The sequence below is a fragment of the Tursiops truncatus genome, chromosome 11 (assembly GCF_011762595.2).
Source record: "Tursiops truncatus isolate mTurTru1 chromosome 11, mTurTru1.mat.Y, whole genome shotgun sequence".
Taxonomy (NCBI): Eukaryota; Metazoa; Chordata; class Mammalia; order Artiodactyla; family Delphinidae; genus Tursiops; species Tursiops truncatus.
Window position 1 is genome coordinate 62,587,000 of NC_047044.1, and position 50,788 is coordinate 62,637,787.

The 50,788-nt window shown below is 45.8% G+C and overlaps 2 protein-coding genes across 10 annotated transcripts; one reads left to right on the top strand and one right to left on the bottom strand.

The window, feature by feature from the left end:
* Window positions 1-806: 806 nt before the first annotated feature.
* RACGAP1 (Rac GTPase activating protein 1) lies at window positions 807-34,188 on the top strand. Of its 9 annotated transcripts, none has more exons than XM_073788692.1 (18): window positions 807-825; window positions 5,683-5,798; window positions 14,105-14,193; window positions 19,846-20,048; window positions 21,073-21,209; window positions 22,164-22,233; window positions 23,905-23,958; window positions 24,651-24,731; window positions 25,474-25,591; window positions 26,067-26,197; window positions 26,845-27,009; window positions 28,208-28,303; window positions 28,391-28,589; window positions 30,104-30,209; window positions 30,385-30,517; window positions 30,632-30,767; window positions 32,627-32,735; window positions 33,043-34,188. In XM_073788692.1, the coding sequence occupies exons 3-18, from the start codon at window positions 14,109-14,111 to the stop codon at window positions 33,116-33,118; spliced, it is 1,899 nt and encodes a 632-aa protein (XP_073644793.1). In that variant the 5' UTR covers window positions 807-825; window positions 5,683-5,798; window positions 14,105-14,108; the 3' UTR covers window positions 33,119-34,188. The 9 variants fall into 9 exon arrangements, with proteins under 9 accessions (XP_073644793.1, XP_073644795.1, XP_033722642.1 ...); XM_073788694.1 differs by having other exon boundaries at window positions 809-825; window positions 14,109-14,193; XM_033866746.2 differs by lacking the exon at window positions 807-825 and adding an exon at window positions 1,170-1,272.
* A 9,217-nt stretch (window positions 34,189-43,405) lies between these two features.
* Window positions 43,406-46,020, bottom strand: AQP6 (aquaporin 6). Its single transcript, XM_033865641.2, has 4 exons — window positions 45,628-46,020; window positions 44,684-44,842; window positions 44,343-44,423; window positions 43,406-43,678 (listed from the first exon to the last, which is right to left on the bottom strand). Exons 1-4 carry the CDS (start codon window positions 46,018-46,020, stop codon window positions 43,466-43,468), a joined length of 846 nt encoding a protein of 281 aa, XP_033721532.1. The 3' UTR covers window positions 43,406-43,465.
* Between the last annotated feature and the right edge of the window lie 4,768 nt (window positions 46,021-50,788).

Here is a 50,788-nt window from a genome sequence, read left to right on the forward strand (position 1 = left end):
AATGGCTCACTAGTGCCTAGAGAATTCATCTTAATTTATTCATCTTGGTATTCAAGGTCTCTCATACTGTGATTTCAAAACTCCCTCCAGTCTTTACCATCCCCCTTCAAGATCCTTGCACTTCGGCCATGCTGGATTTACTTCTCCATTTTCTTTTTTCTTTTGTTTTAATGAAATTGCTGGGTCTCATGTCAGTTTTCCTGTTTTATTTATTTTAAATTTTTATTTATTTATTTTTGGCTGTCTTGGGTCTTCACTACTGCCCACGGGTCCTCTCCAGCTGCAGCGAGGGGGGCCACTCTTTGCTGCTGCCAGCCTCTCTTCTGGAACACGGGTTCCAGGCGCGCGGGCTTCGGTAGCTGTGGCACGCAGACTCAGTAGTGTGGCTCACTGGGCTCCAGAGCGCAGGGCCATGACCAGTAGTCGTGGCCCACCGGCTTAGTTGCCCCGGGGCACGTGGGACCCTCCTGGACCAGGGCTCGAACCTGTGTCCCCTGCATTGGCAGGCGGACTCCCAAACCACGGCGCCACCAGGGCTGTCCCCTCCATTTTTCTCTTAACCCTTCTGACTACTTCACTTCCCACTCCCCTCCCCGTTGGGATCCTATCTATTCCTCAAAGCTCGGTTTGACGCCTCTTCCTCTCTGATTCCCAGCCAGAAATGGGCTTGCTTCCCCCGAATCCCCAGAACACAGTCCCCACCTCCGCACTCTGCGCCGCTTGTACCCCACCCCACGCCGGTGCTGAGCGCACTGCCTGGAACGCGGAAGTGCTCCAGACGTCCTGGTGTAACTGACGGAGGGGAACAGTAATTCTCGACTGGAGGTAGGGTGTAAGACCTCTAGAGATGGAGAGCAAATGGGAAGGAACTGGGAGATAAAAACCGAGAGGGGGAGAGAGGATGAAGACAGACACTGGGCGGCGACTAGACGGCCCGCCGCCACGGGCCCAGTCTCGCCCCGCCCCGCCAGGCCCCCCACTGCCCAGCGACCGACGGTGCCCGTTCCCCGGTAGCGATTTCTGGGCAAGCGGCCCGCCGGGCGAGAGGTGGGGCGCGGGTGGCGGCGGGGCGGCGCGCTCGGCCGGTCATCCGCGTCCTCACATTAGCATAAATCCCATTAGCTGCTCCCGCGCGCCGGAATGGGGTGAGGGTTCTGCCTCGTGCGGCGGCGAGGGCGGGCGCAGCGGTGCTAACGCATCCTCCGACGGCGCGTTCCGGCTGACAGAGGCCCGTTTACAATCGTTATCTCGCTGGCATCCCTGAACCATCCGGTGCGTGGGGCTCTCCCAATGCGAGGGATTAAAAAACCAGCCAACATCTCGTGTCTAATAGGTGGCCGAGCTGGAATCGAATCCATGCTTTCTGGCATCAGTTCTCATGCTTTTTCCGTTACAGGTGCAGCCCCAGGATGCCTCTCTACCCAGACTATAGTTTGGGAAGAAAGAGGTTTAGGACCCCCCCGCCCCCGCCCCCCCCACCTTTCCTGTGCTTCTAACCTGGCTGGTGCAGCAGGGAAGGGGATTGAGTGGAATGGGAGGGGTGTGGTGGTGCTTTGGATGGAGGGAGGAATTGGGGGGGGCAGTGTCACCAACCCTCATCCATCATTTGGGACAGAATTTGGGTGATGGAGTGGAATGCTTCCACCGTCCTATTGAACTCACCTCCGCTCACCCAAAGGACTATTTATTGGAGCTGCAAAAGCAAGAGATTATAGCAGTAAATGAGAGGAGTACCATCTCTGTTCTCTGGAAGTTTACAGTCTAGTAGGGAAAATCAGGAATATTTACGGAGCACTTACTCTGTGCCAGGAACTGTGCGAACTTTTTTTTTTTAAACCTGTTTTTGGCTGCATTTGGGTCTTTGTTGCTGCCCGCCGGCTTTCTCTAGTTGCTGGGAGTGTGGGCTACTCTTCCTTGTGGTGCTTGGACTTCTCGTTGTGGTCAGGCTTCTCTTGTGGCGGAGCACAGGCTCTAGGCGCATGGGCTTCAACAGTTGTGGTGCGTAGGCTTAGTAGTTGTGGCTCCCGGGCTCTAGAGCGCAGGCTCAGTGGTTGTGGTGCACGGGCTTAGTTGCTCCGCGGCATGTGGGATCTTCCTGGACCAGAGCTCGAACCTGTATCCCCTGCATTGGCAGGCGGATTCTTAACCACTGCACCACCAGGGAAGTCCTGTGTGCCAACTGCTTTACATGGATATCTCACTTATTCCTCTCAACAACTCTATGAAATAGGTATTATTATGATTTACATTTGTAGACGAGTGAGCAAAGGCACAGATGACTTCTGAAAGGCCATATAGCTGGTGACTAGAAGAACCAGGAAGATGAAACAGATGAGCTGACATGTGTGACGGGAGGAAGAGGATGATGGGGAAACTTGTAGCAAAAGCATGGCTCTAGGCCTCAGAGACCTCCCTGAGCAAGGCAGAAAACTTCTCAGCTGCCCAAAAGGCTGAGTAGAATTTAGCCAGGTAAAGAGGCTGTAAGGGTGGGGAAGAGGAACTGCAAACACCAGAGGGTCAGGAAATGCAGCTCTAGGGGCAAGCCAGGGCCAGGTTAGGAGAGCCTTATTAAGGATTTTGGTCTTTACTGAGGAGGAAGTTGAAGTCATTAATGGTGTTAAACAAAAGAGAGGCATGATTAGAATTGCATTTTTAAAAGATCATTCGGGGGACTTCTCTGGTGACACAGTGGGTAAGTCTCCTCACTCCCAATGCAGGGGGCTCGGGTTCAATCCCTGGTCAGGAAACTAGATCCCACATGCATGCCACAACTAAGACCCATGCAACCAAACAAATAAATAAAATAAATATTAAAAAATTAAAATAAAAAAAGATCATTCAGGGTGTAAAGAATGCAATTGAGGGGTAAACAGATTCACTGATGGCTTGGACCACTGAATTGGATTAGGGTGGTGAGGGTAGGAAGAAGTAAAGTGGGTACATACAAGAGATACTTAAGAGCTGCGCTAAGTAATTGGATAAGGGGTGAAAGGGAGAGGGAGAAAGCTGAGTCATTTTATACCCCCTTCTCTCCCTCAACCCCTAGATCCAATCATTTAATAAATTCATTTGATTTCATGAATGTCTTTCCCACCCGTCCCCTCCTTTCCATCCCCGCTGCCACTGGCCTAATTCAGCTCAGGTCCTCTCCCTAACAATGAAGCAAGAGTCTTTCTACCTTCAGATTTTCCCCTCTCCAGACAATCCTCCATGCCATTTGCGGGTATGACCTATGTAAAATGCAAACATAGTCGGAGTCAACCCAGGCCCCATTGTCTTGTCATTTTGTCAATTACAGGATAAAGTCCCATCCTTTCCTAGTCTGGTCGTTCTTTACCAGCTTCTTCCCCTCCTCAGGCCCAAGCTGCACAAGAGGTGTCACACCCACTGAACCCCCAAAGTTACCTGCATGTTAAGGTAAATATTCCTTCACAGCACTAAACCTTCACAAATCCTTTGCTTGTGTATTTATTATATATACATGTGACTCATTTCTGAGAGGTCACATTGGCAGGAATTGCCTCTCCTTTCTATCAGGTAAATTCCTATTCATACTTCAAGTCCAAGCTCAGATAACAAGTCTCTGTAGGCTTTTCTAACACTCCCCGCCCCCCTGATAGGATTAATTGCTTCCTCATCTGTGCTTCTAAAGCACTTTACACATATTCTGTTCTTGTATATGTTTAACTGTATTATAGGTGTAGGAGGCACAGGCTAATGCAATCAACTAAATGAGATCTCCTGACGTTGAAGGGTTGTGGGAAGGAATAAATGGGATAATATGTGTACAGTTAATATTTCTTCATCTCTTTCCTAATAGTAAAAAATCTTTATTACAGTTTACAAAGTGTAAACTTTGATAGTGTTCCACATACTCTCCTGTTTGATCTAGGAATAAGCCTGTGAGATAGGATTGATACTGTTATTTCTGTTTTATAGCTGGAGGAATTGAAGTACAGAAGGGTTAAAAAGTGATGATGCGGCTGGTTCAGCAGTATGCGGAGGCACAAAAGTGCTCCACAGTATTTGTTTAAATGGAGTCAAGTTTTCTGGTTATAAAACCTGTGATCTTCCCTTTAAACCACACTGCTTCTTGCATGCATTAGCCAGTATTTTTTTCAAGTTGCAGGTAGCTAATCATTAATAAATTCAATGAGGTAGGGACAACCAACATGGCAGGGGTGGTGGTAAGAGAATAGGAAAAAAATAGTTCAGAATACATTCATGGAGTAAGGATAAGCAGAGTTCTGTACTACGTGGTTGTAATGTAAAATCTGTTTCTCACTGTGGATTTGGATGAAAAGAAAGTATGAAAGCCCCGTGTTAGCACTATGCCAAGTTCTAAATGAACGTTTATTAAATGAAATCATGGCACTTTCATTTTATATTTATTTTTGTTTTCCCGATGTGTAGCTACTGGAAAGCAGATATCATGTCATCTTTATTTTTCCAGTTCCTAGGAGAGTCCTTGTTACAAATTTGGTGCAATTAATAAATGTGTGTCAAATGAAAACCTGGAATGCAGGAATGAATGAAGGCAGTGTACAGCTCAGCATATATGGTTGTAAATGACTGCTGTTCTATCTCCTTCCGGAATTCTTCCTATTCAATCGAGAGATGAGACACTGTTCAGTTAACAGTTTCCAAAAGTCCTGTTTCTCAGTCTGGAGAAAACAGTAAGGCCAAGAATAATTTGCACTCAAGAAGTATCACTTGCCCTTAGTCAACATGGTATCGTGAATGGCTTCAGGAAAGGGCTCCGGAGGGGGTGAGGGGAAGGGGGAAACAACAACAACAACAACAACAAAAAAAACGGTTGACCTTAGTCAAGATGGCTGCCTTTGGCTTCGCTCTATCAGAACGCGCATGCCCAGCCTTGTCCCCGCCCCCTCCCCGTGGCCCCGACGCGTGCGTCGCAACGTAGGGGGACAGCGCGGGAGGAATAAATTTCTCTGTGATTGGTTGGTGCCGGATTTCAAACAGGAGCTGGCGGCGAGGAGCTTCTCTGCCGTTGGGTGAGGCGCGGAGGGAAGTGGAAGGCCGCCCAGGTGGGACCCGGGGGACCCGGCCAAGTGGGTGCTGGGAGTTGCGAGAAAAGGTGGGGCTGGCGCTGGGTTTGTGGTGGGAGGCAGGCGTCCGCGGTTGTGAAGCCGTGGCCCGCTCGCGGGTTGTGGTGGAGGCCGGCACCTACAGCCCCTCCTTTGAAGGCTCTCCATGGGCCGGGGGCGCGGGCGGCCTGAGGGGGCGATGGCTGGGAAGTGGGTGGCTTCTTTCTTGGCGCCGTGTTTTGTGGAAAGCCGGGGGCCTCTCTTTGAGATGGTGGCTTGAACAAGGCAGGAGCCACCCCAAAGAAGTGGCTCTCACCTAAAGACAGAGTTAGGGAGTGGGTGGGCTAACACCACCGTTCTCCACAGAGGAGCAAGACTTTTTCGAAGGGAAAAGCAAGCCCTGGTGTTTGAGAGGCCGGCGCGGCTCCGAGTGGTGCCCCTCTCCCTAGTGGGCTGTGTGTGTCTAGGTAGGCAGTGACATCTTGCCCTTCCCGTCCTAAATCCCAGCCTTGGTAACAACGAGGCCATTTCACATACATCCCTCTTCAGGATTTCATTCCTCGGCAGAGGGTGTGCATAGGAACGTGGGGTGGGTGGGAAGATAAGCTTTTTTTTCTTTTTCTTTCTTTTAAAGAAACGTCATCATACTCTTCAATGTGGAAGGTGAGCTTTTCGAGTTATTGAAAGTGTTCAGAGAAGACGCTTTTCCTATAGCTTAATCATTCAACAGGCACTTATTAAGTGCAAAATGTAAGTACAAGACAATCTTACTTGGCTTTAAAGGAGCTTGCAGTTTATTTGGGTTAATAGAACTTAGAAAGGTAACAGATTGTGTTACCTTTAGTAGGCCTTTACACTGTGGAGAGTACTGTACATCAGTACAGCCTTTTTAGAAAATATTTTGGCACTGTTTATCAAGAGTCATAAGAGGTTTTTATCCTCTGACTTGGTAATCCCAGCCTTGGAAATCCATTTTAAGGCACACGGCCACCTGAAGAAAAACACTGTCCTCGGTGATGTTCAATTTATTTATTCGGTGAATATTTAGTAATCATTTGCCAAGTGTCAGGCACTGTTCTAGGCACCAGGGGCTCAGCGATGAACAAACAAAAATCTCTGCCTTCTTGGAACTTAAACTATTGGGGAGACAGACAATAAACAAAATAAGTAAGTTAATATATAAGTATGTTAGATGGAGATGAGTGCTTTTGAGCAAAATAAAGCAGAGAAGTGTTGGGGGGAAAGATGCAATTTAAAATAGTGTGGTTAAGAATGAGACAATGACTTTTTTAAAAATTGAAGTGTAGTTGATTTACAATGTTGTATTAGTTTCTGGTGTACAGCAGAGTGATTCAGTTTTATATATATATTGTTTTTCATATTCTTCTCCATTATAGTTTACTGAATCTAGTTCCCTGTGCTATACAGTAGAACCTTGTTGTTTTATCTATTTTATATATAGTAGTTTGATTCTGCTAATCCCAAACTCATAATTTATCCCACCCCCTTTCCCCTTTGGTAACCATAAGTTTGTTTTCTGTGTCTAAGTCTGTTTCTGTTTCGTAAATAAGTTCATTTGTGCCATATTTTAGATTCCACATATAGATATCATATGGTATTTGTCTTTTCTCTTTCTGACTTACTTCACTTATAATCTTTAGGTCCATCCATGTTGCTGCAGATGGCATTGTTTCATTCTTTTTTATAGCTGAGTAGTATTCTATTTGTGTATATATACACCACATCTTTTTTTTTTTTTTTTGCGGTACGCAGGCCTCTCACTGTTGTGGCCTCTCCCCTTGCGGAGCACAGGCTCCGGACGCGCAGGCTCAGTGGCCATGGCTCACGGGCCCAGCCGCTCCGCGATACGTGGGATCTTCCCGGACTGGGGCACGAACCCGTGTCCCCTGAATCGGCAGGCAGACTCTCAACCACTGTGTCACCAGGGAAGCCCCACATCTTCTTTATCCATTCATCTGTCAATGGAAATTTAGGTTGTTTCCATGTCTTGGCTATTGTAAATAGTGCTGCTGTGAACATTGGGGTGCATGTATCTTTTCAAATCATAGTTTTCTCCACATATATGCCCAGGAGTGGGATTGCAGGATCATTTGGTAGCTCTATTTTTAGTTTTTTAAGGAACCTCCGTACTGTTTTCCATAGTGGCTGCACCAATTTACATTCCCACCAACAGTGTAGGAGGGTTCCCTTTTCTCCACAGCCTCTCTAGCATTTATTTGCAGACTTTTTTTTTTTTTTGGTGATACGTGGGCCCCCACTGTTGAGGCCTCTCCCGTTGCAGAGCACAGGCCCCGGATGTGCTGGCTCAGCGGCCATGGCTTACGGGCCCAGCCGCTCCGCGGCATGTGGGATCTTCCCGAACCGGGGCACGAACCCGTGTCCCCTGCATCGGCAGGCGGACTCTCAACCACTGCGCCAGGAAGGCCCCTCATTGTAGTTTTGATTTGCATTTCTCTAATAATTAGCGATGTTGATCATCTTTCCATGTGCCTTTCGGCCATCTGTAAGAGGCAATGACATTTGAATAAATACCTGAAGGAAGTGAGGGAGTGACCATGTGAGAGGTTCTAAGTAGATGTAACAGAAAAACGAAATTACCTAAATGTCCAGGGAAGAGAACAGTTAAATAAATGTTCATGAACTTTTTGTAACTTAATGGAAACATGATTTAAAAAAAGTAAAACAAAATTATATATAAATCTATGATTGCAATTCGATGAAATATGGGTGCATAATGGGCAAAGATTAGATAGGGAGGTGCATATAGTTGTTTAGGGTGGTGAGGTTTTAGTTTCACCATTAAATAACTTTTTTTTTCTTTTTCTTTTTTTAAAATTTTTGGCCACACCTTGCAGCATGCGGGGATCATAGTTCCCCTGCCAGGAATCGAACTTCACCCTTTGCAGTAGAAGCCCGGAGTCTTAACCACTGGACCACCAGGGATGTCCTTTTTTTTTTGAACATAGAAAATTAACAGTATGAGGCAGTGTTTTATATCTACCAAATGAGTGTTATAGATAATAAAGAGGTTATTTTGGACTAAAATGGTTAGGGAATGCTTTAGTGAGTTGGTAAGACTTATACTAGACCCTGAGGAATGGAACAGTTTGGAATGGAAGGAATTCACAGAAGAAAAAATGAGAGGAGAACTTAGTATAACGAACTGGTAATCATTTTCTGAAAAATAGTAATTCAACTTGTCCCATTTCGTTTTTTTGTTTTGTTTCGTTTTGTTTTTTGGGCCATGCTGCAGGGATTTGTGGGATCTTAGTTCCCCCACCAGGGATCGAACCAGGCCCTTGGCAGTGAAAGTGCAGAGCCCTAACCACTGGACTGCTGGGGAATTCCCTCCCATTCCATACTTTAATCTTCATTCATGTTGGACTGAGGATGTTCTATTTACTCTTTCTGCAATTGACTTGCTCATGAGAACATTCGGTTTCAAGATATTCCTTCTGCCTGCCAGTTGAATAGAGGCTTTGATATGGTGAAGCAGAAACTGGACATTTGGGAAAAAGAATTATTCCGAAATGCTTTCATTTGAAAGAATCTTGTAGTATTGAGACAGTCTTAGGGAATGTTTTTTCTTGGCAGCAGAGAACAGAGAACCTGTATTGTTGATTTCTTGGGACTCTCCAGATTTAGTAATGTTTGTGAGAATGTTTTTCATTAAAACTCTTCCCTGAAAAACGCACTGCTTTGTGTGACAGAATTTAACACCCTCAATGCATCTAAAACCTGATGTATAGGTCTCTTAATAATGTTGTTTGTAAGGGGAGGAAGAAGAGGCTAGAGACTTTTCCCAGGATACTCTGCAGTAAGATCTGTAATAGTCTGTTATTCTGAAGGATGATCTCTGTTCTCTTGGCTGGTGATTGAAATTAAATTGGGGACTCAAAGCAATCACATCAAGCTGAGACTCTTTCCTGGTGATGCCAAATTGCTCCCTTAGGGATACTCACAGATTGGGAATCTGTAACACAGTGACTTCTCCACCTCTGGGGCTTCTCATCAATAACAGCTGAGATTCTCTAGCACCTTTTTGTTTAAAGCACTCAACAAACTGATTTCCTTGCTACACACAAGGATCATTTCAGCTTTCCCGAAAGGCAGCCGCCTCTGTAGTGAAAAAGTGACATCTGTTTTACAGCTGCAAAGCAATGTACTGCAATATGACTTTGTTTTTGTTTCCTTTCACATTAATGTATCTCCTAGCTATGAGCTAAATAATAAAGGGGGGGGAAATAAAGAAGTATTCATGAGGGTAAAAAATGTGACCCAGCAGGAAAATTAAGGCCATTTTCAATTGACATTGAATAGGAAGAGTAAATTTTAGCTTTTCAAGCTACAATTTGGCTGAGATATCAGTTAGTACTGATACAGAAAGATATTTTTGGCATCTATATAAATAATTCTTGAGAGTCACTTCTGTAGCACGTTAATAAAAATGCATGGTCCCTTAGCATATAAAGAGAAGAGGATTATATTTTCTAGTGCTGTTTTTGGATTGCCCAAAGTAAATCTATGTTAGAGGAAAAATTAACTCTTCTCAGATGCTATGAGCCTCATGTAGAAGAGCTTGTTTAAGAGCCTAGACAAGGTCAAGTTTTGCTATCTCCTGCCTTCTTTTTGATCTGGGTTCCAGCTATGATTTGGTAATCACTGTTCTAGGATGTAAATAACAACAATCAGACCAAAACAAAAGCAAAAAATGTATACCCACTATAATACCCTATATTCTTTTTTTTAATTAATTAATTTTGGCTGCGTTGGGTCCTCGTTGCTGTGCACAGGCTTTCTCTAGTTGTGGTGAGTGGGGGCTACTCTTCATTGTGGTGCTCAGGCTTCTCATTGAGGTGGCTTCTCCTGTTGCAGGGCACAGGCTCTAGGCGCGCGGGCTCCAGTAGTTGTGGCACGTGGGCTCAGTCGTTGTGGCTTGAGGGTTCTAGAGCGCAGGCTTCAGTACTTGTGACGCATGGCTTAGTTGCTCCGCGGCATGTGGGATCTTCCTGGACCAGGGCTTGAACCCGTGTCCCCTGCATTGGCAGGTGGATTCTTAACCACTGCGCCACCAGGGAAGTCCAATACCCTATATTCTTATAATGAGGTTCAATTTATACGGTATAAAACTTTTACCTACATTAATTTGTAATATTCTGTGAGGTAAATAGGACAAGTATTATCGTTCCCATTTATAGATGTTTCTCAGAATTTAAGTGACCTACGCAAGGTTATACAACGGGTAAATAGAGGAACTAAAATTATATCCTAGGGCTTCTGCCCCCTCACCTTTCTTTTAACTGTTCTGTTTTCATCTATATTAAACGTGATGTTCAGGTACAATGGAAATTCTTTTGACAGAATCATGGGGGGGGGCGTGTGTGTGTCTGTGTGTGTGTGTGTCTGTGTGTGTGTGTGTTCGTTCATGTGTTTGTTCTCTGACTTTGATTTATCAAGTATTTTTTAAAAGTACTGAGTCTTTGTGCAATACAGCGGTGCCAAATGTAAGGTTTCTCCTCTCAAATCTACAGTTTAGCTGGGACATAGGATAGAAACATGGTAAAGTTAAATTAGAGTATAAGGTGTCTGAGTGCCAATTGAGCAAAGTAGTTGGGGAAAGACTGGGGCCAGGGAGTCCAGTTGAAGTGAATGTTAATGACCTGCAAGTGATGATGGGCTGGGTATGACACACATGAGAGAAGAATCCACAGAGTTTGGTGATTATACTTGTAGGAAGGGGAGTAACTTAAGGTGACTCTGAGGTTTGGAACTGAGTGACTGGGAGAATGATAAAAATAAGGAAATCAAAGTTGGGTGTCGGTAGGAGAGGGAGTATGGTAGGTCATTGGGTAAAGTAGTTGATGACGTGTGGGGGAAGGATAGAATGATGTCTCAAAATCGAGCTCAACATCCAGGGCATCCGAAACAAATTGAGAGTTACGAGATTGACTTAGGAGAGAGCTGAGGGCTGGAGAGAGAAATGGATGAGTTGTCTGTAGAGACTAAGGTGGGATAGTTTGATATGTTTAGTCAAACAGCTCTCTCTTAGGTACTAGGCATCATGATAGGAGAACAATGTAGATCGACGTAGTTCTATGAGATAATAGTTACTATGGTGAGATGTCCACAGGTAGGTACTCTGTGTCTATAGTCTTTTCAGGAATCAGGTTGTGTTTTCAAGAAAGTACCTCCCCACAGCACTCACTCTAGGGAGTGGTATGCACAAAGAAAATAGGAAAGAAGAATAGAGGAACTTGAGAAAATGAGGGATTTCTCTTAAAGGAGACAAGGAATCAGGTTGTTGTATTGTCATTTAAGACATAAAAACCCTCTGAATTTTGTGTGTGTGTGTGTGTGTGTGTTTAAGGGTAGTGCCATTTATATATATATATATATATATATATATATTTTTTTTTTTTTTTTTTTTTTTTTTTTTTTGGGTGTGTTGGGTCTCTGTTGCTGCAAGCGGGCCCTCCAGCTGCTGTGAGCGGGGGCCACTTCTGCTGCGGTGCGTGGGCTTCTCATTGTGGTGGCTTCTCCTGTTGCAGAGCACGGGCTCCAGGCATATGCGGGCCTCAGCAGCTGTGGCTTGCGGGCTCCAGAGCGCAGGCTCAGCAGTCGTGGCGCACAGGCTTAGCTGCTCTGCGGCACATTGGATCTTCCTGGACCAGGGCTCGAACCTGTGTCCCCTGCATTGGCAGATGGGTTCTCAACCACTGCGCCATCCAGGGAAGTCCCTTCTTTCTTTTTTTTTTAAATAACCAGTTTTCAGTACCCTAGTTGCACTGTCACATTTTCCTTTTCTGCATTCCTGGACAGATAAAAGTTTCCCTATGTACTGAGCTCACTGTCTTATAGTCTCAGAATATACAGATGAGTGCAGAGATGATAGAAACCAATAATACCCCATATTAAAACTGATCACTGGGGGGACTTGCCTGGTGGCTCAGTGGTTAAGAATCTGCCTGCTACTGCAGGGGGCACGGGTTTGAGCCCTGGTCTGGGAAGATCCCACGTGCCACAGGGCAACTAAGCCCGTGAGCCACAACTACTGAGCCTGCACTCTAGAGCATGAGAGCCACAACTACTGAGCCCATGCGCCACAACTACTGAAGCCCACATGCCTAGAGCCCATGCTCCACAACAAGAGAAGCCACCACAATAAGAAGCCCGTGCACCACATGAAGAGTAGCCCCCACTGGCCACAACTAGAGAAAGCCCGCGCGCAGCAACGAAGACCCAACACAGCCAAAAAAATAAAAATAAAAAAATTGATCACTGGGAATTCCCTGGTGGTCCAGTGGTTAGGACACCGCGCTTCCACTGCAGGGGGCTCGGGTTCAATCCCTGGTTGGGGAACTAAGATGCTGCATGCTGCAAGGTGCGGCCCCCCAAAAATATGCTGGATGCAATAAATGTTTAAAAAAAACAAAAACAAAACTGATCACTGTCTTTCATTTTTATTGGGAGCTAAAGGAAATCATCATTTGAATAGGCTACTGAATGCCCTGCCCCTGTTTTCTGTCCTGTAGCATTTAGAAATATTTGCCTTTTTTGTCATATTGTTAAAACCCATGGGCATCTCCATGACTTCCACATCTCTTCCTACCAGTTTTAATGCTATTCTTTTAGTTTTGTTCTTAGTTTAGAGGAAGAGCTTTGTAATAAATTTGTTGGTCTGGTTGCTTAGCAGCTTGCCGTGATTATGTAGCTTGGAACAGATACATTGCCATTTGAAAATCTTGGTTTCCAGCCCTGATTCATGTATATATTGCATCCAAGCTTGGAATTGAAAGCTTTTTTGCTATTAGAGCAACCATCATACAAGTACAGATGAATGTCTGTAGCATTTAATAGAAAATATCTTTATGTTTATATATTCCTTTTTCCTTTGTGTTTTTTCTGCCCTTTCTTGCTCTCATAGCTTATGGTACAATCTGACAAACATTGTAAAATCACTAAACCTTCGTAAAAGAGTTCTTAAAATTTTATTTAGATGCATGAAAAAAGGGCCTGGACTAGAATGTTGAAGGGGTGATTAGGAGAAACATAAGAAGAATCCTTTAATGGTGTTTCTGAGAACATTCAATTTTCAAATGAAACTTGATTTTTTAATTTCATTTCCTTGATAATTTTCATAAAATCCCGCTGATTTCTTTTTTTTTTGAAGATCTTAGTTCCTTAAAGTGTTCCCAGTTAAAGTCTATTTGGAATAAAACTGCCTGTAAGGACACCATTTTTAATGTAATATCAGCAAGTCTTTGCGGGGGGAAATATGAAGCCTGAAATTCACTATTACAGAACACAGTAGCAAATGATTTTTCCTTTGCCCTTCTAACTGTGAAGGTGGTGTATTGTCTCCTTGATGCCAGAATATGGTACAACATAATCCTTTGCCTATACTTAGTATAAATTTATTAGACATAGTCCCTGCACGCAGTCCAGCAGAGAGCCCTGCATTACAGAAATAATTCTTGAGCTGCTGAGCTGGCAATTTCCCCACTTAATCACTTGTGTGACGTCATCTGCGCTGTTGGTAGGAAATGTGCTGACCATGTACTGCGTTTTAAAAGACAGTTGCAACAGGGGTACTAGCTAAAGATGAAATTAAAAATAAACCTTTTAAGTTACATAGAAGGTCTCCAAAGTGCAGCAGGATTAAAGTGGAAAAAATGTTATATTGATAGGCTTGACTAAGTAGTTGGTCACCTAGTAATCAACTGACATACTTGTCCCTAATTGCTTCTCAGCTCCAGAGTGATTGCAGAGTGGAGGAAAAGAAATAGGCAGGAAGGGGTGTTATATTCAGGGGACTGAAATGCGTTTGTAATTTTCAAATGAGTCTTAAACATTCCAACTTCGTTTTTATAATAAGGATTACAAAAAACATCAGTTGTTAGCTCGAGATTCTCATAGTGGTAGCTACACATGGAAGAGTCCAGATGTTAGTCACTGATCACTGTACTGGATTGCTCCTGAATCTTTTGTCTGGGGGAGATGGCAGAACCCCTAATGTATATTTGATTTCTTGGCAGAAAGATGGATACTTTGATGCTGAATATGCGGAATCTGTTTGAGCAGCTTGTACGCCGGATGGAGATTCTCAGTGAAGGAAATGAAGTCCGTAAGTCATTCTGAGCTGGCCTGTGTGAAGAGAAAAAACAGATTTCAGATTTCGGTTTTCTGCAAAGCCAAAGTGTATTCCAATCCTAAAATTGTTTTTCACTTGAGTTATCTAAAAAGAAAATGATGGTCACTTATCTATGGTCAAAGCTTAATGGACACTCATTCTAAATGGTCACTTATTTTTCTGTAGTTGTTTTTAAATGGGTTTTACCCAGACTTTTTTCATTATCAGGGTTCTCTTTTCACTACATAGTTGGCATTAGTCGTCAGTTTTATTTTCTTATCACAAACTGGGCAAAATCTACTGAATTTCTAAGGATGTTGCCTTTTTTCTTCAGAGTAGTAGTTGTCTACATTTTTTATCCTGGGTTTTCCCTGTGTTCTATAAAACATTTTCAATTGAAGAGGAGAAAAATGACAGTTTCTTTTTGAAGGAGGGACAGTTCATCTGCTTTCACCTACCTATTTGATGCTTAGTAATAAAGGGTTAAGGTTGGGTGGAGAGCTGGGAAGAAAAAGGTGGTGACACAGTAGTCTTCTGGGAAGTAGATTAGTGAGAAAGAAAGGTGGGGCTGATAGCACTGACCTAAGTGATGTAAGGGAATTTTTCTTTACCAGCTTTTCTTTGTGTTACCATGCTCTCCTATTTCAGGTTTTCATGTATACCTAATTTAGCGGGTGTTGCTGTTAAGTCAGTCTCATTGGTACAAAAGTAATGCAAGAACTGTGTCTTAAACTTAAAAAGAAAACAATCTCCATAGTGCTTAGTAATGGTGTCTTGCTTGTGCCATTCAATATTTTCTTTAATTTGATTCATGTTTTTGATAGCTCTCATCTACTTACAGGTCTTTCAAAACAATATTCTATTTTTCTCTCTCTAATAGCTGTTGCATGACCCTATCGTCTGGTACCAACTCAATAACCATGATGGCATACTAATTAGGCTTCTCTTTGAGGTCACATCATCTCAGAAGATGGATTGCTTTGGAGTCTAGTGGGGAGGAGTATTGAATAAGAGATCTTAAAATTCAGGTTCACTCAGCAAATAATGGCTTTATGGAAAAAAGTAGGGTTTGAGTTGAGCCTTATATTAGGTATAGGGTAGGATCCCAACAGACAGACATGAAAGAAGGCATTTAGGGTCAGGGGAGCCACCTGAGTGGAGACAAGAGGGTGTGGAGTGTGAGGGGAATAAGAGTAAGGGGAAGTGGTTTAATCAGAACCGTGCTTTTAGAAGGTTACCCTGGCAGAGGTGGAGGCTGCATCAGAAGTGGAGGCTGGGAGGTTGATTAGGACATGGTTGCCATAGCTCAGGAAAGAGGCAATGGGGAGCCCCAACTGGAGTGGTGATTGTGAAGGTGGAAATAAGGAGAAATGGGTGGAAGAGATTGTGATTAAGATCTCTAGGAGGAGGCAGCTGATAGTATTTGGGGGCAGAGGGAGGAACCTGAGGTTTGGAGTCTCAGTAACTCTTGCTGGCTTTTAACTGTTATTTTTGTGTCTGTTTCTCCATCTGTAAAAAAGGAATTTTGCCATGAGGATTTCGAGATAAATGAGATACTAGTTGTGAAAATACCTTTTGAAATAATTATGCCCCCCCAAATACTAGATATTATTTTTACAAGAACCTTTATTTTATAAGCAAATTTCTATCTTCCCTTGATTTCTGTTATAAAATAGAGGTACGTTGGTTTTGTTGGCTTTTTTTTTTTTTTTGCTGCGTTGGGTCTTCGTTGCTGCGCTCGGCCTTTCTCTAGTTGTGGCGAGCGGGGGCTACTCTTTGTTGAGGTGTGCAGGCTTCTCATTGCCGTGGCTTCTCTTTGTTGTGGAGCACGGGCTGTAGGCATGCGGGCTTCAGTAGTTGTAGCACACGGGCTCAGTAGTTGGGGCTCGCGGGCTCTAGAGCGCAGGCTCAGTAGTTGTGGAGCATGGGCTTCGTTGCTCCCCGGCATGTGGGAACTTCCCAGACCAGGGCTTGAACCCGTGTCCCCTGCATTGGCAGGCGGATTCTTAACCACTGCCCCACTAGGGAAGCCTAGCGGTACGTTTTGTCCCCTCTGCAAATCCCTAACTTGGAATGTTGGCTTTTTTTTTTTTTTTGGTCTCTGCCAGGTCTTATTTGCAGCATGTGGGCTCTTAGTTGCAGCATGTGAGATCTAGTTCCCTGACCAGGGATCGAACCCGGGCCCTCTGCATTGGGAGTGTGGAATCTTAACCACTGGACCACCAGGGAAGTCCCGGAATGTTGGCTTTTGAGGAACTAAAGTGGCTTAGTGTTTTCTAGACTCTAGAATTTCCTTTTCTGCAACCACCCCAGTCTGTCCTCTTCTTAGATCCTAGGAATTCCTCCCATCCCTCCGTGTCTCCTGACTCCTTACTCTTGCTTTTCATCATAATAACTTCATTCCTCTCTCTCCTTTTTGTATAGTTATAGTTTTTTTTTTTTCAAGCTAAGTCCAAGATTACCGAAAGATCAGAGTGAAAGTTAATATTCAAATAAAATGACTTTAATAACCTAGATACTTTATCTTTGTTTTCCCCAGTCTACATGATTTTTATCTTCTATTTTTATCATGGGACGCCTGAACTTTTTTGACGTTGGTGTGTAAATTAGGAATAAATATAACTTAATATTTATCAGGTGCCTATTGTGTGCCAACACCATACTAGGTTGGTGCTATGCTATATGCAGTAGGTGATACTAAAGTGTATGTGACATGGTGCCTGTCTTCAAGAAGAGTAAGGTATTTAAGTTTCAGAGACAGGATTCTGTCTCATGAAACAGAAGATAATACAAGTATAAAAATGTATGCTTTGGGGAAGTATAGAAAAATGGAGCAAACAAATTAGGAAAGGATTCATAGAGCAGTTGGGACTAGAAAAATGGGTACATAAAGAAGAGTGGGGAATTCCCTGGCGGTCCAGTGGTTAAGACTCAGTGCTTTCACTGCTGTGGTTCCGGGTTCAACCTCTGGTCAGGGAACTAAGATCCCATAAGCTGCGTGGCACAGCCAAAAAAAAAAGAAGAAGAAGAGTAGGTAGGGCATTCCATTTGGAGAGCATAGCTTGATCCTAAGTGAGAAGACAGAAATGAATACAGGTCTTTCCTGGGGCAGGGACAAATTGGTTTAGCTAGAAAGAGGGTATTGGGTAGTGATGGGAAGTTTGATCAGACTGGTGAGGTGGGCCTGGATGCCTGGAGTTTAAATTTGATCTGAACAACAATTTTGCTCAGTCACTCATTTAACATTTAAGTGCCTACTATGTGCTGGGTAGAGTGTAAGACCCTGGGGATAAAAAAGCAGAAGAGACACAGGGTCCTTGCCCTTAAGAAGCTTAGAAGGTAGTGAGAAAGACAAGAGCCTCTACAAAGGCCTTAGCAGGAGTGAGCTGAAAAAAACAGGATTTCTGGAGCTGCTTTAATCTCTTTGCTGAACTATGAACCAAGTCCTGATTTTTTTTTTTAATGGATCTAGGATTATTCTTAATTTGTTTTAAGGAAATTTCCCTTCTCCTTTCTCCTTTTTGATAGATGCATTTTGTAATTTAATATACACATAACTTTTTTAAAGAGACAATTTGAATTTAATAAACCTTTTGAATGTATACTTCATGACAGGGGCTAGTACCAAATTAAATTGTGATTCACACACTGACCAAAAAAATGCCATTTGTGTTTATTGATCGCCAGCATCAAAGTTTTTCCTGGTCTATGGTCCGAAGTGCCTTTTTGACCCATGCTAGCACAATTAGTTCATAACAGAATTGTACATAAAAGTAATATCTTAATTATGTATGCAAATGCTCTGGTTTTGGTCTAACAAACTAAACTAGTAATTTAACCATTTGTACTATTAAAATAGGAACTCCTTCCTTGAAATGAACTGATAGTTTATTTGGTTTCAGTTCTGTTATCCAATGCAGTTAGACCTGTAACATATGCCAATTAACGAATGGGAATTAAAACCCCAATTTAATAAGACTTTTCAAGGAGTATCCTAAGGACCAAGCAAGCCAGCAAAATTAGGTCAAATGAAAATCTTTTCATTCTCAGAATTGTTTTTCAATTCAGTAAGTATTTGAGTGTGCAGGCAACACTATATTTAGAAACATTTAATTGACCACAGTGTGGAGCTAGAAAGTTTTCAGACTGTGTAGTTGAAAAGTGTGTTTCCTGTTCTTTATTCTTTAAAATGGAAGTATCACATACATCGAAAAGTACACAAATAATAAGTGCATTGCTTGGTGAATCGCGAGAGTAAACATGGCTAAGAACCAGCTCTTGTTTTTAATTTTTTCTTATGAATCTGTAATTTTGAAATAGTTAAATTTGCAAAAGGATATGTTGTTTGTTTTTTTTTTGTTTAAGTTAAGGAGAAAAAAACCCTTAGTAATGTGTTCCAAACTGTTAACTAAACCAGTATATCATTTAAAACTATTTGAATTTTGTAATAATATATTTTATTTTTTGAGATCCTTGATATTTGCGTTGTCTAAGATAACTAAGTCATAATATCCTGTTTTGCTAAAATCGATTGTTTACTAAAAACCTGTTTCCATATGTATCAGACTTGGTTTCTCTAGATTGAATTGTTATCCTAATTTGTAAGTTTGAAATTTAGTCAAATTATTAAAATTGCTTTAAAAAAGCACTATATTATTTCTATGCTCTCAGGTTAAATTCAAATGGGAAAAGTACCCTTACTACCTGAGAATCTGCTAGCTTTGTGTGAATTTGGCCTAGTTTCAGCCGTAAACTGGGTTAGTTTAACCTGCAGCAGATGTACACCTTGGAAAGTTCCTCCATGATGCTGGTGGAGTGAAGCTTAGAGGTAGATTGAGGTTAACTAGAATAGTAAGGCATTATAGAATAGTCTTTGCCAGTAGCAGGTGATAAGAACGGATGCCACCAGGGTTATCATGCTTTGAGGTGCTGCCTTCCTTAGAAGGGATACTTTCTTTGCAGACATTTGAAAAGAGTCCACGTTCCTCTATCAGTGACTCACCCAAAGCTAGTATGATCTTCTCTTCCTCTGTCTTTCCAACTGGAATGTTTACATACCCTTCAGGGCTGTGTTAAACAGCAAAGGCAAATTGGCTCTTTACTTTCAAATCAGTATTTGTATAATTATATAGCTGAATGCAATTGTAGGCCTAGACATCTGTAATATTAATCTATATCTACTGGAGCATACTACAGTTACATTTGAATTTGCTGTTTAACGCCTCTCTGGCACAGCAATGCGTGACTCTAAAGGAGACTGTTTTTGTTCTATAGCTGTAACTGTCCTGGTGGGTGACAGCTACCCCAAAGGTATCCCCTTTGATTGCCTTCTGTTCAGGAGCTTTTACTGTTAGTGTTACATCTGGAGCCAGGTGACTAATGACTTACTTATTCCATAGCAGATGCCACTGGCTAAGCCAAAAGTAACTGGCCTATTGAAATAGGAATTGCTCCCCACAAAGCTCTCATCCAGAGTGATGGACATATATCCAGGATCTGCTCCTGGTTATATTCAGATGGATTTGCCCATAGTTCATCTGGTCCCTTAATTATGCATTTGGAGTAAAACTAACCAGAGGACTCATTTATTAGAGCATTTATACTCTGTTTGGTGCTTGAATTATTAAAGTTTCCCCCTTTTCTTAGAATTTATCCAGTTGGCCAAGGACTTTGAAGAATTCCGTAAAAAGTGGCAGAGAACAGATCACGAGCTGGGCAAATACAAGGATCTTTTGATGAAAGTAGAGACTGAGCGTAGTGCTCTGGATGTTAAGCTGAAGCATGCACGCAATCAGGTGGATGTAGAGATCAAACGGAGACAGCGAGCTGAGGCTGACTGTGAAAAGCTGGTGTGTATTGTTTTTTATGCTAGAACTGTGACAGTGGGGACGGGGGAAGATCAACGGATAATGTTTCCACTTGCCCAGGTATACCCAGTTTCTTCTACATTAAAGAACTAAAAGCAGTTTGTCTATGATTGGAGCTGAAATTGCAGCCAAGGAATCCTATTCTTCATAGGCTGAAATTTAAATTTAAAAAATTTTTTCTCCTTTAGACCTGAAACTTTTACTTAATAGACAGATTTCAAATGAGAATTTAAAGAATTAAAATTAAGGGGAAAGGCAGAGAAATAAATCCTAGCATATTTGATCTGTCTCATTGTTGATTATAAGTGCTACCTAGAACATCCTCATATAAGATGTCAATAGCTAGTACTTTGTCATTGATATAGGCAGGACAACTCTTAAGTCTTTCCTTCATCACTGCTCTTAATTTAGGGTAAAGGGATAGATGTATTCAACCAATGTGAACACTAGAACATAGAGCATTATCATTCTGATGTACCAGGGTGGGTCATGGTACAAAGGCAAGCCTTTGCTAGGAGGGACTAATTCATCTTCGTACAGTGTTAGATGCCTCAGTAAGCTCAGATTGTCTGGTTCCAGTGCATCACAGCTTTATATCCATTTTAATGCATTTTGCTCCACCATTTAGAAAGGTGGGTGGCTGCTTTGAGCTGTAGAAGAAGCCAATAATTGTCCTAATTAGCTGACACTAAAGTGTTTTTGCTATGTGAAATCTATTTTGGGACTCTCATTTTGCAGTACTGTCTTCTCTTGGATTAGCGGTTTGATCCAAAAGTCCTATAGCAGAAACCCCACTATTCTAGATGGAGTTCATTTTACCAGTCAGAAATCGGAGACACAACCTGGGCTTGTTGTGAATTAATATGCTATTGGTGTAGCAGCCTTCTTGAAGGCTCATTTGCATAATGCTGTATTTTAATGTCTTCTGGTCTGCCTGTCCCATAAATTTGAGGTGAAGCTTTCTCCCCTGGTTAGTTAGGCTGTTTTACTCTGCTTTGGTCTGTAGGAAAGACAGATTCAGCTGATTCGAGAGATGCTCATGTGTGACACATCTGGCAGCATTCAACTAAGCGAGGAGCAAAGATCAGCTCTGGCTTTTCTCAACAGAGGCCAACCATCCAGCGGCAATGCTGGGAACAAAAGGTGGGGGAACTGCATCTGTTGTTATCTGATCATAAGCAACACAGCTGTCATAAGTTCTTGTTATCTAAACTCTTAGATATACTGCTTTTGGAATGTGTGCTGAATAAAGCAGAAAAAGACTTTGGAGGAAGGGTGTGTGGGAAATAAAGGCGCAGAGGCCTCCCTCTTTATTTTATTTTTTTATTTTTCCTTAGGATGTTTCATCATGGGTAAAATTTCATGTTGATGCTGAATTGCACATCAATAACTAATCTTGCACATTGCTAAGAAACCTAAAGGTGGAAGTGGCAGTTCAGCAATACTTCCAGTGTTTACTCTCTATAGAGCTCTCGTAGCTCTTCTGGTTTAGAAGGGCCTTCTGTGAGCCAAGACCAGACAATAATTTTGGTTCCACTGCATCGCTATTTAGAATAGTCTCAACCAGGCTTTCAATTTAACACCCCCAATACAATACGTAGGGAAAGGTCAGAACTCTTTTAGAGCTATTTATTTTGTTGCCTGGTTGTTTTATGGGGAATCTTTATAACTAAGAAGATGTACAGGCTTAATTTCTTAAAAAGCTAATGCTGGGTAATACTCTCTCTTGTAGAAAGCAACCACAATTGGGATCAAATTAAACTTCGCTCTTCTGCCTTGTGGATTTTTAGTAGCCTGTAGTACAGACTCAGCAGGGAATAGCACCCATACCCCTGAATGTAACTTTCAACTTCTGTTATAAGGCCTTAGCTGAAATAGCAACTGTGCTGCATGTGTGCTCCTGCACACACGCACATAGTCCCCCATGAAAACCATAAAAAGCAACCCACCACAGCTAGGGTTTGAGCTTGTAGTTATCTCCACAGGGAAGATGCTACTGTGAAATTGCTGATGTTACCTGACAAGTGTGACTTGTTCTGGTGTTGGTGGGTTTTACTTTCCAGTCTTGTTTCTAACACTACTGTTTCACTCATTTAGACTGTCAACCATTGATGAATCTGGTTCCATTTTATCAGATATCAGCTTTGACAAGACTGATGAATCGCTGGTAATGAACACTTGATTTCTGAGAGTTATCTATTTTTCTTAACCCTGCTCCCTCAGGAATCTCTCTCCTGTCCTCTCTTCTAAAATTCCATTATTACTATTTTATTAGTTGATATGTTATAGATACTGACTAGCATTTAAAAATATAAATATAAGCTGTAAGAGACTGGCTTATATATTTAATTTTTGGAAGTGAGAATATAGAATTTAGGATTTGGCATGAGGTTAAATTTATTTAACGGATCTGTGAGCTGCCTGTATTAATTGATTACTACATCTTGACTTATTAAAACCCCAGCTAGCAAAAAAATAATAATAATAATTAGCAAGACTCTATCCAGCCAGGGTTTATTTGCTGCTCTGGGGAGAATAGACTTGTGCCTTATTTCTAAATTAAACTGGTTCTTGAGGAAAACTTAGACATACTTCACAATTAGAAGGAAACCAGTGCCCTGAAACTTCAGCCAGAAGACTGATGAAAGTTTCCAGGCACTAGATAATGCTTTGATGAACAGTGGTTCACCTGTTTAAGCTGTTTGTTACCCTGCTTTTGTGGGGCAGAACCCTTCTTGTAACTTATGGTGGTGTTTCTCCATAAAAGGTCATCGCCTGATATTTCAATCTTTGATGTTCCAGAGACTTGTAGTTTATTGGTTTATGTATCTCTCCTATTTTACTGGCTGGAAGCTAGCAAACAAAACAATAAATCAGGAGGTTATTAGTAGTTGGTTTTCTGATGATAGCAAAATAAATGACAACTACTTGTTACATAGGCAGGGTTTTCTGTCCAAATTGTCAGAGTTTGACTAGGGAAATAATTGCCGTTTTGTAGATATTAGTATTAGGTATCACCTTTTTGAAATAAGGAATGACATAGTCTGGGATATGTAATAAAACTAGAATATACTACTGGCTGATTTTAGAGCTAGACCTATGATATGATATCTGTTGTAACTGAAGCTGAATCAAACAACCAGTAGCTAAATTACTTGACCATAAATTGGAGAGGTTAAATTTATTTAGCTAAGCTATATACGACTGTTTTTGGATTTTGTGTTTTCAGGGATGATCAGGATCAGGAGGTCATAGGTAGCTACTAAAAATGAATGCAAATGGTTAAAATGAGCGAAGTGAACTAGACCACAGTGAAAGACAAATAATTCTTCAGTGTCCACATGAATGTCTTTTTTAGGGCCCAAGGAGGAGGGATGATTGAGAGATGTAAAACCTAAATTAGAACTTTTAAAGTGGCTACATTGTACAGAACATCTGATTAGACGATAGCAATCCCTTAAGAGTAAGGCTCACATCTAACGCCAGCAGTATAGTGCCCAACATTCTGTAAGTTCTAAAACTAATTACAAAAATAATCAGAAATAAAGGACCGGGCACCGAAGATAATCACGACAGAAGTTGATTCTTTAACCTTTTCTTGCCTTTTTGGTATTGATTCCTGATTCTATTATAATAGCTTCAATTTTGGAAAGAAAGCATGTTAACTCACTACAGCTCTATAGCTATAACATTTGAGACCCTCCCTTTCTGTCTCCCCAAATTGTGAGTTAGGTACTCTGACTCAAGAGGCCTTTAAAATTCTCTGTAAATTTATTTGTACAGGGTTTAGGGGAGGACTAACCAAAGAAAGAAATTAATACAGTTTAATTGTCAACAGGATTGGGATTCTTCTTTGGTCAAGACTTTTAAACTGAAGAAGAGAGAAAAGAGGGTATGTATGGTTTTGTTTAGTTTTGGGGTTTTTTTGTGTTTGTTTGGTTGGTTTTACAAAGTAACAATAAAAGACTTTTCTCCAGAAATGTTGCCATTGTACTGCATTCCTGACATGTTGCTCTAGCTGTTGTTAAACACAGATTACAAGAGAATCCATGTTGTAGGGGCAGTAATTGATGTTCCTTGATGTCCTAACTCAGGACAGGATCCCATCCTGTTTCACTCTTCTGGGCTGCTCTCAGTTCATTCATGGAGAGTAAAAGGATATATTTAAGTTTGTTTGAGTTGTCATATGAATTTTTATGCAGGACTTTTGTGCTCTGATACAAGTTTCAGATGAAATGTGTGTATAATGGGATATACAGAGATCTATCTTTGTGCTTGTTTAGGGTCCTTAATATGTTTCCAAAGACTTCATGTCCTTAGATAGGATTCCACTCTACTTTTTCTGGTGCTGTCATCTAAATTTTTCCAAAGCTTGCTTGTTTCTTATAGGGCACTGAGGGCATTTTTGTGTTGGTACAACTTAAGCTTCATGTGGAAATAGGCAGTGAGAGAGTGCACATTGTTATTTCCTGCAGTCCTGGTACCTAGGACTTGCATCCAAGTTATCCAATGGAATAATTTTATCTTTTGTGCTTCAGATCTTCTGTTTCGCACTAAAGTTCTTGGTTTTTGCCCCATCTCTAGCGCTCTAGTAGCCGACAGTTCATTGATGGTCCCCCCGGACCTGTAAAGAAAACTCGTTCCATTGGCTCCACAGCAGACCAGGTAAGAATAGCCAGGCCAGGGCCTCCCTGGTGGCACAGTGGTTAAGAATCTCCCAGTGGTTAAGAACCCTGGGTCATGGGTTCGAACCCTAGTCTGGGAAGATCCCACATGCCGCAGAGCAGCTAAGCTCGTGTGCCACAACTGCTGAGCCCGAGTGCCACAACTAGTGAGGCCTGCGCGCCTAGAGCCCATGCTTCGCAACAAGAGAAGCTACCACAATGAGAAGCCCACGCACTGCGACAAAGAGTAGCCCCTGCTCTCTGCAACTAGAGAAAGCTTGTGCGCAGCAACGAAGACCCAGCACAGCCATAAATAAATAAATACATAAAAGAATAGCCAGGCCAAGAGAATTGTGGTCTTGAACACATCAAAGTTTAGCGGCCCCAAGCATTAAAAATCCTAAGTCAACATTGCAGTGTTATTTTGAGAGAGATGTTCAGTGAGCGTTTTTCTGTGTAATAGGATCCTTATCATCCATATGAATAGAGTAGTAAACGGCTGTCAGCTTTATGTGTGGTTCTTAGTTGTTTGTATGTGTGTTCCTGTGACCTGTATTTCTATTTGAAAGTATGAGATTTCAACTGTAAGAGTGTTTGGGGCTGGGGGCTTAAGTCCTGACCTGAGCTAAGTCCTTAAGTTCTGACCTAATTCCTGAGACTCAGGAATTTTTTAACTATTCCAAAACACCTATAGTAGAGGGGAAATTAGATTTATCCTTCCCTCGTTACAACCTTTGTTTCAGGGAAATGAATCCATAGTTGCAAAAACTACAGTTACTGTTCCCAATGATGGCGGGCCCATTGAAGCTGTGTCCACTATTGAGACTGTGCCATATTGGACCAGGAGCCGAAGGAAAACAGGTCTGCTGGGTTTGTGGCTGAATTGCCTGTGTAAAACAACTGGTAAAATCTGGGGAGAATTGGTTTCTTAGAACCCTCATGAGGCAGGGGTTGGATGTTTTGGGTAGTTGCTTACTGAGGGCCAGAGCACTGTTTGTGTCATGCCCTGCCTTTGGCTTGCTAGCCTGGCCTACACCACTATATAACTTGTTTCTCTGGAAACAGTTTTTTGCATAGCCATTGTATTCACTTCTGATTATTGTTACAGATTACTGGTTATCTACCAGTTATATTAAAATTGGGGTTAAAAATCCAGAAGGGGGAATTCCCTGGTGGTCCAGTGGTTAGGACTCTGCGCTTTCTGCCGAGGGCCCGGGTTCAATCCCTGGTTGGGCAACTGAGACGCCACAAGCCATGCAGCGCAACAAAAAGAAAAAAAAAATTCAGAAGGAACAAAATACCTAAGACACAAAGCTTAGAGTTGCCTGCTTTCTAGGTACTTTACAGCCTTGGAATAGTGACTCCACCTTGAGCAGCAGGCAGCTGGAGCCAAAAACCGACACAGACGGCTCCAGCACTCCACAAAGCAATGGAGGGATGCGCCTGCATGACTTTGTCTCTAAGACGGTAAATCTGGGATTGCTGCTGCTCTTGGGCACATCTACTTTTTAAATTGTGGGAGTAATATTTACTAGCAACAAATTTAAATACTTTAGTGTTGTAAAGTTAAATGTCGAATTTCCTTCCTCCTTCTTATCCCACTTTCCAGGGTTACAGAGGGTGTGTATCTTTCCGTTCTGTGAGTAATATTAAATTAAAAGAAAGCAACTTTTCAGAAGCAGTTGTTTGTGCTTTTTAGTGACATGTATTTACATTTCATGCTTGAACATGGCACGTTTTAACTTTGTCCCACTTGATTTACTCATAAAAACCTGAGCAAACTGACTGAGGCTCAGAGGAATTAACTGACTTGTTTGAGCCACAGGATAGTAAGTAGCAAAGTTAACATGGGGGTTTTCTGACTCCTTGCCAACAAATTCTTTCCACTACTGTACAGTGATCCCTTGCAGCTGGATGCCCTTATGCAAGTTACTTAGCCACCTTTTGCTTCTGTTTCCTTATCTTAAAAAAATTATAGGATTATTGTGAGAATTACACAAGTAAATATGTGTAAAGGGATGAGGAAGTTGTTTGGCACATGCTAAGTGCTTAATAAACATCGGTTGATATGATGATAATTTTCTAATTCATACTACTTCCTGTTTCATCCTCAGGTTATTAAACCCGAATCTTGTGTACCATGTGGAAAGCGAATAAAGTTTGGCAAGCTGTCTCTGAAGTGTCGAGACTGTCGTGTGGTCTCTCATCCAGAATGTCGGGACCGCTGTCCCCTTCCCTGCATTCCTACCCTGATAGGGACACCTGTCAAGATCGGAGAAGTATGTATGACCTGTGGGAACCATCATCGTGTTACGGCTTCTTTAGCTTTTAAAAGCTTTAGGTCATTTTTTTCAAAAATTAATGATGCCACATATATTTTTTCCCACAAATAATGAATAGAAATTGTAAAATGTTAACCTGCAGCAGAATCCTATTTGGGTTTGTCTGTCTGTTTAGTAACCTTTCTAAACCAAACTCCTCTTCCTTTTCCTTCCCTCCCTTCCCCTTTCTCTCTCCCTCCCTTTCCTTGTTTTCATCCTATTTTCCTTCTCCTTTCCCTCCCCCGCTTCGTTTTCTCTGCCTCCTCCTTCCCCTCCCCATCCCATCCGATTTTGTAAAATTTCAAACATATACAAAAGTAGAGAGGTTAATATAACTAACCCTAGCTCCTATCACTCAACTTCCACGATCACTGATTCGTGTCCAGTCTTGATTTATTAATACCCCCATCTACTCTTCACCCTGTTCAGTGAATTATTTTGAAGCAAATCCCAGCCATCATGTAATTTCATCTTTGACTATTCTTTTTCTTATGTTAGAGATATTCCATACTATGCTCTTTAGATTATTTCTAAAGTTTGATTCATTAAGAAATTATTGTTATAAGCAACAGTAGCAAGAATCAAAACAAAATGGCTATGCTGCTACCCAGCCTCCAGCAAATCAAAGGTTACTTTTCTTTAATCTTAAGAGTTCTTATCCATGCATGTAATTTTTTACAAATTTTCTGTATTCTAATATAGAACCATGGAGTTCTCTCCTACAGATAGGTTTGTGTCATGATCAACTGTGAGTTAGTTGTGTTAAATAATTTTTCTTACTAAGAATAATTACAGTATAGAAAAGGCTTTCTTTTTTAGAGTAATAAATTAGTTTATATTATACTCCATACCTGTGATCTCATTATTGCTTTCTTTCTGATGCCCTTGACTATAAGAGGAGCAGGGGCAGAGTTGTAGCTAGTGGTCTTTTATTACTTGTTCATGCAAGAGTGTGGTATATGTGACCATAAATCAGTCCTGGTGTGGAGGTAGGAAAATAATTGAGTCTTTGTTTTAATACATGCTTTGGGAAGAGGAATTTAAAAGTAAACATGATGTCCCAGCCTGAATATTAGTCTGGGGATGGCTCTTTCCATTGGTCTTCATCTGCTGGTCTAAGTGGTGTAAATACTAATTTTAAACTCGCCTTTTTCAGGGAATGCTGGCAGATTATGTGTCCCAGACTTCTCCAATGATCCCTTCAATTGTTGTCCACTGTGTAAATGAGATTGAGCAGAGAGGGCTGACCGAGGTAAGAGTCCACCCTTGGAGAGGGTGAATTTGTTACTTGTGTCAGTAATTAAGAGGTTTTTAACTGAAAGTGTCATCTTGATAATAGACAGGCCTGTATCGGATCTCAGGCTGTGACCGGACAGTAAAAGAGCTGAAAGAGAAATTCCTCAGAGTGAAAACTGTACCCCTCCTCAGCAAAGTGGATGACATCCATGCTATCTGTAGCCTCCTGAAAGACTTCCTTCGAAACCTCAAAGAACCCCTTCTGACCTTTCGGCTAAACAAGACCTTTATGGAAGCAGCAGGTAAGGGCAGATCTTAATACTTAAATGTGGGACTTCCCTGATGGTCCAGTGGTTAAGATCCCGCACTCCCAATGCAGGGGGCCTGGGTTCGATCCCTGGTCAGGGAACTAGATCCCCACATGCTGCAACTAAAAGATTCCGCGTGCCGCAACAAAGATCCTGCACCCAGCAGCCGCAGCTAAGACCCGGTGCAGCCAAATGAATTTAAAAAACAAAAAAAAACCCTTAAATGTGAGTCCCATGGGACAGGAATTTTTGACTTTTCTGTTTCCTGTTTTCTGTTTTATCCCCTGCCTGGTACGTGCCTGAAACATAGCAGTTGCTCAGATACTTTGATGGATGAATAACTCTATCCACGTTCCCCACGGCTATCCTCTTCCTGTCTAAACTGTATAGGGTCCTAACAGGTTTTTTTGTTGTTGCTTTGTGTTGTGTTTTTGGTCAAGTTTTAGGTTGTCCTTTTGAACTTGGAGCCATCTTTGATTTTTTTACCTCACGCCCAGCATCTAATCCATTGGCAAATCATGTCAACAAAGGCCCTGTAAATATATCTTAAATTTAAACTGTGTCACTCCTATTATTATCTTGACCTCTCTTACCCTGGAGTGATGTAAGAACCTACTGGTTTTCCTGTTTCTACTCTTGCCCTCTACAGTATAATCTTCACACAGAAGCTAGAGTGGTCCTTTTAAAATTTAAGTTAGGTAATGTCCCTTCTGTCCTCAGTATTCTCCAAAGTCTTCCCAAAAGTCTCAGAATAAAATCCACAGTCCTTAACAAGCCCCAAAGACCCCACATGATTTGGGTCCTGGCAACATCATTTCTTTCAACACCCTTCCCCTCCTTTCTTCTTTTCTAGTTACACTGGAATTCTTGCAGTTCTTAGAACATAACCAAGCTTACTCCCATCGAGGCCATCATGTTTGTTGTCTCAGCCTGGAGTGATTTGCTCCTTTATTTCCTTTCAGGTTTCTTTTTGGATAGCTTGTCCTCAGAAACACCTTTCCTGACCACCTTGTCAGAAAGAACAGCTACCATTACTTTCTAGTTTCTTGCCTGCCTTACTGTTTATTATACGTATCACTGTCTGATAGGTATTTGCTTTTTGACTGACTCCTCCGGTAGCATGAGGCAAGGTCCTTTGTTTAGTTCTGCTTGATCCTGAGCACTTAGAACAGTGCCTGGCACATAGTAGACTCTTAACATGTTTTGTGAACGAATACCTTCTTAATAATTGTAGTCACTGCACTTATATGTCTGCATTCCTGGAAACATGAGTTTCCAGCTGCTTTCCCTAACTGCAAGAGCTGGTTTTTTAAGAGTTCTGATTTCTAATATTGGGCTGTTGGCCAGTATCCTGCTTGTTAATGAAACTAGAGTCTGGTGCAGTCATGAACCTAATCAGAAGTTTCAGAAGCTTACTGTATAGATGAGACTTTGTGATCGATAACTTGGAAGGCCCGCTGTCAAAGGAAAGAAGTCTAGGCCTCTTGGTACTTTCTTTTCATTTATAGAAATCACAGATGAGGACAACAGCATAGCTGCCATGTACCAGGCTGTTGGTGAACTGCCCCAGGCCAACAGAGACACATTAGCTTTCCTCATGATTCACTTGCAGAGGTGAGTAGAGCAGAAATTTGTCTCTGGGAGTCAGGGAATTTTGCCAAGGGGAAGAGAATGGGGTTGGGTGTTAGAGAGGGAATGTGAGGGCTGAATTGTTTTCCTATAGATCTTATATTTTGATCTGCTTTTAAGCAGAGGGACAAGTCTTCTAATTCAATGCTCTTTTACTTAGAGTGGCTCAGAGCCCAAGCACTAAAATGGATGTTGCCAATCTGGCTAAAGTCTTTGGCCCTACAATAGTTGCCCATGCTGTGCCCAATCCAGATCCAGTGATAATGTTACAGGACATCAAGCGTCAGCCCAAGGTAAGCAAGCACGTATGTCTATATACGTGAACTTGTGTAACATAACGGGAGAGAATGGTGAGAGGTAAAAGCCCTGAGCATTGGAAGTTTGCTAACATATTTGATGGCATTTAGGTGGTAGAGCGCCTGCTTTCACTACCCCTGGAATACTGGAGTCAGTTCATGATGGTGGAACAAGAGAACATTGACCCCATGCATGTCATCGAAAACTCAAATGCCTTTTCAACACCACAGACCCCAGATGTTAAAGGTAAGGCAAGGCCTAAGGTGTGCTTTTTAAAGGGCCTGACTCCCTCTCTGATTTTTGGTCAGGTGCCCTCTCCTTGCCTTTGCTAGAGCTGTTTGAAATGTATATTCTTCAATAAAATTAAAATAATTTTGAGAATGATAAAGAAAAATTTGTACAGTTCCATCCTATTATTTTTTTCACTTTTCCATATTCTCCTTTCTTTACCCATATGGATATTTTTAAAAAATATAGATAGACTAAGTTAGATATAATTATTTCTTATTTTACTTAGCATTTTGTGAGAACTTTCTCTGTTACTATATAATCTTATTTTCATTTTTATGGTTGTAAACTAGAATTTGCTTAAATATTCTATTAGGTATTGATGTTGCTTTTCAACTTTTCATAATTACATATAGTGATGCCATCAACATTATATGTATGTACCTTTTTTTTCCTAATGATAAATTCCCAGGAGTGGGAATTACTGAATTAAAAGTTTTAAACATTTTTGTTTCTTGGTATGTTTTACCAACTTGATTTCTTTCTTTCTTTCTTTCTTTAATATAGATTTTAAAAATAAATGTATTTATTTATTTATTTATTTATTTATTTAACTTATGACTGCATTGGGTCTTCGTTGCTGCGCGCGGGCTTTCTTTAGTTGTGGCAAGTGTGGGCTACTCTTCATTGCGGTGCATGGGCTTCTCATTGCAATGGGTTTTCTTGTTGGGGAGCATGGGCTCTAGGTGCATGGGCTTCAGTAGTTGTGGTGCACAGGCTTTAGTAGTTGTGGCTCGCGGGCTTAGTTGCTCCGCGGTATGTGGGATCTTCCTGGACCAGGGCTTGAACCCGTGTCCCCTGCACTGGCAGGTGGATTCTTAACCACCGTCCCACCAGGGAAGCCCCAACTTGATTTTTTAAAGGCTTTTGCCAGTTTGTACTGCCACCAAAAATATATGAGGCTGGTTTCATTCCAACTTCACTGGCTTCGGAGACCTATTCTTTCATTATTGCAAATTCCTTTTTTTTTTGCGGTACGCGGGCCTCTCACTGTCGTGACCTCTCCCGTTGCGGAGCACAGGCTCCGGACGCGCAGGCTCAGCGGCCATGGCTCACGGGCCCAGCTGCTCTGCGGCATGTGGGATCTTCCCGGACCGGGGCACGAACCCGTGTCCCCTGCATCGGCAGGCGGACTCTCAACCACTGCGCCACCAGGGAAGCCCCGCAAGTTCCTTTTTAAGGGAGCATATTGTTTTTTCTAGTATAGGAAAAATCAAATAGATGTTAGATTTGTGAAGTTTGGAGTTTGAGAATGGCTTAACTCAGAAAATGAGTGTGAGAATGGCTTAACTCAGAAAATGAATGTCAACTACTCACTGAGCAGTTGCTTGCATAGTTCAAAAAATATACTGGGGCTTCCCTGGTGGCGCAGTGGTTGAGAGTCTGTTTGCCAATGCAGGGGACACGGGTTCGAGCCCTGGTCTGGGAAGATCCCACATGCCGCGGAGCAACTAGGCCCGTGAGCCACAACTGCTGAGCCTGCGCGTCTGGAGCCTGTGCTCCGCAACAAGAGAGGCCGCGATAGTGAGAGGCCCGCGCACCGCGATGAAGAGTGGCCCCCGCTCACCACAGCTAGAAAAAGCCCTTGCACAGAAACGAAGACGCAACACAGCCATAAATAAATAAATAAAATTTAAAATATATATATATATACTGGTGTGTTATAAAATGATGACAAAACTGACCTCTGGGACTTTGCTAGGTCTCTAACCTTAGCTCTTAAGTGTTTCACAGGATATTCAGCTTAATACTGGCTGCCTGCAAGAGTGCTTTCTTTTTTCCCTTCCTTTAAAAATATGTCTTACCTTTGATTGAAGTGAGTTTACTGGGGCCTGTGACCACTCCTGAGCATCAGTTCCTCAAGACTCCTTCATCCAGCTCCCTGTCACAGAGAGTCCGCTCCACCCTCACCAAGAACACTCCCAGGTATGCAAAATTGGTCTGCTCAGGAAATAAAAAATGACTGCTTCCTTAGACTTCTTTCCCATCATGCTGAAGCTTACTGAAAGAAAAATTGAATTTGATCTCAGCTAGCAGCTCGACTTTAAAAGCCCCTTTTTAAAAAGGGTCTGAAGGTCTTTACTGTTTCCTCTCCCTCATCTCAGGTGACAAAGAATAGCTTACAGAGTAGTTGTTGAGGGTTTCCTACTTATAATTGATTATGTCAAGTAATGTTATAGTTGTTTATCATTTTTTATAGAATACTTTTCCAGTTTATTCTCTTTTTCTTTAGATTTGGGAGCAAAAGCAAGTCTGCCACCAACCTAGGACGACAAGGCAACTTTTTTGCTTCTCCAATGCTCAAGTGAAGTCACGTCTCCTGTTACTTGCCAGCGTTTACCAACTACAAGGAAGGGCACACCTGTACTGTCTGCTCTGCAGCCTCCTGTACTCATTACTACTTTTAGCATTCTCCAGGCTTTTAATCAAGTTTAATTGTGCATGGGGGTTTTATGAAAACTATTTATATCTCCTTCTCCTCAAGTAATGTAATATCAACACCTTGTGCTGTCATCGGGAGCTTTTAGATGGGAGATCTTTACAGGGGTAGAAGTGGGATATGAAATTCGTTGTGATTCTTTTGGGGGCTGGGGGTACATCCCTTTGCCTTAAAGCCAAATTCTCTCATGTAATGACCTTTCTCTGGTGTAATTTCCATGAGACAGTGGTAGAAGCCCTACCTCTTTGGTAAGATTGACTTGTCTCAGGGTGGGGAGTGGGAGGGCAGGGTAAAGAAAGGTTTTGACAGAAGATTTAGGATGGCTCCTTCGAGAACTTGGAAATTCCCCTTCCCCCATTATGAACTGAGCTATAACACGGAGCCTTCATAGAAATGGGGTACGGTGAGGACTGAACTAATAGTGAGAGTGTGCTTAGCTTTAATTTGGACTGATTAGGTTTAATAGTGTTAAGTGGCACAACCTTGTAAAAGTGATACTACAATTTATATTTATTTCTAATGGGCCTCTGGCTGGACTTTCGGTTTGGTTGGGGTCAAAGCCAGTTTGTTCTTAAGTTGAATTCATTCTGATGCTTGACACCCCCCACCCCCTTGTCCATTTAGAAGCCCTGCTTCTAAAAGTCAGTGTACCATCTGTTTGGCACTCAACTAACAATTAAGAGTAGGCTATAAGGGAGGATTGTCAATATTTTGAGTGGCAAGAAAAGCCACAGTCATTTTGTCTTTGCACTTTGGATACTGAAATCTTCCTGTGTAACATAGCTACATCTAGATAAATATGAGCTTTTTCTTCTATTAAAATTATTTCCAATGTCTATCAAAATGCTTTCTTTTATAGAATGTTTATGACCCATAGTGGCCTATAAAACATGTATTTGGAATAATATTTGGAAAAAAGTAAATAGTTTTTTTTCAAAATGAATGTAAGGTTGGTTTTCTTGTCCTGGAAGGTAACCTTAAATTCCTTTTTTTTAGGAAATATTTTTCTTCAAAGTGTCATGAGTCTATCATTCATTTATCCCCTCCCCCATCACCACCTTCTCCCAACTTCACCACCACCAGGAGTTTGTTTCTTCGTTTCAGTCTCTTTCATTGTCCAAATTGAAGTCCTAGATTTTTCCTGACTCTTACCCTCTTGTTTTTTGGGTTTTTTTTGCGGTACGCGGGCTTCTCACTGTTGTGGCCTCTCCCGTTGCGGAGCACAGGCTCCGGACGCGCAGGCTCAGCGGCCATGGCTCACGGGCCTAGCCGCTCCGCGGCATGTGGGATCTTCCCGGACCGGGGCACGAACCCGTGTCCCCTGCATCGGCAGGCGGACTCTCAACCACTGTGCCACCAGGGAAGCCCTTACCCTCTTGTTTGAAGAAATGACTTTAAACAAAAATCAAACTTTTTAAACAAGTCTTTAGGGATCAGAATGGTGCAGAAAAACAACAACAACAGCAACAACCCAAACGATTCTGTCTGGCTCACTGCCTGGAACATCCTTCACTGCTGGAAGTGACTCTGGAGTGAGCTGGGATGATTAACTGAGGGCACCTGCACTTGGAACTCTGAAGCTGGTGAACAGAATGTATCTGAGATTGAACGTAAACAGTGGCAGGCTTAATAGAGAGAGGAGGCAACCTACTGGCTTTTCTCCCAGGAGGTGGCAGCTCTCGCAGCAGGGCCCATCTGCCTCAGCAAATTGACAGAAGATGGGTCCCGTCTCGAGACCCTTACCCCCTTTTACACACACACACACAGGACTGTTACGTTTTGTTGTTTTTTTTAACTTTGTCCTAGATGCCATCTCCTATGTCTCTGTAAGCCTGGTGTTGGCCTGGCTCCATATTTGCTGTTCTGTGGTATCTCCCCAAGGTGCATTTTAAGTTACTAATGTAGAGGAAGTAAATGGATTGTATAATGTCAGTGAAGGCAAGATGATGCTATGCAGGAACTGATGGCCCATTAACGAAAAAGGAAATGGTCCTGTGTGTCAAGTGTTGGCAGCCAGTTGCTCAGTTTTTGGGCTAGGCCGAGACCTTAGCCATGAAAATAATTCTGATATTGGCAGAGGGAAATATGTACCAACCTTCAGCTTCTTTAACAGTACTTCATGTGGAACAGCTTGAATTTCGAGGGCTTTCTTAATTAAATTGTGCTCCCTTGATGTGAGATCTATGGAAGGGGCTTTGGAGTGGGTGTCACCCCACCTCCTGCTCCTAAACATGTCTGATGCTGCCTGTTACTCTGTTTTTAATGCATTTTAGCTTTATTACCCCACTTGCTAATAGCTGGAATATTCACATCTTTAAATCCATTCACCTCCATCAATCTATGTAAGTCTCCTAAGTTTGAGGCTTATTTAACTGGGCAAGCATTACATGGTTTGATTTAGCGGCAACAATTTGTGTTTATTATTGGTATTTAACGTTTTTTTTCTTAAGAAGGTGAATTCTTTGCTTGCAGAAATAGAGGGTGAGAAGGCATCATGCGTTTCCATCAGAGGACTATAAGGATGCTCAATTGATTTACCGTGGGGAAAAAAGTCATTTTTGGCTGTGAACTGACGCTGTGGCATTGAAAGGGGTCTTGAGTTCCTAAATTCGTGCTTAAGTTATCAGGCAGCACAAAGTGACAAGGAGTGCTGCGTGAGTGCAGTGAGCAGAGATCCCAGGCTTGCTGTTTTTGTTTTATAGGGCTTCTCTTCCCACCTCACGCTTCAGGTAGGTAGACAGACGTACACACATGCATATACATATGGTATATGGTTTCCTATTGGAAAGCATTTGGGAGACCAACTGCTGTGCCTGGAATACTGACCAGTTTGCTTAATCATGCATCACCTTTTCTTAGATTCTCAGCAGGAGCGGGGAAGGGAGCTGCTGTGGCGTCCAGATCTGAGAAGCAAGGGTGGCAGGCACAGAGTTCAGTGTTCAAGTCGGCACAGCTCACACAGTAGGTTCTCGATCAATGTGCTTTGATGGTAATCTCAGTTGTGACTCAGGCTTCAGCCACTGGTGCGAAAAGCTTTTAAGCGTGCAGAGTCAGGGCATGTTAGTCATTGTGCTTTTAGTATAAACTGGGTTTGGAGAGTGGCCATTTAACCTAAGAATTTAGTAATTAAAAAAAATCTGTCCCTGTAGCTGGTATATTTTGTAAATAAGTGAAAGTCCCAGGCCAAGAGGTCCTTAACTCGTGTAATTTATTAGACTCTCGTTTTCAGAGTCTATTTGTTGATGGTTTCTGTTCACGAAGTCAGGCTGAAGACAGCTTGACGTCACCAAGAATAACCTTGCAGTGTGTGGGAGCCTTGTCCTCTGCAGTCGTGTGGGATGGGAAAGGAGGCCACTTTTCAGGGACACAGAGTTGGAAGCAGGAATTTTTTCCTCTTGTATACCTTCTCCCTCTGTAACTTGCCAGGCTTCATTTAGTTGCACTGTTTTTATACAGCATTGCTCTCGCATCTCACATGGCTGGACACCATCTGTGTGTTAGGCTTAGACACATGTAAATGGACATTTAGACTTCTCATAAAGCACTTGCCAGTTAATATCTTCTCTGGTCGTCAATGAAGATGGAATTAAAAAGAAGCCTCTAGAAAATATAATACGGTGATGTACAGTATACTGGTTGCTTCCGTTTATCATCTTATTTGACCTCGGCACACCCATGTGTGGTGGGCGGGATAGTTGATATGATCCCAATCGATGAAAAATTCAGAGAGGTCATTTGGCTCAAATTCTCATAAACTATAGTTTAGTTGGGATTAGAACCAGGAGATTAAGCTCCTGCTCTGGAGGTCAGCTGTGGTGCTTGCTACTTCAGACTTCCTCAGCTTCGTGGGGCCTGTTAATACATTATTAGGTATGTAAATAATTCCACGCAGGGCTGTATGTGGATGTGCCTGTGTGCTCTCAACAGATGACCCAGAAAGAGCAGGAAGGCCCAGGCTGCTGGGAAAAGCATTGGGATAGGAGAATGTCTTAACGTTGGCTTGTTAGGATGGAGGACCTGGGCTCGGTGGTCCGGGGCTGAGCTCTGTGTGCAAGGTGGAGGAGGAGCTGGTGGAGGAGGAGCTTAAGGTTGCTCCTGGTGGGAGTCTGTTTTCAGACCACCCGTGAGCATTTTGTGTGCTCCGAAGCTTCGAGCCAAGAAGAGGCAAGTCTCTGAGCGAAAGCCATCATCCTGCTTTTAGAGACGTGTCAGCGGATTAGCTTATTGGCTTTCCCCCTGAGTGGCATTAGCTCTCACCCCGTCTCATGTTCACCATCTGGCTTTGAGTAAGAAGTCTTCAAGTGATCTCTCTTCAGCAGCCCGCTCTGTGCCAGGGCTTTCTGAGGGCTGTTCAGCTTTCTCCCTCATCAACCCCAGGGCCCAGTGCTCTCTGAGAAGAGGAAGCCTGTCTGTTTGTGTCCACATGTATACACACCTGGGATCCAAACAACACTTGAGACCTCAGAGAAAAAATCGGTTCAAAGGAGAATGAGTGTGTGGTTAGTGGCCTAAAGTCTTGTCAGAACTGACAAGTGGATCTGTCCTTATGTGAGTTTTAAAGATGGAGTCGTTCTTGCTACAGAGAAAGCTCTGCCTGTGAGATGATACCGTTGGTCCAGATTTTAGTAGAGTGAACACTACCAAGGGGCTGGGATTTTTCCTCCTTATTGGAAAGCAAAGCCTGTGGGTGGACGTGCTTAACTGAGCCACCTCCCCTCCTCCCAGGGAGCTGGCTGCTCTCTCCTCCTAGGTTAATATACATCGACTGGGGCTAAATGCCTGATGCTTCTGGACAGAGTCCAGCCCCTCACAGAGCAGCCGCACTGTGGAGATACAGCTGCTGGCATTAAAGGGCTAAGCCCTTTCCAGCTGCTTTGCTTTAATGGGAACTGCCTGCAGTCGGCAGCTTAACGGTGCTGTCTTAGCCTGATTAGGAGGAAATAACTAATCTCGGGGCATTGGCCTGGAGGCTCAGGGGAAGGTAACCCGCTAGGGTGGGAAGTGGTTGGATAAATGGTGTTGGAGTGCTAGGTGATGATATAAAAAATGGCAGTCCCGGCTTTGGCAGGGTTTGTGTTTTGTTTTGCCTCTGTGAGAAACGTGGGGTTCTCTTCAGTGGACTCCCTGGCGCTGAAGGAGAGGAGATGGTCGCTGTGAGGGGCAGCCTGGGTATTCAAAAGCTGGAATAGCAACAGATGCGCAGAGGAGTTGAGAGCATACAAGGGCCATGGTGTCCATCCCCTTTAAAGGAAGAAGACTTGAGCCCCTCCAACGTGGTCCCCCCTTGGGCCTTCCATTCCCAAATCTGACTTAAAGAGCCAAGATTTGAAGGAGAAATGATCATTTCCTTGATTGTAAAATGCACTTAAAAATACAATTTAATACCTGAGTATTGAGATGACTTATAATCTGTGGCATATAATGCAGTGCTTTTCTTTCTTAGTGGCTTGTACAATAGCGGTGCATCTTATTATCAACGTTATTTGGGTTGGAAATGTTAGCTGTTCTTGGGAGATAGGCTGTTGGCTAGACCAGATGTGGAGGTGAGGGAAGCTGCTACGTAGCTGTGATCAGAGAAAGATTAAAATGGGGAGTTTCCCCAGGTCTGAGGGAAGCCATGGTGTAGGAAAAGCAAGGCTCAACCCCAGGATGCTTGGCATGAAGAAGCAGACGAGTAATTTGTAGGAGAGGATCAAAATCTGTCCCAATCATGACCCCCAGAGCCCTCACGTGTGACCCCTGAATTGAGGAAGTGGCAAAAGAAGCCATTATGAATCAGTGAGGCTGTGACCAAAATAATAGCACCTTCTGGTGGAGTTCTGAAATCACGGTATAGTACTGAAACATTCAGGGTTCTTTAACACAGAGGTGTTAGATAATCTGTGCAAACCTTTGGCTCACCAAATCCAGAACACCAGAGGTCTTTCCTCACTAGAAACTGGAAGGCCATGGTAGGGCACCAACAAAAAAGGGGACAGATGGCCAAGTTAAGGAACCTGTTGCCTGGAGATGAGATTAAAAATACAATTTTGCTTAAGAAAGTCTTCCTGCTTGGGTAGAGAGAGGTGTTCAAATAACTATGAAGTGATGTGTTCAGTGCCAGGACGGAGGTGGGTGCAGAGTGCTGTGGGAACTCAGAGTGGGGAGGAGCTGGAGGCTTCAGAGAGCCTCAGAGGTGATGACATGAAAGCGAGGTCTCAGCGTGAACCGGGCGGCTCGAGAGGCCTGGAAGCATAATCGGGGCTGGGGAAGCACTTCTAGGCTGGTGCTCCATAACCGGACACTGCCCTAGACTGCTGTCCTGGTCTCTCCTCTGACCCGGGGCTGGGCCCTGGCCTGGCTGGGCCTTGTTCCATCTGCCCACGGGGGCGCAGGGGGAGTTATTGGTCCCTGCCTCTGTCTCTGGCCTCCTCCACCCCCAGCTCTGAGACAAACTGCCCCTTTATCTGACTTAGAGCTCTGAAAAATTTTCATCCTCCCCTTTTCTGCCCATTAACTGTAGCCTATTAATTAGAGTCTTTGGGCTCCCCACTTTCATAAACCCCCTTCACTTACCGTGCCTCCCCTCTGCAGCTTTTACTAAATATGTGAAGCTGCTCCCCGCTGAGAAGTGATTATGTGTCTGTGCAGACCCCCTGCCCCAGCTGCCCAGGTGGTGACCGCTTGGCCGGATGCTTCATCTTGATTAGCCCTGACTTCTCCCCTCCCTCCGTCCCTCCTTCTCTCTCTCTCCTTTACTCAAGCTAAGCCTAGGGTATGGGAAGGAAGTGATCCCTTCTTTAGTAACAGCCTGGCCGTGTTCAAAACTGCAGGAGAAACAGCTGAGCTCATTGGCAGAGGGCATGGCAATCTACCATGATGGTGAAAACCACCACTGATCGAGGGCTGTGTGTCAGGCGCAGTGCTGAACACATGCGCCCCATAAGGTTCTTCCAGACGCTTATGAACAGACCCTGTTTTCCAGATGAGGAAAGTGAGGCTCAGGATCCTGAAGTGACTTGCTTAAGTTCATGCAGCTGTAAGTGCCTGAGCCTGTATTTAAACTCTTTCAACCCTCTCAACCCCTATTCTATCTTTACATGGCCTTTTTAAAAAAAAACCTTGGTGCACAGAATTCCTTCAGGTCAAAGTGATTTTCTCTGGAAAGTGAAAGTCTCCGGATCGTCGTCGTGCTTCTCTTCTCCTCTCAGTCCATGGAGCCCGAATGTGTCCCGGAGCCTGGCCCCTCCGTGGAGCCGCCTCCACTGTGCAGCGTGGTCCCAGATTAGACCTGTCCTCTTTACACCCGGAGGAGGCAGTGGTGGTGGGGGGAGCGGAGAGGGGCTTCCTGCCAGCCAATGGGGATGCGACAGCCATGGCTCTGTGCTCCCATCATCTGCTCCTGCTAAGACAATCATCAACATAAAAGGCTAATTGTATTAATCACCAAGGCGCCCGCCCCGGGCCCCCCTCCCTTTTGGGAGAATTATGAATTGCAATTGCAGATGGCTCTGCTGATTGAAGGCAGCGCTCAGCGGGGAGAAGGGCCAGATCAGATTACACACCATTAATTAAAAACTTCCCCTGACAAAAGGGAGGAAGGGAGTGCACACCAGGGGTCTGCCTGGTTGGGTCTCTGCCCTCCCCAGGCTCCCGCCCCCCATCCAGGCTCAGGGGTTGTGCCTGTGAAGCGAAGCCCCTGGCTGGCACCGCTGAGCTCTGCCCCCGCCCCCCCAAGGCCAACCCTTCCCACATCCAAGCAGATGGCCGGCTGTCCTATTAAAGGGCTCCAGAGAAGGAGAAGCTAACCTTTGGTTACTCATTCCTGTGTCTAACTTTGGATACTCTTCAGATTCTAACCTAATTCCTCACCTCTCATGAAGCTTGTCTCCTCTTGCTCTAGTCTGTTATGACAGAAAACAGCTTTAAAGAACTATTTGTGAAAATAGCCCCCAGCTTTCTCTTCAGGCAATCACCCTTACCCTCTTGTCCCGGAAGTCCCTGGGACAGAGGTTTCCCAGTCTCCTCTGGTGTAGGGGCGGGGGCTCAAGTGTGGCTGTGCACCCTCTTCCCAGCTCCCCTGACCTGTGAGCATAGGCTTCTCAGCTTCTGTCATCTTGGCTCATTTAGAGCTATGACTCCTGAGTTCTCCTCTTGATCAATTACCACCTCCCCTCCCCAGCCGCCCAGCCTCATTCGTTCATTCATCAAACTTTTATTGAGCACCCACTGCGTGCTTGGCTCTGGGGATGTGGAGATGATTTGTCTAGGAGCTTAAGAGCCTACTGTGGGAGCTCCACCCCCCTGCCCTCTTCAACCTCCTAGTTCCTGCTTCCTTCCTTCCTCGGGCTGCAGTTTGTATAAGCACCCCTGGAGCTCTATTTTGGAAAATTCTAAGCTGGGAGCTGGGGAGACCTTGGGGGGCTGTGGTACCGAGCTGGGTGACCTTTAGCAAGTCAATCACACACACACAGACACGTGTGCGCACGCGTGCCCAGCTGTCCCTGCTCATAAAAGGGCACAGGAAGCCCTGGGCTCTGAGAGCTCTTGAAGATGGACGAGTGGGGCCCAGCTTGGAGAGATGTGAGTAGTACTCTGCACTGACGATATTACAGAACACAGCTGCTGTGGCCACGAGCATTTAGGACTCAGCCACTGCACTGTCACAGGCTGGGCCCTGTCCTTGGGAGACTTTGGCAGCCCCTCCCCTATCTCCAGCCCCTTTGGAGACATTGTGGAAAAGGACCTATCTTTTTTGTGCATTTTGGCTGCTCTATCGCAGGGTACCATAATGACAGGCACGATAGAGATGAGAAGAACTGACTTTTATTGGCTTGTCTCTTCATTCCAGGGTCCCTCCCCAGCCTGACTCCTGTTCCCCCAGTCACCCCCCACACACACTCACAAAGCTCCCAGGTCAGTAGGCCCAGGAGAGAAGAAGGCAGGACCCTTGGTAAGTAAAGCAGATGAAAAGAAAAGCCTACTCTGTTTTCCCTCCCTCTCAGTCATCTCCCTCTCCCTTCTTGGCCTCCTTCCTCCCATTACCAACAGCAATTGTATTCAAGCCCAATAATTACAGTAACAGCAACAATAATCATCATTTATTAGGTTTGTTTTTCTAGCATTTTAACCTCCAAAAACATTTTCCAACCTCTTGTTTGTTTTAACATCAATCTCTGGGGGAGATTTTATAGCTGAGGAAGCTGAGATCCAGACAGGACCCCAAATCACAGGCAGAGTAGATTTACCACAGCTTGTAAATATTAACAAACAAGGTGAGACTCAGATAATACTTCAGAGGCACTGAATTGCAAATCTTGGTTTCCTGCGTCATTCCTGAGTTCCTACCATCCTTGGGACGTATTCAACAGCTTTTTGGGGATCCTGGCAGAGCTGAGAATGAGGCTGGAGATGGCTTCTTCAGGCCCAGGTCAGGGACCAAGTGCTGGGATAGGACATTTCCCCTCTCAGGATTGCTCTTGTGAATGGGGCTGTGGAGTGGAAGGCAGGAGAGCACCTGGGGAGAAAGGCCTGTCCGGCCTGAACCTCCCTTGCCTATATCATGCCCCTCTGCTGGCCGGAGAAAAGGTTCCTCTCTGTGTCAGCTCTTCCCAAGGGAGGGGCTCTCTGCTGAGCGTTTGGAGGAGAAAGGAATGAAGATCTATTGGGAGGGCAGTCTCTGGCCTCAGGAAGCCCCCCATCTGAGGGGGGAGCCACAGCCCCCGTCCTCATCCAAGAGCAGAGACATCCCTCTGAGGAGTGCAGAGGCTGCCCTAGGGTTTGATTCTTCTGGGAAGTCTGGTCCCTCCTCCCCAAGGGTGGGGTAAGAAGTTGGGATTCCCAGAGGTCCCCATAGCCCTCAGTCTCTAAGCAGAGTGTCTGTCTGGGCTCAAATTCCCTTTTCTCCAAGACATGGGGACCTGGAAGCCCAGGACCCCCACTGGGGTCCAGATAGATGAGAGACAGGGAGAGCAATCATGAATTCCCCCTGCCTCGCTCTGCTCTGTCCCATTAAAAGAGAGGTAGGAGGAGGAAACTGAGCAGATTTGCTTCCCCGATTCCATCTAGAAATGTAATGCCGGGGATCCCCCGCCCACCCTGTTAGGACAAGAGGCCAAGCCTCCCTACCCCACCTCGCAAGCCCCACGCCCCCCAGGAAAACCTGAAGTCTGGTTACACGAAGCATGCTGCCCACTTTCAGGGCTCTTTTCAGAAGTGTGAGGGCAGGGGCCAGGTTCTATGCCACCTGACACACATTCTCCATTTCAGTGTCCTCTGAACTGGACTGAGATTCTTCCTTCTGGGGCTCCACCCCTTCTACCTCCTGCACCTCCGCAGTGCCTGTGAGGATGGCAAGTCGCTGAGCCAGGGTCTTGGTGTCAGGGAACAGGATAAAGTTGTAGATCAGCGAAGCCAGGACAGCCCCCGTCAGGGGTCCCACCCAGAAGATCTGAGGAGGCAGAAGTGGGTACCCTGCTCGTGAGCCGTCAGGACCATAGGGTGGTTTTGGGACCCCACCTGCTTCCCAGTGTTGACTTGGTCTCCCAGGAACCCTGGAGCCATCCACGAAGTGGCAAATTTGAGAAGCACAAGTCCTGACCTCCCACTCTGAGTCCCCGCAGGTGAAGGGACCTTGCCTCCCACGGGGCTGGGCCAGGCTCCCCGCCACCCCTCTGCCTCTCTCTTCTCGCCTTCCCCATTCCAGCCCAGAACCCTGGCTAGTGCTCTTCCTGTCCCTGCTGGTGTGTGTGTGTGTGTGTGTGTGTGTGTGTGTGTCTATTTCTGTTTGTCTTTTTCTTTATCCAAGTTTGGAAAGTGGTCCAGCTGGAAGGAGTGAATAAGGAAACAGCCAGGACTTGAGGCCTGGGCCAAGGCTGCAGCTCCTGCCCTGGCTCATTTCTTGCCAGTCCACTGGGTACCCCGGACTTTTTGAAGCTGTAAAGAAAGGATGCTGGCTCCGGTCTTCTGAGCTTCGGGAAACCTCCACTGAGGGTCAAGATGGTCTGTGGCAGGGGGACTTGTCTCCCCAAGTGTCTGTGGTCCTCCTGCTGGTGAAAGTCCCTATTGCCACTGGGGCCCTCTCCCTTCCCCTGGCTGCCAGCAGAGGGTCTCACCCAGTGGACTGCGAACTTCCCGACGATGACAGCAGAACCAAAGGAGCGGGCTGGGTTCATGGAGCAGCCGGTGAAGTAGATCTGGGGAGTGAGTGCAGGTCAGGGTGTGAGGAGGCTGAAGGCAGGCCTGGGAGGGGACAGTGCCCTCCACCATGGCTCAGAGCCCCAGCCCCGGGCTTGGCCTCTGTAGCACCCTATCCGGGGCCTGGAGTGCGGGACACAGCCTTGGCCCCAAGACTCGAGGGCTCAGGGAAGGACACCTCCTCGCCTTCAGGGCCCCTGCAGCCTCCCCAGGGAGGGACCAGTGGGTACATGGGCCCGGTGTCCCCTTTGCCCCTTACCCCAATGAGATGGCCCACTGCCACAGAGGCTCCAATCGTGGCAGCTGGGGAGCCAGTAGTCTGTCTGCTGTCGGTGGAAGCAAAAACGCAGAGCACAAGCTGCAGGGTCAGGACTAGCTCCACTGCCACCGCCTGGCCCGTGGAGACGCTGCTCCGGACCTGTGCAAGGGGGTTACACTGGAGCCAGCGGGCTCTGCCCGGGGCTGGTGACCCCTTGGGCCTCATTTCCTCACTGTAAGGGGTGAGAGGCCTCACCACCGCCAGTCCCAGGACTTAAGGAGCTAATGGGCTGAGGAGAGCTGTGTGGTGGGGTTCAGGTGAGCCCCAGACACTTGCTCCCTGCAGAAGCGAGTGGCACCCCACCCACTACACGGCTCGGTTGGGGCCTGTGGTTCAAGGGGAGGCGGGGGCTCAGGACTGGTGGGAGCAGGAAGGCTGGGGAAGCTAAGATGCACGATGCATGTCTGCAAGCTGCCTGGGAGGGGCCCTGGGTAGGAGTGGAAGGTGGGGACTCAGGGAAGTAAGTGGAACACAGATGATTACAGGAATCTGGGGGAGTGAGACAGGCCTCAGGGTGCTGGGGAGGGAGGAACATGGGACAACAGAGGAGCGGGGGACGTGGGGTGGACCCGGGGAGGTGAAGTGCGTGCAGGGTCCCCTGCCGCTACCCACAGCTCCACCTCTCCCCACCTACCCCCACCCTTAAATGCCTGGTCCTTTTCCGACTCCTGTCCCTTAGTGTGGCTTCTTCCTGCTCCCCCTGTGCCTTGCACCACAGTCCCATTCCTGCTCTCCCTGCACTAAGGCCACAGTCACTCCCCTGGGTCCCGGGTCCCAGTCCAGAGCAGGTGTTGCTCTGTTACCTCCCTGTCCCCTCTCCTCCAGCCTGGCCCTCCCCCCTTTCCACCTGTATGGACCTGCCCCCTCCCCCTCCCCGCACCTACCACGTTGACCCCAAAGGTGTCTCGGATGTCCCCGGGTGTGACCCCGTAAAGCAGAGCAGCCCCCACCGTGGCCCCTGCCAGCTGGGCAGCCACGTAGGCCACAGCACGGGGCAGGGAGATTTGGGAGCCCACGAGGAAGGCCAGCGTCACAGCAGGGTTGACGTGGGCCCCACTAGCCTTCCAGGTGATCTGCACGATCACGGCCGTGGCCAGGTTGAAGGTGATGGCAACCTGCAGCATAGAGGGAAGCGCCAAGGGCCATCTCAGAGCCGAGCCCACGCCAAAGAACACGTACAGCCCCGTGGCCAGGAACTCGGCAAACACAGCCTTGCTGATGGTCGTGCAGAGCCGGCACACCAGCGTCTTGGCCAAGCTGCGCCTGCCTGACTCCATGGCATCCGGGTCCTGGTGCCTTTGCTCCCGGGGCCTGTTTCTCTTCCCTCTGATCTCCTCTGCGTCCCCTGGTCTCCTGTCTCCGGGCTGCTCCGGCCCCAGCCTGCAGCTCTTCCACAGTGCTGCTGCCCTGAGGACTGTGTGGTCAGACTGGCAGGGGGCGGGCTGACAGGGTTATGTGCGTCTGGGTGGGTGGGAGTAGGGGTGGCATGACGGGTGGCTCTCACATGCCCGCTCCACCCTAAGCTCACCTGACGGCCGGAGGAGGGGGGCCCTCCCCGGGCACTGAGCTGGAACCTCCCAGGAGTTTTCCAAGCTGAACAGGCCTAACTCCGCTGCGGGCAGACGCCCAGCCTTGGGGGCCACAGGTGCCGGAGTAGCGCGGGCCATGGGATTCCAGGGCGCTCCCACCCCCGATGTCAGCTTAGAGCAAGATCCCTGAGATCCCCAGGTCCAAGGCCTGCTTCGGGGGGCCCTGCGCACGCTCCGCAGCACCTGTTCCCCCGGCCCCCTTTGCCTGCAGGCTCGGCCTCCAAGTGGGCTCATGCTGTTCTGAGCCCCATAAACCCAGATGTGAATGGAGCTGTGTCCTCCATTCCCACCTAGAACTCCACTCACTGGAAGCTGATGTGAATGGAGTCAGCCTTACTGAGGACGCGGGCCTGTGTGGGTGCAGGGGGGCAGATGGAGGGGGTGTTTATTCCACAGCTGATCAGTGACACCTGTGGCAATGGGCACCTCTGCTGCCCGCCAGCCACACACCAGCCACACACCAGTTTCCGCTGGCCCTTCACCCACTTCTGCCTCTTTCTGCCTCCCCTCCCCCAGCTCAGCCCTTCCCCTTACTTCTCTGACCTCCTCCTTCTCAGGGGCCAAAACAATCCCTCATGCCACACAGCGTAGCTTACCATTTTTGTGGCTATGCTGGCCCTAAGGTTACCTGCGCCCTAGGCTCTGCCCTTTAACCTCCAGCAATATACCAAGGTATTTTCTCAAATAAAAGTGTTCCTTCCCTAAGAAGAACCTGCCGAGCTGTTAAAATAGTACACTCTTCACCTGTTTACCACATCTGGGTGCCCTGACCTCACCCCCCGCCCTAGCTCCCTGCCCAGTGGTTGTCCCCTGGTGTCCTCAGGCTCCCCAGATGCCACCTGTCCCACAACGAGATCCTCGTCTCTCCCTGTGACCCCAAAAGCACTCCTTCTGTTGTCCCAGCTCAGTTGGAGGCACCTGGGAGGCATCCTTGACCTCACCCTCCCGCCCCCATCCAGCGAAGGCAGCGAGTCCTAGTGATACTGAATCCTAAATATTTCTTGCCTGTGCCCTTTTCCTGCCAGGCCTGCTGCCCTGCAGCCTTTAACCATTCTCTCTGTCTCCTCCCTTGCTCCGCTCCAATCAATTACCCACACTGCAGCCTGAGTGATCTCTCGAAAATGCAAAGCGGATGCTGCTGCCCCCTGCTAAAATCACTTGAAGCCTCCTGTCCCCTCTGTGAGCTCCGTGCTGGGCCTACAAGGTCCTCTTGGCTCCTGCACCTCCCACCTCACCTCTCCCCACCTTTTGCCTTGTCCTTTACCCTCTGGCCTCACCAGAAGGCCAATGGTTCTAGAACACTCCATGCTGCTCTCCCCTTGCGGGATACTCTCTCCTCTCCCTGGAAAGCCCATCCCACGCCCTTTGCTTGGGTGAGTCCTGTTCCTAAGGCTCAGCTTTGATGTCACCTCCCCTTTCCTGGGTGAGGGGGCAGGAACCAAGTTTTGTTCATCCCTACATGTAACGTCTTGCACAGGGATTTATTTGCTCACTGCTGCAGTAAGGTCCTCAATAAATATTTGTTGAATAAACGAATGAGTGAATAAAAGCTTCTTGGCCTCCTGGAGGCAGGTGACTTTCATGTCTGCTTCATTTCAGCTGGCTCTCCTTATAGCCTTATACCTGTCCTCACCTGGGGCTGGGTCTTCTGAAATCTTCAAGTGAAACATCCCAACTCTGACCACAGGCTCTGTCCATCCACCCTCCCCCATTTCAGTCCCAGTCACATTCCTCCCCCAATGTCTCCCCCAGCCCCTTTCTGTTCATCCAGCCATCCTGGCTTGACTCTACCTTCTCCAGCCAGATCCCCTGGCATCTCACCTCAGTGCCCTCTGTCCCAGCACCCTGTTCTCTGAACCCCGCCCCCCCCAGCCGTGTCCCTCCATCCTCATTCTTCTCCACACCCCTCTGCCCCCATCTGCCCTGCTGAGCGCTGCTGGAGAAACTCGCCCAGCCATGCAGACTGCCGCCATGACAAGTCCATGGTCTCTGGCCACAGTAGGGGTCACAGCTCTGCTCAGCAATCCTTACACCACACCGTCGCCAGGCGGCTCTCTCCCCATTCTTGTAAGCCCTACTTCAAACCTTCTGTACTCTCTTCAAGTACCCTACCTTGCTCTGGCTTTCCTCCAGCAGATCTACTTGCCTCCTGTCCTACCTAGAAAGTGAAACCAGCTGGCAAGACTTCTTCCCATCCCTCCACCCCACCCTCCCCCAGCCGCAAACTCACCTGCAGCTGCCCCATGCCCTCACCAGCTTCCCTTTGGCCCTGAAGAAGAGGCAGCCCTCCTCCTGTGTCTGCGTCAGGGGGCCCCTCCTTGTGTTCTTGGCTCCCTTTGAGCAACTGGGGCCCTCTCTTGGCCATTCCCAGCCTCATCTACGATTTTCACTTCTCCCTCTCCTGGCTGCTTCTTTATAATGTGCCTGGGTAATCATGGAGTAGTGGAGAGACCATGGGTTTGGAATGCCTTTCCTCTTTGTTTCTCTTTCAAGACTTTGCTCAAGTTCAATTCCTCTATGAAGCCTGCCCTAATTTTCGCCTCCAGGAGAGTCAGGGCAAACTTTGTAGAGAAGCTGGGCTTGGGCAAAGCCAGGGGCTACTTCCGGCTTTGACTTCCTCGGTGCCTCCACTGTTCCAGTGCAGACTCCCAGTCTTGTCTGGCATGAAGGAGTCTTTCAAGAAATGCTCAAGATTGAAGGAATGTAGTGTGAGTGACATTCCTCTCTGGCCCTGGGGTTGGGGGGTGAGGGTGGGGGGATTTCCCTGGCTGTCCCAGGGAATCTCACGGGCATCTATCTCCTTCCCTCCCCTCACACAGGGTCATACAGGACCTGGGGACAGACACTTGCCAGTCCCTACATCTTACCTAGCCTCAGTTTCTGCACCTGTACACAGGCAACAAACAGCAGTAATGCCTGTCTGTTGAGAAGCTTTGAAAAGAAAGTGAAAGCATTTGAACACTGCCACATATTCTGTACCCCTGACCAGTGCTTAACTCCTGTGACCTCAGCTTTCCCACTTTTAAAGTGGAGATGTTGGGAATTCCATGGTGGTCCAGTGGTTAGGATTCTGAGCTTTCACTCTCAGGAGTCCAGGTTCGATCCCTGGTTGGGGAACTAAGATCCCGCAAGCCACGTGGTATGGCCAAAAAAAAAGTGGAGATGATAATTCCCACCTCCCTAGGAGAGCACCCCCCAGTCAGAAGATGTTGGTTATTAGGACTGTCACCTCCCTTCCCACTCCAGCGAGACAGCTGTGAGGGCCGTGCTGGGGTGGGAAGGGTCCAGGACAAGCAGCACCTGAGGCCCCTGCTCTGGGCCCTGGAGATTGAGAGCCTTAAGGGTAGTGGCAGCCCTTGTCTCTAGCTGGCCTAGAGAAGAACCTCCTGGGGCCCTGCCTGGCCTGGAACAAGGTCCTTCACCCCCTGAGGACAGGTGGACATGGGCCAGGACTTGCTCCAGCTCCAGCCAGCGTGTCCCTGGGCCCAGCCAGTCCTGGGCCCTAGTAGTACGCTTTTGAGGTCACTCTTGGTCCAAGAGCTTTTTTCAAGCCCCACACCTGGCTGCCTACAGCTGCCTGTCAGGTGGCTGTGTGCTCTGAACCTCTCAGAGGCCTGTCTCTGGGCTCCCCAGACTAGCGGGGTGGGCGTCTCTGTGGGGAGATGTGTGTGTGGTGTGTGCTTGGCCCGAGGGGCAAGGTGAGCTCTGATTGAGGTTCTCTCTCAGGGCTTGGAGAGGATGGGGGAGCAAGAAGGAGGGGAAGGAGGAGGGAACTGGAAGAGATGAGAAAGGACAATAAAAACATGACAGAAAGGGAAAGATTCAAGGTAGTTTCCCTTGTATCCCCTCACCCATCCCCACAAAATGGTGGAAAGAGGAAGCAGAGGCTCAGAGGGAGGCTGACAGAGCCGACCCTCCCGGCAACCCCTCCTCCTGTCCATCCATCTAGACAGCAAACCCTCTGTCTGTTCTCTGCATGACCCCTAGTCCTCCTCCATCTTTCCATCATGTCACCATGTCCACCTTCCTACCTGGTGAAACTGGCAGCCCCGGGGAAGGGAAGGGGAGGAAGCCTCCTACAGGAGAATCAAAGCTCTTTTGGGTTCTGTCTTCAGGTGGAGCAGAGGGTCAGAGGGATGACTGAGCATGTGTGTGCTTGGATATGACACACACGTATACCTCGCTGATAACACGTGGAGCCAGGCAGCTGGGTCTGGTCCCGAGCGGCCCTGTGACAGGGAATAGGGGACGGGCGATGTGGCTCTGCACACACGCGGAGTGAGCGGTCTATGCCGAAACACGGAGCCCGCTGGGTACAACCGAAGAGCCTTGTGGAGCGGCGCTAGCGTGTGCGGGCTCGTGCGTGCGCAGGTCTTTGTGAGCGCCAGACTCGAGCCGCGCGGGGAGGATCCGACACCAGAGAGCGCAGCGCCCTCTGCTGGCCAAACTGCCCGGC

Excerpts from the sequence above, each read along its gene's own strand:
- RACGAP1 (XM_073788692.1), top strand. The coding sequence starts at position 14,109 with ATGGATACTTTGATGCTGAATATGCGGAATCTGTTTGAGCAGCTTGTA. Across the intron at positions 20,049-21,072 it reads AGGCTGACTGTGAAAAGCTG|GAAAGACAGATTCAGCTGAT; the intron begins GTGTGTATTGTT and ends TTTGGTCTGTAG. Across the intron at positions 28,304-28,390 it reads AGCAGAGAGGGCTGACCGAG|ACAGGCCTGTATCGGATCTC; the intron begins GTAAGAGTCCAC and ends TCTTGATAATAG.
- AQP6 (XM_033865641.2), bottom strand. The coding sequence starts at position 46,020 with ATGGAGTCAGGCAGGCGCAGCTTGGCCAAGACGCTGGTGTGCCGGCTC. Across the intron at positions 44,843-45,627 it reads ACACCTTTGGGGTCAACGTG|GTCCGGAGCAGCGTCTCCAC; the intron begins GTAGGTGCGGGG and ends CCCCTTGCACAG. Across the intron at positions 43,679-44,342 it reads GGAAGTTCGCAGTCCACTGG|ATCTTCTGGGTGGGACCCCT; the intron begins GTGAGACCCTCT and ends CTGCCTCCTCAG.